At 35.4% G+C, this 51,686-nt stretch overlaps 3 protein-coding genes and 1 pseudogene across 24 annotated transcripts in view; 2 read left to right on the top strand and 2 right to left on the bottom strand.

Annotated features, from left to right (window-relative positions):
• Nucleotides 1–5,138: 5,138 nt before the first annotated feature.
• LOC106436583 lies at nucleotides 5,139–10,868 on the top strand (annotated as a pseudogene).
• LOC106352980 (extensin-3-like) lies at nucleotides 10,699–33,405 on the bottom strand. 19 transcript variants are annotated; one of them, XM_048762310.1, is made up of 5 exons: nucleotides 33,396–33,405; nucleotides 31,579–31,583; nucleotides 21,260–21,263; nucleotides 11,102–12,287; nucleotides 10,699–10,989 (listed from the first exon to the last, which is right to left on the bottom strand). In XM_048762310.1, exon 4 carries the CDS (start codon nucleotides 12,259–12,261, stop codon nucleotides 11,116–11,118), a length of 1,146 nt encoding a protein of 381 aa, XP_048618267.1. In that variant the 5' UTR covers nucleotides 12,262–12,287; nucleotides 21,260–21,263; nucleotides 31,579–31,583; nucleotides 33,396–33,405; the 3' UTR covers nucleotides 10,699–10,989; nucleotides 11,102–11,115. The 19 variants fall into 19 exon arrangements, with proteins under 19 accessions (XP_048618267.1, XP_048618266.1, XP_048618264.1 ...); XM_048762309.1 differs by lacking the exon at nucleotides 33,396–33,405 and adding an exon at nucleotides 32,464–32,473; XM_048762307.1 differs by lacking the exon at nucleotides 33,396–33,405 and having other exon boundaries at nucleotides 31,579–31,592.
• LOC106350667 (glutathione S-transferase T2-like) lies at nucleotides 31,382–32,258 on the top strand. Its single transcript, XM_013790523.1, has 2 exons — nucleotides 31,382–31,594; nucleotides 31,695–32,258. The coding sequence occupies exons 1-2, from the start codon at nucleotides 31,382–31,384 to the stop codon at nucleotides 32,256–32,258; spliced, it is 777 nt and encodes a 258-aa protein (XP_013645977.1).
• Nucleotides 33,406–48,099: 14,694 nt separating the features above from the next.
• Nucleotides 48,100–51,686, bottom strand: part of LOC106348612 (nuclear speckle RNA-binding protein B-like) — a 4,190-nt gene continuing 603 nt past the window's right edge. Inside the window, exons 1-6 of one of the 4 annotated variants that reach the window (XM_013788380.3) lie at nucleotides 51,613–51,686; nucleotides 49,286–49,413; nucleotides 48,978–49,215; nucleotides 48,833–48,894; nucleotides 48,657–48,738; nucleotides 48,100–48,482 (exon numbers count right to left, since the gene is read on the bottom strand). The exon at nucleotides 51,613–51,686 is cut by the window's right edge and continues 603 nt beyond it. In XM_013788380.3, coding sequence (XP_013643834.1) covers nucleotides 48,382–48,482; nucleotides 48,657–48,738; nucleotides 48,833–48,894; nucleotides 48,978–49,215; nucleotides 49,286–49,413; nucleotides 51,613–51,686 — 685 coding nt within the window. In that variant the 3' untranslated portion in view covers nucleotides 48,100–48,381. Of the gene's footprint in view, nucleotides 48,483–48,656; nucleotides 48,739–48,832; nucleotides 48,895–48,977; nucleotides 49,216–49,285; nucleotides 49,435–49,543; nucleotides 49,787–51,612 lie in introns of those variants that run through there. The other 3 variants (XM_022705433.2, XM_022705432.2, XM_048763561.1) reach the window with 3 other exon arrangements.

The raw sequence follows: 51,686 nt of genomic DNA, 5'->3' as shown, positions 1-51,686 counted from the left end.
CATCTTCACTTATAATAATGAAAAGCAAATCTCTAAAATATCACTTTTAGAGGCTTGTGGAAACACACTAGCCTAATATAATAAATGAAAATTTTCACTTATCATAAAAAACAAATATGAAAAAATCTCAAAATAGCACTTATTTTATAAGAAAACGTACTATATTATTCTTACTACTACATCATCTCATATATCTTTTAAATACTAAATCCTAATTTCATTTAAACCCTAAACCCTAATCACTATAAAATAAAATATTGTATTAAAAATCTTCTTATTTGTTAATAGATACTATTTTGAGTATTTTTCTCTTTGTGTGCTTTAAAACCATTTCTCTATAATTAAGGCATACATACAAAGACTTCTTACAATTTCTTCACGTTTGGACATTCCTTGCAATTACCAACCGTTATATCTATATATCTATTCTATTAAAATAGCAGTGTGACCCATTGATAAAAGTATGGTCCAACTATTATTTCTTTTATCCTTATCATTATTTAGAATATTATTTATTATGTTTTATGCCATTAGACCTATATTTAAATTACCAATTGAAAAGACCTAAAAAGATGTAAAACAAAAAATATACCCGTCAGAATCTAGTCTATACTATTAAAAAGAAAGAAGTCCTAAAAAATCTACTTATAAAAGGTTGTTGGACCCTTTCATTAACTAACAATATTTTTGGTCTTACCATAATATTTGATTAACAATAAATCACCTAAAATATTTCTAACAATAATTTATCACACCACGTCTTTTTTGTACATGACAAAGTTATATGACATACCATATCATTTGCTACACAAAAATGATATACGACATATAGATCCATACATGTCTCATTTCACTCAATATAAATAAACTTTCATCCGATATAAATAAACTATATCAATAGTTAATCCAGTTAATCCAGCAACTATGTAACATTACACTACATATTTTCTATACTTTTGTCTTATATTATGAAAAATCTCATTCACTGTCTCATGTTAATATTCAATATATACTATTAAATTTACCAAAATCCACCAAGTAAATCATAAGTCTCACGAGTTCAACAAATATAACTCTTATAAAATGCACACAAAATATAATATGAGAGAGTAGGTTTGGGCATCGGCTCTTCTGGTCGGGTATGGATTGGTTCCTTTCGGGTTTAGGTTTTCGGATCCTAAACATTTGGACATAACTAGGTATTTAAAAAAAAGTTGGTTCGGATTTGGATCGATTCCTTTGGAGTCTGGATCCATAATTTAAATACCTATAACTTTTGGGTATGTAACGGGTCCGAATTGGTTTGAGATTTTTACAACTCGAAAAACACTTGAAGTACCCAAAAATCAAAAATATTAAAAACACAAAAAAAATACACGAAAAGACAAACAAATACCTGAAAAAAATATTTGAATTCCAAAAAAAAAATTTACATAAATCTGACCTAAAGAATGGACGATACCTAAAAACATTTTCTAATACCCAAAATATTTATAAAAAATTAAAATATTATGTGAAACTCGAAACTATAATTGAAAACTTGGATCCGAAACTTAAGAAACTATTCATAATACTGAAAACATATTCGAAATAGCAAATACAAATCCGAAATACCCAAATATAGCTAATATACACAAACCATGTACTTTGGATACACAATTGGGTCTCGGATAGAACCCATAATCAAACAGAGACCGTGGTTAAAGAAATAATAAAATATATACTTTGCCCTGAACCCGGACCCAAACCACAACTGTATTGCCGGGTTGGTTTTGGTTAGTTTTTCGGATCTGATAAAATGTCCAGGCTTAATAAAAAATTTATATAAAAGTGTACATACAAGATCTTATATAAACTAATTTATAAATTATATCATTTTAAATAAATGTTCATCTTCGATATAATGACTTTGTAACATAATAATGTACACCAATTCCAAAATACTAATTCAAAAACTTTGTTTACAATCCAAAGAAAAATCCGCGCTTTCTAAGCGCGGAGCGCGGATCAAAATCTAGTATATTATTAAAATTGAAGTACATTTTGGTAATGTTTGGAAACATGAATAGTATAATAAATGAAAATTGTTTGGAAACATGGATAGCATATTAAGTATTTTCTTTTATTTACACATCATTGCATTTACAATAAATTAAGTGTTTTTTTAATATTTTTTTTATTTACAGATTCTACCACTACATTCAAAATCAATTAAAATTAATTAATTACAATAATTGTTGTTTCTTTGTGGTGAAGTTAAAAACACAAACTAAAATATATAGTATATATTATATTAAACAACTTTTAAGTACAATATTACCTTATTTAGTTTAGTCAAATATAAAAATTTAGAGAGTTCAATTATCAAGAAAACAAAATATCATAAAATTAATAATAATTCATAGAAAACTAATGCAAACAATTAATTTTTTAGTATGTTGTTTCATTTTAAAATAAATTAACAAAAAAAAACAACAGATTAATATATGAATAGTATAATCACATCAAACTGCATCAATTTATAAAATTTTAATATAGTATTCTGTACAAAATATAAAAAAAAAATATTATTATAAAATTATATTATAAAATAATATATTCTACTCTATATGTAAATTACAAAACATAAAAAATATATATGGATTTTTTTTTTAATAAAACCAACGATTTATGAGTTTATGTTGAAGACAAATTAAATCAAACACCCGCACGGGGATGCGGATCAAGTTCTAGTATCTATACTATTAAAGCAGAATCATATTGTTCTTTTTACCTTAACCTGCCATTTTTTTTACTAGTATTGCATGTTTCATTAAGGGCAATCAAGTAATACTAATAACACATATATATTGGGTCATTTTTTTGGATCCAACCCACATCAGATCTCTCTTAGGCCATTTGGACCGATTAAGAAATCAAATCCAATTCTCATTTTTTTTTGGGCCATTGAGTCCAAGTCCAAATAATTTTTTTCAACTATTCTTAATTATTATTTTTTTTCTTTTCTTAATATAATTTTAGCATTCATAAAAAATTTGATTTTTTTCATTGAAAAGATAAATTTTTGTTAAAAGTATATAATTTTTTTTATTAAAATATTAACCACATAATAAAATTAATTTATTAGAGTTATACCAACTTAATTCATTAAAGAAATAAAATTTAATTTTTTTAACATAAATAGTCATTTAAAATAAAATACGATAAATAAAGATAAAAAGTTTAAGTCTTTTATAAAATAAAACACAAATATATGAAAATATGACATTTACTAAATATTTGTCAATTGAAAAAGATAAATAAACATGCGCTTTGAAAGTGCGGATCAAGATTTAATATACTATTAAAACATAATGCCTTTTTTTGAAGTGCCCTTGTTTCAACAATATTTACGAGACTTTGCCAGCGGAATGTTTTTTTTTTTTTTTTTCCGTCAAGGTTTTTTCTTTAATATTGCATAACGAAGAAACAAAAGCCCGAACCCAACAGAACTGGATCCGGGCCCAGCAATATTTTACAAACCAAAGCCCACAAACAATCGGACATCCATTCAAACAGAAAACGGGCCTGCAGCCCACAACACTCAACTCGAAATCGGCGGCCCAGACTTCCCCTTTTGGCCGACTCGTCAAGGAGCCGGGACGCGTGTTGAAATCTCATCATCAGCACGCCACGCGTCAACCGATGCCTCAGCCTGACCGTCACCTACGCGAGAAACCGCCTGAGCACCGCCACCGACACCCTCGTTACGCCGGAGCTTGAAACCGGTGAGCCTCCAACGTAACCACTTTTCTTCAGCTTTCAGAACTCTCTGCGGAGAGCATCCTCGATCTCATCGAGATCTCATCCGTCTTACGAGAGCCGCGACCCACAACAACACATACATCACACGCTATACCCGACCACCACTTCTCACCACTAGAGCCGGCGACGCAAGGCTGTGTAAGCCTTCACCCCCCGGAGACAAAACCGAGGAGACGTTGCTGAAGAAGCCAACCACCTCCCGGAGACTTGAGCCGACGACGACGGAGCTTTAGTAGCCTCCACCTCCCGGAGAAGAACTTCACCACGCTTCACCTCCACACGACCGCGCCTTCACTCCAATAGCCCAGCCACCGTTGATGACGGTTCGCTCCTCGAGCTATCGTCTCCGGATGAGAGTCAATCAGAGCTCGGGCAAAGCGAATCAGGGGGAGGATGACGAGAGAACAACAAGGATACAGACTGCTTTAACGGAAGGGAAAACCAAGAGGTTCCGGCGACGGCACGCGCGCCTACGCGCCGGCCGCTCACCGGAACCAGGTGCCAGCGGAATGTTTTTAATCTATGCTTTTTAGTTATTAAATATATCATCAATAAACTTTTAAATCCAGCTACAATTTATTTTAAAATTTCCTTTCCCTTCGGCACCAATCACGACGGCGTAGACTCTTTCTTCTTTCTCTGCTGCTTGCATCTCCTTTGACCAGTTTCGAGGTTGGTTTTAGATTCCCAGTTGACCATCTCGTGCATCTTGTACCAAGTGAAGCAATCATCTTTTTCTTCTTTGAATCTTCCCCTGAAGCAAATGTGCTCGTGACCATAGACAGCATAAATGTTGATGGGCTTTTGACTTGTCGGTTTTGAATTCAGTTCTTTTAATCAGTAGGCTGCCAAAATGATTGATTTTTGTCTTGATTTTAGAGTAATGGGAGGAAATTAGGCGAAGTGTATTCTTTAGTTGTCCGCAGGTATTTGTGAAAATCTACGGTGGAATTGTAAAAGTATTGCATGGCATATTTTGATCTATTGAGCCTGTGTTGTTCTTGAGTCTGTTGTGTTAACATCTTTGGATGTGACGTTACATTCTGTTTCAAAAGGTAAGTTCCTAACTTTGGAAGCATTATACATCATTACCATGGCCTTGGTTGATCATATTACTAGATTTTTATATTATTAGATTTTCATTAACTGAATTCTTAACTCAATTCAGGGATAGCTTTTTTTGTGCAACCAATTCATGGATTACTTTAAGAGTATTTGTACTCCCTATCCACCATGTTTCCTATATTTAGCTCCATACCCTATTTCCCTTCCTTTCCCCCCCCCCCCCCCCCCCCCCCCCCCCCCCCCCCCCATCATAACCATTTCCCTCCCTTTCTATGGTATTCCACTTCTTTTAGTATATTGAGCTAATTTCCCCTATTTGATTTTCTCCTTATATCTTTAACAAAATTGATTTTGTTCTTTGCTTACAAGATATTCTTTTTATGCTAACAGTGTTTATGTATAATTATCCTAAATAAATTGTAACAAATTTAAGTATTTGAAAAACATAGTGCATTTAAAATAAAAATATCAAAATATATAACTTCCTTAATGTCAATACATTTCGATAATAATCCTAACTAAATTGTAAAATAAATAAATATTTTTTTATCATACACAATTTTAATTTTTAAAATGCATATTTTGTGCTTTCATTTTGAAAATATTTTGTGCTTCAAAAATTGAATAATAGAAATATATTGGAATACATTACTTTCTCAAAATTAATATATAGAAAATCAATAATTTTAAAATATTTAATGCGAGATTTTTCATAAATCAACTTCCATATTTTGTAAGAACGATGTTCCTATGAATAACTTGTGCAATACTAAATATTAATAACTCTAATTTTTTGGTATAGATTATGATTATTATCTATTAATATATATGAACCAATATTTTCAAAATTGAATTGGATCCACAATATATAGAAAATTAACAATTATAAAAGATATTAAATCCACATTATATATCAACTTACATAGTATTTACAACTTTAGTATAGATAATGAATCAATTCAAACCCTGTAAGTAGCCCATTTATAATAAAAGTTTTAATTAATGTCCATTCTGTTTTGGTTTCGTTTTCACAAATATTTGCTATGAACCAAGAAAATGAAACTAAAGCCGAATCAATATTCATAAATATTTTATCTTGGTAAAAGAAAAGCTGAAACCAAATCGGAATCAAACCGATAATCAACTATCCAAAATACAATTTATATACCAAAAAATATTAATTATATTTAGTTTTAAAAATATCCAATATTCTAAAATACTACTTATAACTCGAACTACCCAAAACCCGGGATTATCCTATTACTTTTTTTTATCCAAAATACTCTAAATTATCGTAATTTCTCGATAGAGCCGAATCATCTATAATATTTAAATTTATCCGATATTTTATTAAAAATCATAAATTCATAATTTTTATTTGAATTATTTAAAATTATCCGAAAATGGGAACTAAACCTGAAACCTCATTGAACTCAATATTTTATTCATTTCCAAAATTGTTATCAGAACCGAATCGAAAATCTAAATAACTAAATCAAAACTAAACTCAAATTCATAAATAATAAATAACCTAACAGTTCCTATATCTCTTAATCGAAAAACCACAATCGAGCCAGAACCGAACCAAAAAAAAAAAAAAAAAACTGGAAAACGAAACCAAAATCGAACATACATGCTTAAATGTATTAGTGACCAAACATACGGGTATCAACAAAGAATAGTCCCGCGGGTCAAAATCTACAAATCTTTTGAATACAAAAGTATGGAGTCACTGTCAAACAAGCGTACTTGAACGTTTCCTTGCGTTACATTGAAATGGTCATATATTTGCACCTCGATTAGAAAAGTGTCTGCGGAAACGAGTCAAGAGAGAAACATCTCAAGACTTGTTGAGGTTTCTTCTATAAAAAAAGCACATATACCTCAAGGATATGAGAAAAGAGAGAGAGAGAGAGAGAGAGAGAGAGAGAGAGAAGATGAACAAGGTGCACGTGCATGGTCTGTTCTTTGTGGCAATTTTATCCCTTGCATATACTCAGCTGATCAATGGCAAGTCTCTTCCCGGTTGCAAAGATAGATGTGGCAACGTCACCATCGAATACCCTTTTGGACTTTCTCCAGATTGTTGCTATGGCGGATACAATAGTTTCAGACTCACCTGTAATGAAACAACAAATAAGCTGTCCGCTGGCTCCATGCAAGTGATCAACTATTCTCATAGCGGCGAGCTACGCGTCCTCAAGTCTAGATCTCTCGCTTGTTACAACAGCACACAATTGACTCGGCAAGTTGTCTACACCACATCTCTAGCTAATCTTACTCTTTCTAACAAGAACAGGTTCACTGCCGTGGGTTGTAACACTTATGCGGTCATGACCACGGTTATTGGAGATCGAAACTACTCAACTGGATGCTTGTCTTTATGCGACTCTACACCAAAAGAAAGTGGAATTTGTTCTGGTGAAGGCTGCTGCCACACCTCCGTCCCTAAGAGAAGCAGTCGTTTCATTATCAGATCACGTCGCTTTGACAACAAGACGTCTGTTAATGAGTTTAATCCTTGCTTCTTTGCCTTTCTAGTCGAAGATGGTATGTATAGCTTCTCTTCTCCACAAGATCTTTTGAATCTGAGGAATGTCACGGACTTCCCTATAGTACTAGATTGGTCCATTGGAGAACAGACATGCCAGCAAGTTGGAGACAGTAAAATATGCGGTCTGAACACTGAATGTTCAGACTCTATTACTAGAGCCGGGTATAACTGCAAATGTAAAACCGGTTACATTGGGAATCCATACCTTCCAGAAGGCTGCCAAGGTAACTTGATATTATTTTTTTGTTTTTTTAAGTTAATTGTTTTCCTCAAACATTTCTTGTTGCATATCCATAAACATAATTGTTTAGATTCCAGCACCTGTGAGAACACTATGGGACACTTCCTTGTAATTGCCCGTCTGGTTTCAACTTGAATGTCACCACCAATAGCTGCATGCGTAAAGTCAGGCCTGAATATTATGTATGGACTCAGATTTTTCTTGGTAAGCTCCCCTCACTTTTTTTTTTGTATTTTTGATTTTCTGAAAAAAATAATTACTCTCTAATCATATATGTGTGATGTGATCAGGAACAACCATCGGCTTCTTGGTCATCTTACTTGTGGTTAGCTGTGTACAAAAGAAAATGAAGCACATGAAAAACACCGAGCTCCGAAAGCACTTCTTTGAGCAAAACGGTGGCGGCATGTTGAGACAGCGACTCTCAGGAGCAGGCCCATCAAATATTGATGTCAAAATCTTTACTGAGGAAGGCATGAAGGAAGCAACTAATGGTTATGATGAAAGTAGAATCCTCGGTCAGGGAGGCCAAGGAACAGTCTACAAAGGTATTTTACCGGACAACTCGGTAGTTGCTATCAAGAAAGCTAGGCTTGGAGACAGCAGCCAAGTAGAGCAGTTCATCAACGAAGTACTTGTGCTTTCCCAAATCAACCATAGGAATGTGGTCAAGCTCTTGGGATGTTGTCTAGAGACTGAAGTTCCCTTGCTGGTCTATGAGTTCATTAACAGTGGTACACTTTTTGATCACTTGCACGGTTCCTTGTTTGATTCTTCTCTTACATGGGAACACCGTCTGAGGATAGCAGTGGAAATTGCTGGAACTCTTGCTTATCTTCACTCATCTGCTTCTATTCCAATCATCCACCGAGATGTCAAGACTGCTAATATCCTCCTTGATGAAAACTTAACTGCAAAGGTAGCTGACTTTGGTGCTTCAAGATTAATACCGATGGATAAAGAGCAGCTCACAACTATGGTGCAAGGAACTCTAGGCTACTTAGACCCTGAATACTACAACACAGGGTTGTTGAACGAAAAGAGCGATGTTTATAGCTTCGGTGTGGTCCTCATGGAGCTGCTCTCAGGTCAAAAGGCATTGTGCTTTGATAGGCCACAAACCTCAAAACATCTTGTGAGTTACTTTGCTTCTGCCATGAAAGAGAAAAGGTTGCATGAGATTATTGACGGTCAAGTAATGAATGAGGATAATCAAAAGGCGATACAGGAAGTTGCAAGAATCGCTGTTGAGTGTACAAGACTGATGGGAGAGGAAAGACCAAGGATGAAAGAAGTAGCTGCTGAGCTTGAGGGCTTGAGAGGCACAAAAACCAAGCATAAGTGGTCGGAACAGTATCCTGAACCACAAGAGGCTGAGCACTTGCTCCGTGTTGAAATCTTATCAGCACAAGGGGATACTAACGCCATTGGCTATGACAGCATCATGAATGTAACAAGATTACACATTGAAGATGGCCGCTGATATTTGTCAGTCTAGCTCTCACATAATCACATGTATATCTTTATTGGTTCTCTCCTCTTTTGTCCTCTTAAACATTTTAAAAACCAGTGTATCAAATATTACATTCACGAACATTTCTGCTTCGAGAGATTCTTGTAAATCATCATGTTAATAAAACCCCTGAATTGGGATGCCAACTTGTAGACCGATCTTTCTATGCTTAAATGGGCCTTCAGTATGCTTAAGCGGGCCTTCAATATACCATCTTGAACTCACAGTTTTAGGAATCATTATTAAATCATCCCGGCTAAGTTGATAATTTTCACCTCAAGTATATATAAACTTGATTCTTCTGTGTTGCTTGGTGTGATGTTTCTAAGAGACTGCAAGAATACACATATCAGTTAATACAAATGATATGAGGTAAATCAACCAGAATTTACTATGCATAGTTATATATCTAATTTTTGAAATCTGCGTAAATTAGGTATATATAACCAAAATAAGTGATTCGAGATGGTAACTTCTACGGATATGCATCAAAATCAACTCATATCCACAAATTGCGAAAACAAAGCCAAACTAAAATAGAAATATAAAAATGGTCGGAAGAGACGAATTGGTTTGTTGCATGAGAGAAGATAAGTGTTAAGCCGTTTGAGAAGCAAATATTGAAAAAGTTCTGAAAATATCCAAAGTAACTGTAAACCTATATTATAATTCTAAATTCAAATATTCTGTGGAAACTCCCTTAGTCCAGTGGTTTGAGTAAGAGTTCATTAATATGTTTTCTACACCAAGAGGTCTGGGTTTCGAATCTCAGCAAAAGCAAACTATGTAAATTTATGGAGAAAAACATACAGAAGGGTGCAAAGAGTACCGTGCAGGTATAATACCGGCTGTAGAATCCTCTTTTGTAATATTTTTTATAGTTTGTAATAGCATAATTAACCATAAAAAATATATATATATATATTTGAACCGTTACAAAGGTGTTGAAAAATCAAACATTGAAAATAACTTTAAAAGATTTATTTGACCCATTAATCTTTATGAACTATAGGGCATCTGCATTGGAGAGTATCTCCACAAATTTTTCATTATTAAAATAATAAAACAAAACAAAAAAGTAAGTAAAAAGAAGAGAGAAAGTGTCAATAGATTTTTCCTAAAGGTACCAATGGTGAGAGGCCTTTAATAAATTTTTCACATTTATCACTGCCTAACATTTTTTTTTATTAAAAAATATTTTGAGAGACCTATTATATTATTTTGCTATTAATGTTGGCTAAAAACGTCTCTAATGGAGGGTTCTAACCAAAAAATTCTTAAAATACATATATATATATATATATATATATTATTTAATTACGGATCTCTAAAAATTACGAAAAACTTAATTGAAAGTTTCTAACTTATTTTTAAAAAAAATTGGTTGGAACTCTCCATTGGGATCTATGCTCGTTTCTTCCTCCTATATAATTATTTACTCGAAACAATGTTTGTTTCATAAAAGTAAAGAAACGTAGAAATTGTACTAATATAGTGGAGTATGGCTGCATGCATGAGAAATTGAAGAAATACAAACTTATTATTTATGGTCTTTTTATTAATAGAAACTTGCACATGAAAGAAATCAGAAAGAAACAAGACGTAAAACTTACACACATTTATATGACTACAGACTGCGTGCATGGACCATTAGTTGATCAACACACACATGTTTCAAATTTATTGCAAACGAAAAGTAAAAATACGTTGAAGATGCTGAGAAAGCTTTATGTTTGGATTCTCTCTCTCACGCTATGTTTCTCTTATTATGTTTCCGTGTTGACTTTGTCTTCTTGTGCACATCGTGTTCTCCTACAAAAGTGTATACTATACGATATAAATATTCTCATGCATGCATCCATATAGGCTTTTTACAAGTTAACTTAATGAGGTGTGTAGATGTAAGTATTGGGAAAGTTATTACCGTGACAGAGAATTCTAATAGTGGTATGGAGGAGGAGGAGGAGATTTGTAGAGGTAAGGATGGTGTGGAGGAGAGTAGTGGTGGACTGGAGGAGGAGGAGGTGATTTATATACGTACTTTTCCTTTGGTGGCGGTGGGGAATGGTAAACTGGAGGAGGAGAATAGTGCTTAACCGGAGGAGGAGGGGATTTGTATACGTAGTGCTTCTTTGGTGGGGGTGGGGAATGGTAAACCGGAGGGGGAGAGTAGTGCTTCACCGGAGGAGGAGGGGATTTGTACACGTAGTGTTTCTTTGGTGGTGGTGGAGAGTGGTAAACCGGAGGAGGGGAGTAGTGCATAACCGGAGGAGGAGGAGATTTGTACACGTAGTGTTTCTTTGGTGGTGGTGGAGAGTGGTAAACCGGAGGAGGGGAGTAGTGCATAACCGGAGGAGGAGGAGATTTGTACACGTAGTGTTTCTTTGGTGGTGGTGGAGAGTGGTAAACCGGAGGAGGAGAATAGTGCATCACTGGAGGAGGAGGAGATTTGTAGACGTAATGTTTTTTAGGTGGGGGTGGGGAATGGTAAACAGGAGGGGGTGTGTAGTGTTTAACCGGAGGAGGAGGAGATTTGTATACGTAATGTTTCTTGGGTGGTGGTGGTGAGTGGTAGACTGGTGGGGGAGAGTAGTGCTTAACCGGTGGGGGTGGAGATTTGTAGACGTAGTCCTTCTTAGGAGGTGGTGGAGAGTGGTAAACCGGAGGAGGAGAATAGTGTTTAACCGGAGGAGGAGGGGACTTGTACACGTAGTGTTTCTTTGGTGGTGGTGGAGAATGGTAAACGGGAGGAGGAGAGTAGTGCTTAACCGGGGGTGGAGGGGATTTGTACACGTAGTGCTTCTTTGGGGGTGGTGGAGAGTGGTAAACCGGTGGTGGAGAGTAGTGTTTAACTGGAGGAGGTGGAGATTTATATTCGTAGTGTTTCTTAGGTGGTGGTGGAGAATGATAAACCGGAGGGGGAGGGTAGTGCTTAACCGGAGGAGGTGGTGATTTGTATTCGTAGTGCTTAACAGGTGGTGGAGGAGAAGAATAGAAGTAGTTAGCGGTTGATTGAGATACAAAGGTGAGAGAGACTGTTAAAACAAGCAAAGTTGCTGCTAAGGAGGCCATTGGAGACCCCATTGATTGTTTTGTTGCTTTGGTTTATGCTCTCAAGAGTCTCCCCTTCTCACCCTTTATAGCTGTTTTCGATTTCACCTTGGTACCTCATGGTAAAATTGTAAATTAAGTAATGTAAAAAAGTACGAGCAGTTAATATGTACACCAAACAAATATAATATTATGGAGAAATAAGTGATATCTGTCTCTCCGACTCATTATTATTTATTCAGCCGTCGATGATTGACATGTTTGTTCTCAATGATAGATAGTATTATTAGTTTTGTCTGAGAAACAGTTTTTAGTTTTTTTTTAGATTTTAATTAAGAAAAAATAAAAACTGTCTTTTAAATAAGAGATATAAAAACCATTTTTTAGCTGAAAAGTGTTAAAAAACAAAAAATAAAAAAATGTCAGATCATGAGTTAAAAACCCCGAATAAAAGACCACCGTTAATCATGCCCTCAGAACAACGTATCGAATCTCATGATAATATAAAGTTAGATCTAGTCTTTTTCGAAATCTCGAGACTTTTTTATTATATGGTCCTTTTGATCAATCTTTTTGTGAAAATTTTAAGAACAATTATACAGTATCACAAACGCATGTAAATAATGGGGACCCGTAAATAATGATGGTAGAACATTGTGACAGACATAGATGACGGGGAATAGATTTGTGTTCCTATACAAGATGTTTCACGTTTGTAGATCTTTGATCCAATATTTGTAGCCAAAACCAGCGAATATAATTTCGGACTTTTATCAAAAACAAAATATGGTCGAGACCACTCAATTCAAATCTATCGATCATGTAGTTTACTTAACACAGTTATTAAATTTTCGCCTCCTATCGATCACATTTGCATCTTTTCTGATATTTTCTTCTTGGCTCCTTATAGAGCACCTACATCAACAAGATGACGATGGGGTTCTCATGATGAATTTATTAAAAGGAAAGAAAAAACTAAAGAGAAAGAGTGGGACGGGATCGCAGCAGACATATTGTTAGAACTCTTCAACATTAGCTTGCATGTTTTGATTGGTTTATTTTTAGAAAAGAAAAAAAAAGATTTTAATTGCTTAACAAAAATTGTATTAATTTATTAACATAATAAAATGGTTAGACCAAAAAAAACATAATAAAATGGTTGAGATCCTCTACCCCAATATTAGCCGATGAGGCTGCTCTATACAAGTCCTTTTGAATGATGGGAAACGAATAACTTTACCTTTAATGCTTTAGATAAAGCCTTTGCAAGTTCATTTTGAGTTCGTGTATGATCTTCCTAATGCTAAATGGTTTTCGGCTATAAACACGTCCTTTTTCTTAGATAGAGATGAAAAATAGGCCAATAAATCACATACAACTAGATTTAGCTAAACAGGTTGTTATCGAACTCACCTACTTGCCACTGGTCAAAAATGGTTACCGAATCTATTCATAATTTTCACTTTGATGACAAAATGTAATCAATTCAATATCCAGTATAAATAATATCAACTAATATGTAAAATTTATTCATCTTTAACTAAAATGCACTATATGCCAACAATTTGCACTTAATGTATATTGGTCAAGCCTAGAAGTCAGTTTCATTTGGATGTATCCTTAGGTATTATGATTTCGTTTTTAGTTTTCACCTAGAAGATACTACTACGGATAATATTGTTTTCCATCTAGTGGAGCATATAATGAACCTATAAACCAACATTAAATGACATAACATGTTCATCGAAACCTTGAACTTACATCATCTTCTAAATTCGTTTATTATATATGTAAGGTTTAATTTTCTAGTCGATATATCTTCAAATAAGAAAGTACATATGAATACAAATAAATAACGCGTTGACTCAAGGCGGCCAGTTTGAAATGTGGAATGAATATAAGAGAAGAAGGTGGTCTGTCATACACACGAATATAATTCCCGCCGGTGAAAGTGATTCTCTTATTTTGATTTGGAGTTTGTCTCGTATTTTCTTTGTGGAACACGTTTCTTGCCCCTTCAAGTATATTTAACGGGATTTTTGCAAAATTGACTCAAAACATGAAGTTAACCACAAAAGTAACCTACGTTTTTTGGATTTTTATGTTGTTCTATTCACCCCACAAGTTCACATTATTTACGAAAATGCTATTAGTTTTTTTTTTCTTTTCGAAATGACATTTTTACTCTCTCAACCTCATCATTTTCGTGTATTTACAAGATTGTCGTTGCCATCAATACATCAACCACCATGAACAACCAATTTGAAGCTCTTAATGTACCTCAAATCGATTTACACTTTTTCTTTCTCAATTTTTATCAACTAAAAACAACATTTCTTTCACTTTATCTCCATATTGGGTCACTTTTGTTTGAGATTCTGGGTGCTTGGAAAAGACTTATGTGTGCTAAACAAGTTATCTCACTGGTTGAAATTATGAAATTGAGATTTTTTCCAGATCTGTTCGTCCAGACGACTTACAGGTAAGTCTTCTGGCTGTAGACGACTTACCTTGAACTCGTCTGGTAAATGCAGAAGTTAGTTTTGCAATTAAATTTTAATTTATTTTTTCTAGACGACTTACAGGTTAGTCGTCCACCTTTGTTTGATAAAAAAAAAATTGAAACGACTTACATGTAAGTCGTCTTGGGAAAACGGGTTAGTTTTGCATTTGACCGGAATGTGCTAGAAATTTGACTTTTTCTGGACAACTTACAAGTTAGTCGTCCAGTAGAAAATTAAAAAAATGATATTTTTTTTCTAGACGACTTACATGTAAGTTAAGTCGTCTCAGGTTAGTTTTGCAATTGAAATATTAAACAAAAAAAAAATTCTAGACGACTTACACGGAAGTCGTCCGTCCGACGACTTACATGGAAGTCATCCAGGATTTTATTCCGAGATTCTGGTCAAACCTTGCTTATCTTGGACGACTCACAGGTTAGTCGTCTAGGAAAAAACTCGAGACGACTAACGTGTAAGTCGTCTAGAAAAAAAAATTTGCTTAATAATTCAATTGCAAAACTAACTTGAGACGACTTACAAGTTAGTCGTCTAGAAAAAAACAAAATATTAATTTTTTTAATTTTCTAATGGACGACTAACTTGTAAGTCATCTAGGAAAAGTCAAATTTCTGACACATTCCGGTCAAATGCAAAACTAACATGTTTTTCCTAGATGGCTTACATGTAAGTTGTCTCGATTTTTTTTATCAAACAAAGGTGGACGACTAACCTGTAAGTCGTCTAGGTTAAAAATCAATTGCAAAACTAACCTAAATGGACGACTTCCCAGACGACCTCCGTGGAAGTCGTCCAGACGATCTCCGTGGATGTCGTCTACGTCAATGTTTAATAAACTTTCATTTTCTCTAAACCTATAAAGACTTTTTAATATTTTTTTGTTAATTCATGTATATTAGTCAATATTAGGGCTACTGAATGAAATTTATAACTTAATTGGTGATATTTATGAGGTTACCAACATTCACCTTAATTAAAGTTTTTAACTGATCCGAGAAGACTTCCCGTGGAAGTCTTCCACGCTAGTTTTTAAGTCTTCTACGCTAGTTTTTGAATAACTTGTATATTTAAGAGTGATAAGTAACTTCAAGATGTATAAAACTCATTTTTTCAAAATATGTTTTCTCCCTTAGTTTTACTAAATTTGACTAAGTTTTTCAATACCAACTTGTAAAAATGTGATATGCTTTGACTAGTTACTATTGTTTGTTTCCATCTCATAAGTATTATTGTTATAGACACCAATGATGATTATTGTTATGAGTTGGAAGAAGAGTTAAAATGCTTCTTAAAATGTTGTGTCAATATGAGGCTACCAACATTCTTGTTTATTAAGATGAAAAAAGGCTATTGGAGTTTATTATTGCATATGGAAGATCCAAAGATAAGAAAAAGACTATTGAAGTATATTATTTCATTGATTTGTAAATGTGTAAACACATTATTAGCACATATATTACATCTTGGGAAATATTATTAATGATTTTACGAAAAAATCACAACTAAAAGAGTAGACATGCAAATCAAAAATCAGACCACAAATAAAACTATTATAGATCATTCCTCTACAAAGACAATTTTGGACTCCACTTGATATGGAAGAAGACTTCCTGGAAGTCGTCTAGCGCATTATATTTTAGACGACTAACAGGTAGGTCGTCCCAGACGTTCATATCCAAATCTAGATCTGAAAAACCTGCATATCCAAAAACGTTCAAATGACTTAAAAATAGAGAAAATTAGTGGAAGATTAGATAAATCTACTTTTATAGAACACACAAAAATACATATCTAAAATTGATATATCTACCTTTAAATGAGAGGGAGATGAGAACCATGTGATGAAAAACCTGCAAAAACAAGATAAATTAGTGAGAAAGACATGAGAAAAACAATAAATTGATATAAAGCTTAGTGTTTATAAGTTCAAAGAGATTAGAGAGATGTTGAAGAGTTTTAGAATGATGAACATTACATTTTTGTTGCAGCCATTTGAGAGAATGAGAGAGAATGTGTAAATTTTTCTTTATATAGGGAGACAAAAAATCCAATTAGGTTAAATATTTTTGATTCAGACGACTTCCTAAACGACTTACTTGTAAGTCACCCAGAAGACTTTAATATTTTTAGCGAGAAAATAAAATAGAAGACTTCCTAGAAGAAATATTTGTAAGTCGTCTGGTTTAAATTATTTAAGCGGGAAAATAATCTTTTAAAAAAATTTAGGCGGAAATATTTGGACGACTTACATGTAAGTCGTTTGGTTTAAATTATTCACCAGACGACTTACAAGTTAGTCGTCTAGACCCTAAACATAACCCCTAAACTTAATTAACTAACTAAACACTTCATAAAATCAAATTAAATTTCAAAAGTGTTTACTATACACGAAAATAAACACTTATAGGTAAAAAATTTATTTTTCAAAAAAACATTCAAACTTTCCAAAATCTAACCCTAAGAATACATACAATACTACAACATATGTTGTCAAACCATAAAACCAAAGAATATCAAGATTAACTACTTTCACTCATCTATGCTGAAAACTATTTAATTTTATTATATCTTAATTTACATTACTTAAAAATGTTTATAATTACATGATTTTAATTTCTCATTTGTCAAAATATTTTTTAAAAAATTTATAAATTGTTTTTAAAATCAACTACACCAGACGACTTACTTGTGAGTCGTCTAGACGACTTCCAGCATCTCAAACGACTTACTGGGGCTATATTCGTAAAAATGGTTTATGTTTTTTCGTTTGGTCACAAGGGACTTACTGTAATTTCACAAAGCTTTTAAGTTAGTTTTGCATTTGATTCAAGTTTAGGTATATTTTGCAATCAAAATTAAGTTTTGAGTCATATTTGGTAAATCTCTCATTTTTTATTATATGCTGTGAAGTATGCAAGATAAGAAAACGTTGATATATAAGTTTTAACTAACATAGCACGTAAATGAAGAGTTATTAAGACCGATCGATCCTTTCTTAATAGGGCTTTTTGCAAAAGTGACTCAAAACTTGGAGTCAAACAGAAAACTAACCTTTTCTTTTGACTCCTTTTTTTTTTGAGATTTTAACCCCACACCTGCACTTTATCTACGAAAATGCCATTAACATTTTTTTTTTTTTTTTTTCGAAAATGGCTTCTTTACTGTCTCAACCTCATCTTCTTCAAGTATTTACAATACTGCCACTGCAATGAATAGTGGCAACAACCTTGTACGAACTGTTTGGAGCTTTTAATGCCCTTTAATGCACGTAAATCTCTTTACACTCTCTCTGTTTCAATTGTTATGAACTAAAAACAACATTTCTTTCACTTTCTCTCTATATTCATCCAAAAAACTCAAGCTTTTGACAGAGCCATATTTCTTTCGTTTTGACTTACGGTTGCTTTCGTTTGAGGTTCTGGGTGGTTGGAGAAGACCCTGTGTGCAAACGAAGTCATCTCACCTAGTTTAAGGTACGAATTTGAATTTTTTTTCAAGATCTGTTCGCGTAGAAGACTTACTAGTAAGTCATCTGTATGTAGAAGACTTACTGATGAGTCTTCTGGTCAAACGGACGACTTAAATTAAGTCGTCCAGCTTTGTTTGTTAAAAAAAAACACTCCAGACGACTTATATATACGTCGTCTACGAGAAACGGGCTAGTTTTGCATTTGACCGAATCGTGTCAGATCTTTGACTATTTCTGGACGACTTATAATTCAGTCGTCTCTGGGAAGTTAAAATTTCAATATTTTATGAAAACTTGACGACTTACGTGTAAGTCGTCCTAGGTTAGTTTTGTAATTGAAAAATAAAACTTCATAATTTAACTTTAACCAGACGACTTAATATAAAGTCGTCCCTCCAGAAGACTTAATTTAAAGTCGTCCGGGGAAAGCAAAGTCGTCCAGAATTTTTCCCAATTTTCTGGTCAAACCTTGCTTATCCCGGACGACCTTAAATTAAGTCGTTTAGCTGGACGACTTTCATCTAAGTCGTCTGGAGAAAGTTAAATTTCAAGTTTTATTTTTCAATTACAAAACTAACCTAGGACGACTTACGTGTAAGTCGTCAAGTTTTCATAAAATATTGAAATTTTAACTTTCCCAGAGACGACTGAATTATAAGTCGTCCAGAAATAGTCAAAGATCTGACACGATTCGGTCAAATGCAAAACTAGCCCGTTTCTCGTAGACGACTTATATATAAGTCGTCTGAAGTTTTTTTTTTAACAAACAAAGCCGGACGACTTTAGACGACTTTTTCAATTGCAAAAGTGACCTCTTTAGACGACTTACCTTTAAGTCTTCTGGACGACTTAATGCTAAGTCGTCTGCGGCAATGTTTATTGAACTTCTTCATTTCCCTTTTCTCTATGTTTACTAATGTGTTTTATTTTGAATATTTGCAGATGATTTTTCAGTTACATGCAGTGTATGGAGAATGGTTGTTGAGAGATTTCCGTTGGGATTTTGTGGTTGATGATCTCAAAGGAGGAAGATTGTTTTTATTGAATGAAGATTCAACACATGCTGAACTTGTTGCAATGGCTCAAGAAGATTATAACCTGGACATGAGAACAGTGAGTGTGGAGATTAGCTACTCATTACCAGCAGAAATGATGATGGCTCCAGGCAGTCTTCCCATTCATGTTACAAGTGATAGACAAGTTCGAAACTTGCTGGAGATACTCAAAACCCATAGAGTATGTCTTTGTGTATCAAGCCGCAGCAAGGTCGAAACGGTTTCAGAGAAAAGGGATATTGATGAAGCTGGTGAATGGGAAAAAGATGTTGGTGATAATGATGAAGCTGGTGAATGGGAAGAAGATGTTGGTGATAATGATGAAGCTGGTGAATGGGAAGAAGATGGGGAGGAGGAAAATGGGGAGGAGGATGCTGATAATTCTATTGTTGGTGAAACGGATCAGAATGGTGGGGATTACAGTCTTTATGGAAAGGTTCCAGATGAGGACGAGGAAGATGATGATAATATTTGTTTTGAAGAAATCCAAAAGACATATGCTAAGACAAATGCTATTGAAGGAGGAAAATCGAATGGTACCAGTATCTATGTCAACCAGAGTTTTGTTAGCAAGGGTGCTCTGCTTTCAGAGCTGCGGTTGGCAGCAGTGAGGGGTAAGTTTTCTTTCAAATTATACAAATCAACGAAAACTCTCGTTGTGGCAACATGTCCGGTTAGCTATTGTGGATGGAAGGTCAGAGCGAGTGTCAAACATGGGACAAACACGTTTTGGGTAACAAAGTATGTGGAAAAACATTTATGCTCAGCGGGAGACCGAATCGCTCAGCGGAGACACTGTACTCCGAAGTATGTAGGTAGTCTTTTCATTGATCGTGTTGGAATCATTGATGGGATAACTCCGCAGCATATCACTGATGCAATGAGGAACATGTTTGGCATGGCGCTTGATTACACCACTTCATACAGAGCACTGTTATATGCACAAAGATTGGTGAGAGGATCAGCAGAAGAAGGGTATTCGCGTCTGGCATCATATCTCGAGCAAATCTCCATTGCAAATCCTGATTCTATCACGGCGATAGAACTTGATTCTATGAAAAGATTTAAGTATCTATTTCTCTCTTTTGGAGCTTCTATCAAAGGTTTTAAGTATCAGAGAAGGGTCATTGTGGTGGATGGAACTCACCTAAGTGGAAAGTATGGAGGAACTATGTTAGTTGCAGCCGCACAAGATGGCAATTTTCAGATATTCCCATTGGCTTTTGGGATCGTGGATGAGGAAGATATACCTTCTTGGGAATGGTTTTTCACAAAATTGGCTAGTTGTATATCTCATGACAAGCCTCTGGTGATAGTCTCCGACCGGCACAAGGCCATTAAAAGTGCGTGTGATAAGGTGTTTCCTTGGGCAACCCGAGGAATATGTTATTATCACCTTCAAGATAACATTGTCAAAAAGTTTAAAGGGAAACATCTCATGTACTTGGTGAAAGGGGCTGCTTATGCTCACACGGTTTACGATTTTGACCGGTACATGGCTGAGATACGGAGTGCAAACCCGGAACTTGCAACGTATTTGGAGAAAGCCGACGTCAGGCTATGGTCAAGGGTTTATTGTAAGGGGAACAGGTTCAACATAAAAACAAGCAACATTGCTGAATCTATTAATTCCGCACTGAAGCGAGCAAGAGGATTTCCGATTACGTTCCTGCTGGAGTTCATAAGGCAGAAGTTAGGAAAATGGTATTGGAAAAGGAGACAAGATGCTTTGAGTCTCACAACTGAACATAGCGGGGGTGTTGAATACTTGCTTGCTGTTCGAGAAGAGATAGCGGGTACGATGACGGTCGAACCAATTGATGGATGGCATTTCTTTGTCAAAGGTGGCAAAATGGACTGTGTGGTTGATTTGGAACATGCAAAGTGTGATTGTGGTGTCTATGGAGTGGAGAAAATACCTTGCTCTCATGCTATAGCTGCTGGAATACATGCTGGTTTGCATATCTCCACACTTGTATGTCCACTGTACTCAAAGAATTATCTGTATGCAGGATACTCAGAGAATATATATCCTATCGTGTCACAACATATTGAGGAACGAGAATGCTTTCCTCCAGAACTAAAGCGTGGTCGGGGGAGACCGAAGAAATCAAGATGGCAATCTTGGTTGGAGCTATCTAGGATGAGAGGACACAAACCCAGGAAGAAACACAGGGCACGGAGATGCTCAAACTGCAAGGAAACTGGCCATACGAAACCACAATGTACACAAAATTTTTAAGTCGTCCCGTCTTGATTACCCGTCCAGACGACTAAATTTTTAGTCGTCCAGTGTATTTTATTTTTAGACGACCTTCTACTAAGTCGTCCAGTGTATTTTATTTTTAGACGACCTTCTACTAAGTCGTCCAGTGTATTTTATTTTTAGACGACCTTCTACTATCCCTTCAAGTGTATTTTATTTTTAGACTACCTTCTACTATCCCTTCAAGTCGTCCAAACCTTCTAGACGACTTATTTGTAAGTCGTCCAGTTGGAAAACCTTCCAGACGACTTATAATAAGTCGTCCAAACCTTCTAGACGACTTATTTGTAAGTCGTCCAGTTGGAAAACCTTCCAGACGACTTATTTCTTCCAGACAACTTATATATTTACAAGTTCAAATACAAACACTAATCTTCCAGACAACTTATATATTTACAACTTATATATTTACAAGTTCAACTTATATATTCAAATACAAAGACAAGTTCAAATACAAACACTAATCTAATCATACAAGCCCACGAACCTATCACCATCCACATTTTCTTTTAGATGCTGATCAACAAGCTCCTTCCATATATCCACCGCCATATTATCCCTCATTTTCTTTGCGTTGCACCTAGCAAAGTCTTTAGGGTCAAAGGAGACACCGAGAGCATGACATTCAATGTACTTTACAGTGTACACGCCACAATCACCATTGTTGGCCGTGGGTACACCTTTCAGCGGTCTCTCATATGTGTATGGCTCCAACCCGTATTTGACCCGTATTTCGTCGGTGGCTGCGCACTCAACAAGCAGATAAGGGACCATCTGGAGAAAAGGCTCCATTATCGCATCCCATGCGTCTGGTACACTAGATGAAGGTATGCTGTCCCAGACGACTATGTGCCTCTTAGGGATCGATATCCAAATAGCAACCCAATGCTTGTCGTCCAAGTTCACTGGCGCATAGATATCATCAATGTCCTCCCCCCACTTCTTGTTTGATTGGCAAAATGAAGGTATTGATCCGTCATAAAAATACGACGCCCCACCAGGTAGAACTCTTCCTAAACCTTTGTGATCAGGTTCCGATGTTTTGAAGAGGTGATACTGCTCTCTCCAAGACTGGGAAAAGTTGTGATCCAGGAAGCACATTCGCTCGCTCCTGAAAGCTTGTGGGTTCTCCTGATACCTCTGCCTTAGCACATTAATCCAAGCATCTATATGCTGCATATTAAATATAACAAGTTAGAAGTTACCAGACGACTTAAATATAAGTCGTCTACGTGTCGTCCAAGTAGACGACTTTCCAGACGACTTATAATAAGTCGTCTGGAAAGTAGTCTACTTGGACGACTTTGTAGACGACTTAAATCGTGTGCAGAAGACTTACGCAGTCTTCCAGCCATCCTCTGGCTGTCCGGAGGAAGTGGTACCACCTTGTTGGTGATGTACGTGGTTTGTCCTCGGTCTTAGTTAAATAATGACTGCAAACAAAAAAGCAATCAGTTTTGGACGACTAAATCAAGCTATTATGGGTAAAGCAATCACTTACGGATCAGTTTTCAACCAATCAGCGAGTTCCTTCAACCGATCTTTGTTTACTGGCGGAAATGGATTATAGGCTCCCACTTTATCTTTTTTTTTCTCTGCCGTATAAGGAGATCTCACAGTGGGAGCAGGTTTCTTCGCTCGTTTACTCTTTGCACGCTTGTCCAATACAACCAGGCTCGGTTCTGAAACTGGATCGCTTGGCTCGGTGGAAGCGAGGCTCGGTTGTTGATCGGTGGAAGCGAGGCTCGGTTGGTGATCGGTGGAAGTGACAGCAACAATCTCTTTGGAGGTCTTATTTACCGAGTTGCCTCGGTTGCTGTATCCTCCGGCAACCATCTCTGCAATAAAAGTTGCACACAAGTTAACTCTGGACGACTTAAACAAAAGTTGTCTGGACGACTAGTTGGACCTGGACGACTTAAAATTAAGTCTTCCGTGGTCAACTAGTCGTCCAGACAACTTACGTTTAAGTCGTCCAGGGTCAACTAGTCGTCCAGACAACTTTTACAGTCGTCTGGACAACTAGTTAACCCTGGATTTGATACTAACCTCTTTGATTTGAGGAGGCTGTTTCTTTTGAGGAGGAGGCTGTTTCTTTTGAGGAGGAGGCTGTTTCTTTTGAGGAGGAGGAGGCTGCTGTTTGGTTTGATGAGGAGGAGGCTGGTTACTAACCACGGTTTCTTTGGCATGAGGGGTAGGTTGTTTATCTTGAGGGGTAGCCTGTTTGTTTCTACCCCCGGTTTCTTTGGCAAGAGGGGTAGGCTGTTTATCTTGAGGGGTAGCCTGATTGGTGACACCAACCTTCTTCTCCACAGCTTCCAATCTATCGGACAACTTCCTAAACTCCCTCATGCACTTATTAAACCCTTTTTTCATGCAGTCAGCTACGCCCTTGAACATAATTTCCAACTCCTCTCTGGTCACCCCTCTAGCCTCTTCTCTAGCCTCTTCACTAGCCACTTTAGGAGCCTCTTTACGAGCTTTCTTCCGAGGTCTTGGATTGTCTTCCTCCTCCTCCTCCTCCTCCTCCAACACAACCATCTCTTTGGCCTTCTTTGATGGAGTCACAACCTTAGGTTTTGTATTGACCTTAGTACCAGTGACTTCCCAGCAATCCATGGTCCACTTCCACGGTCTCCGCTCATACATGACTTTAATGATGTTCTCCGCGGGCAGGTCCTCAACCTCAGAGTCCCATTTTGGCCACATTTCACTAATGTCCTTCTCAACAAAGTTGATCACGCGGGTCTGCAGTAAATAGAAGAATCGAGTTAGATATTTGAAAAAAAATACTAAATAGACGACTTAATTATAAGTCGTCTACTATGTCGTCCAGCTGGAAGACCTTCCAGACGACTTATAATAAGTCGTCTAATAAGTCGTCCAGATGGAAGACTTTCCAGACGACTTATAATAAGTCGTCTAATAAGTCGTCCAGATGGAAGACTTTCCAGACGACTTAATTAAGTCGTCCGATAAGTCGTCCAGCTGGACGACCTTCCAGACGACTTATAATAAGTCGTCTGCGCAGTCTTTTGGATTGAAGTAAATACCTGACTCAAGATAGCAGCTTTCATTGATCTGCGGCCTCTGCTGCCCTCGTAAGCCAGTATCGGTGGAGACGGACTGTCTGCTCTGGGACCACCAATACTAGCACCCAATTCCGGCATAGCTGTGTACGTCCAGACCTGAAGAACTTGTATAAACCCATCCACGGTGTAACAGCCAGCAATTTCTTTGTTCCACAAAGAGTCCATCAGCACCTTAAATGCGACTCTCCCCCATGGATAATTCTCAAACCGTTCTAAATCCATCACTAGCCTTGCCAGAGTAGATCGTGTAGCGGTTGAAAACTTTCTCCCTTCAATGAATCCAGTGAAGATGGAGAGGTACGCGAGCCGCTTGCGATCTTCCCTGGACCAATCCCCGCATCTCTGCAGTGCTGCTATTATCTGATCAGTAGTTGGCCCAGCTTCCAGATGAACTCCCAGCATCCCCCAGAAAGAAACCATCTCTGGGGTAACGTCACATTTTGGTGTCTCAAGGTCCTCGATGTACTCGCAGTTTAGACCAGTGAGGTTTTCAAACTCTAACAGTGAAAACCTCAAAGGTTCTGGACCAACGAGAGACCACATCTCATACTTCTTCTTAATGTCCAGCTTGAAACTGAGCATGTAGTGAACCAGCCTTGAAGCCCAACCAAATCCCTGCTCCTTGAACTTGATGAAAACTCCCAAACTCGACTCCTTGAGCTCTTCAAATTCGTCATCAGTAAGAGCTTTCCTAAGAGCAGTATGCAACTTGCTGTTATCCGTATGATACGAAATGCTATTGTGGGCTTCTGGTTCTTCCCCTGATGTGTATAACCTACGGGGGAGTTCTGGAATATCCATCCTTTTTGTCTGCAAAATAATCAAAGACAACAATATAAGTCCAGACGACTTAGTAGACGACTTAAATTACTTACAAGTCTTCCAGTCGCAGAAGGAGTTGGAGTACTCGTCATTGCGGTTATAGATCTGAAAAAATAAACGTGAAACGGTGAGAATGAGTAAATTGATAGAGACAACGTTTTATGTTCATCTTTTCCTCGAGATTGATGACTTAGCGGCGTTAGGGTTTACAGAGAAACGGCGCTAAGGTTTACAGAGAAGAAGCGGCGGCGCTAGGGTTTAGAAGAAGCGGCGGCGCTAGTGTTTAGAACGTTGGTGACCACGGTGGCGAGGGCGACGGTTTGTTCGGAAATAGTGGAAGCGGCGGCGCTAGGGTTTAGAGGAATCGGCGGCGCTAGGGTTTAGAGGAATCGGCGGCGCTAGGGTTAGAAGAAGCTGCGGCGACAACGGTGAGAATGAAGTGAGATAGATAGCCGATGTTGAGAACGATGGTTTGTTCGGAAATCGTGGGAATTCGAAATCGCCTTTGAGAGAGAACTGTTAGGGTTTCTGAATATCGCGAAAAATGAAACAAAAAAAAAAATCACCTTATATATTGGGTAAATAATCCGGTTAGCTTTAAAATTACATTGGTAAACTTTAAGGTTTGGTCCGGTTTAGACGACTTATTCTGGCTGATAATGTACAACAGACGACTTAATATTTAGTCGTCTGTTTTCAGACGACAAAATATTAAGTCGTCCTAGACCCTAAAATGAACCCCTAAACTAAAATGACTAGATTAACTAACTAACCACGTTATAAAATCAAATTATACTTAAATAGTGTTTACTATACACAGAAATGAACACGCATAAGTAATTTTAAAAATTTTCAAAAACGGTTTTAATGCTTTCCAAAATCTAACCCTAAGAACACATACAATACTACAACATATGTTGATGAAACATAAACTTAAGAATATCATGACTCACTACTTTCACTCATCTATGCTGAAAACAATTGAAATTTGTTATATCTTAATTTATACCTCCTAAGACATATGTTAATTACATAATTCCCATTTTTCACTTATCAAAATATTTTTTACAAAATTTTTAAATTATGTTTAAGACTAACTGTCCAGACGACTTTAAGTTAAGTCGTCTGGACGACTTATTTTCAAGTCGTCTAAACAGACGACTTGCGAGGGGTAGAAACGTAAAAAGAATTCCGTTTTTTTGTTTGGTCACAAGGGGATAGTTGTAATTTCAATAGCCTTTTAGGTTACTTTTGCCTTTGACCCAAGTTGGGGTATTGTTTTGGGTTTTACTCCAAGTTTTGAGTCACACTTGGCAATTCTCCCTTCTTAATATAAGTGAGGTGTGAGGATGACAATGGAGTCAAATGCCAAGTTCATATTCTATTAAACGAAACAAATAGATTAATAAACGAAACTTGGCCAAGAAACAAGATAATATAAAAGTTTACTTAGTTTCAGAAAAAAAAAGATAATAAAAACAAAGTCTAGATGACAAAAGTTGAATTTTTTTTTTATCAAATTGGATATTGACCAGCTGGTTTAGGACTAAGACAAATTAGCAACTTCTTCACAGTTCTTTAACACATCCCTGAAAGCTTACTTTCAACGAACTGCAAGAATAATCAGCGTCACACTGGTTGTCATTTTTATAAGTAACACGACAATATGTATCTTTACTGATGATATTTTACATATGGTTTATATATTTAGATTTCTTTGTTGAAATTTAGCTCATTTTTATCACCTTCGAAATAAGATAGCTATGAAGTAATAATATTTACGTATTAAGAGATAAATAATACATATTATTTTTACCCAGGACCTCGTAGTCCAGTGGTACTACCTCCGGGAGTGGAGGTCGGCTGTTCGACTCGCGGGGAGGGGGAGGCGTGCCCAGGGCCCGTAAAAAGGTACAGGCAAAGGCTAGCGCCGGGCCTAGGTGGGGGGCCGCAAGGTCAACACCTGGTTAATCAAAAAAAAAAAAAAAATACATATTATTTTTATTTTTCAAAAATAGTTACGTATTGACTAGGTAACAATTCCATAAGAACATTTAAAGACCGTACGATATAGTATCAATTTTTAATGCATTTATTAATATTGAAAATTTTACTTAATTAATTTAGATACTACGTGGACCATTCTTATATGTAAGTGTTAAATTCCTCGAACTTCTTTTCTTTCGCTTATTTATATTGTCTTATATCTATCTTCTGCCCTATAATTATTTTAAAATATCGTGTAATCATGTTACCTCCAAAGCTTGAATGTTATATATTTCTTAAGCAGGAAATTTTAATTTTTCTTAACCGAATTCCAAAATAAGGTTGTTCGAACTCTAAACTAATTTCTGAGATCTACAACTTTCATAATTTTATCGTGGTTAATGATTTTGACATGGACACAGGTGATATGATCATTATTGGCTTAACATAACTTTGTTGCAAAAGAAAATAAAATCTATCTTCGATATATTGACTCACTAATATATTCAGTCTAGTTACTGACTTGATTATCATGATAGATTCATGCATAAGACATAAGCAACATGGCCTCCTTGTTCGATATAATTTTTAAAATATACTGGACCCGTTAGCTACTAGCTACGTGTGATTTTGTAATATACTTTGAAAATAATATAAAACATAATAAACTCATCACTTTCAGAAGATATGAAAAAGAAAGACTACACGTCGATATATCAACCAATATCTATAATAACATATGGAATATGTAACTATTCCGTGGAAACACGTACATAATCTTTATTTGTCGTAAGACAGTTTTGTCGGGCTGCCGAATGTGTCTACGTTGTGCTGTCTATAATCAATGTGTCTTTTCAAATAAGTACTGTCTATTTGTATTACTAAAAGCCATTAGTTCGACGGTAAATTTTGTAAGATTTCAAATTCTTTAAATCAGATAGGCAAAATAACTTCTAAATTTAAGTTTAAAAAAAGAGCTTCTAAGAAAATTGTAATGACAAAACTGTTAGAAATATTGCCAGAGAGAAAATATCTAAGGAATATCGACTTCTTTGTCGTGCTATATCGGTTATATTTATAATAGTTAAGAACTAAAAAAACACTTGTGGTTTGTTAAAACTTGTAGTCAATATGACCATGAAAAAAGTAATCTTTCTCAAAACTGAATTATCATTTTTTTCAGTTCAATTCGAGATTAATGTCGTTAATAAAAAAAAATTTCTATAAATTCTATATGTATCTTTCAAACATTACTAATAAGATAAATAGAGTATAATATATATCTTAGAGGCTTAACGTTATAATCGTACTGTAAACTACATTATTTGAGACTACTGCGGACCTATCTATCATAATCTTTAGATTTTATAACTAAATATGTTACACATTAGTTGAGACTACTGAAAGTCTTTATGATTGTTTTGTTAAAGTGAGATCACCATTAAATCAGATGAACGAACAAAAACTTGGAAACTCTGTTGATGGTATTGGTTATGGAATATAGTATGATCCTAATAAGATAATTATCAAACTATATTGTAAGTAATTTATCTTTTGACTAATATGACGAAATTAATGGAACATAAATGCACAATAACTGGACTAGTTCACAACTCTTTTTATTGTTTTCGGAAAAGATGTTGCTTTTATTGATATCAATCGTAATCTTTTTGACTTATAAGGAAAATCCCTTGCTAACAACAGTCCAAATCCCTCCTAATCTCATTGACAAATTTTATTCAGAAAAGGAAAAACAAACTATTATGCTAAAACTAATAAGAAAATCAATGCCATAATAGATATCTACTTTGATAATATTGATTAAATTCCATATATCCTATATGAACCCTATCAATTTAAATTCATATTTAACTTTAATTAGTATTAATCATCTTTAACATGTGTTGATTTTAACTACAACTTTTCTTGAAATTTCATTATTATTTGTCTTTCTTTATTAAAAGTGTTAGGACATCATTGATTGTTTTGGTTTATGGGATTTGTTTTTCAATTGTAAAAAGATGTTCCTGTTAAAATAATACTCCTTCCGTTTATAAAAGATCCACATTTTAGAATTTTCACACTTATTAAGAAAATATATCAAATTTTAGTTACCAATATATTATTTCCCGTAATCAACTATTTCCCACGAGTTTTCACCGATAGAATTTTAATAAATACAATTATGATTTTTGAAGTTTACAATTTACATTTAATTTATGCATTAAAAATATGAAAAATGTATTTTTTTGAAACAATTTTTTTTTCTAAAATATAGATCTTTTAGGAACGGAAGAAGTATATACAATGTTTCACTTAATATATAAGTTATTGTTTCATCATATTGGATATTACCTTAGTTACCACCATATGTCTACTTTGAAAAGTCATTGGTTGAACGCTACAAAAATAATACAACAATTTCACACTTAAACCATATGTTCTGAGCATTTTAGGTCAATTCCATCTTCCTTCTGGTACCAAATATGTTATAGTGGCCCGATCCGTTATTCCAATGTTCCTCACCCCCCCCCCCCCCCCCCCCCCCCCCCCCCCTCCCCAAAGAGAAAAGTCATTGTAAAATAAGTCAAAATTAAAATTCTAAGAGTAGAAAATATATACTACATATTCTGCCGACACCTTAGATAATATTTTAACCACTTATAAATATATTACAAAATTAAACATGCATTTGTTTAAAACAGACAGTCAGTCATCTGACTTTTTTGAACCCTTCTCCGCCGAATCCAATCGAAACCGGGTACGTGTTCCTCCTCGGTCCTCCGTTTTGAGATTTATAGGAATTATTTGTCGAAAATAAGTCCTCCGTATCTGGGTTTGATTGGAAATTTATATTGTGATGATTTGATTGCATGCTTCTTGTTTGTGATTGTTCACCGATTTGTTTCTGATTCTATGCTTGATGTTTGAGTAAATCTAATTGAAAATTAGGGTAGATTTAGGGATTTCAGAGATGAAGCCATTTTTAGATTCATTTTCTTGATAAGTACAATTGATCTTCGATGGATTTCAGTGTTTGAGTAAATGTAAGGGTCTTCTCTTTGCACTGTGTCTCTGTTTTTTGATTTTTCATTTTCTGAGGAATGAAAATTCTTGATTCTATGCTTGGTGTTTTTTGATGTTTGAACAAATCCATTCAAAGGTTTATTCTTTTCTTTAGCTTTTTCATTTTCTGAGGACTGTTGTATCAAGAATTGTGTATTTTCTGTAAATTAATTACAAAAGGTGTATCTTTATGTAGTTTTCCGGGTTTCATTATCTTGCTTTCTCGTTGATTTCAATTGTCACCATATTGGTTTATGATTTTGGTGTTTTGGTTATCTTTGTAGATTTGAGAATTCGTGTTTAGAAGTTCAGTGTTGATAGGGTTTATCATTTTTGGTAACTCAGTATTCGTTTTGTAACTTGGTGATTTATGGTGTGTTCTCATAGCATTATTTTTCAAATGATTGGTAGAATACAAGATTTGTTAGAAAACGACGTATGCATGGTGATTCACTCATTCGAGTTTTATGGTGTGTTCTCATACCATATGTAACCTTTTTGCGAAAAAGTATATTGTTTAGTACGTTTGTTCTTGTAGTTGGTTTCGAACGAAATCATTTTTAACGTAATTGAAGGTTAGTGAACTAAATTGACAAGTCTGAATAAAGAGATGTTTATGGTTAGTTCTTTGTCATTGGAGTCTAGTTTGTTTGAAACCAAATCCTCTTATAATTTAATTACTTGATAGCTTTTTGGTTGTGCAATGTGTAATAACTCTTGATTAGACGTTGGTAGTTTATGGTTATGTCTTTATTATTCTTACTTATTGCTTCTTCAAGTTTCGCCTATTAAACCCCAACCATCCCTCATTGTATCATATATCTCTGGTTTATCTACGGCTTCTCTTCTATACTCCTATCTCTGTTCTAATCAATATGGATTCAAGGAATCCATATAGTCAGTCTCGTAGTTATGTAGGCCTTCTTAATAGTCAGAACTTTCCTTATGAAAGTTATCCTTCTACTTTGAACTTTGGAGCCTTAGAAATCCCTCCTTTTAGTTCACAACAAACCGACGCTCCAGATGTACGTGAAGACACACCAGTGGCCTGTAGGGAGAGAAGGAAATGGACTCCAGCTGATGACGAGGTCCTAATAAGTGTGTGGCTAAACACATCTAAGGATGCTGTTGTTGGAAATGAACAAAAAGCAGGGACCTTCTGGAAATGAGTAGGTGAATATTATGCAGCAAGTCCTCATGCTAGAGAGAGTGGTGAACCAAGAGAGCATCTCCATTGTAAGCAGAGGTGGCACAAAATCAATGACTTCACCAACAAATTATGTGGTGCATATGCGGCAGCAGAGAGACAGATCAGTTCTGGCCAGAATGACAATCGATCTTCTCAAGGTGGCTCATGACATCTTCTACTCTGATCACAACACGAAATTTAATCTTAAACATGCGTGGTGTGTGTTGAGGTATGAGCAGAAATGGCTTAACCTTAACACTCCTAAACCTAGTGGGAGTTCAAAGCGAAAAGCTGTAGAGACATGTTCACAAACTTCAAGCTCCACTGTTGGTGATCATGAGATCCGTCCTGAAGGTATCAAGGCTGCTAAAGCTAAAAGGAATAATGCTCAAGGGAAGTCTCTTGCTGAGTATACGAGCATTTGGGAAATGAAGAAGGAGGATCTCATGATGAAGGAGAAACTGTCAAAGCTTGTCATACTAGACACACTCCTAGCCAAGAAAGAACCACTAAGTGAGGCTGAAGAAGTTGTCAAGAATAAGCTACTCTCCCAGTATTTCTGAGAATTAGAGCTTGTATATGTTTCTATGTTAGAACTATGTCTTAAAATTTATGTGTTTAGTACTTTGTATTATCTTAAACGTGATGAATTCCCTTCTTGTTTGCTTTTAAAATGTCTATCTTTTTATAAATGAATAACTTAGAATGTCTATCTATGTATTTCTGCTTTCTACTTTATAAATGAATGTTGCTCTTTTATTAAAAAACTGTCTATCTTCCTGGATCATTAGATGTCTATCTAATATGATTAGTTTTTTTCAGGTTTAGTTAAAATGGGCCGTCGATATAGCTACAGCCAGCCTTCAGATTTAGAGAAGTATGGTGGGGAGATAGCTGGCAGTGGATACAGCTCAACGGAAGAGCTTATTCGTCGGGACCAAGCTGAGTTAAGCATCAATTATGTTGCGCCGGCTCAGTACCCTCCGCAACCCGAGGTTGAGTTTGGATTCCCGCAGACATGCTACTGTGGTGGTGAACCTCTACTAGCAACGTCGTACACAAAAAAAACGATCCAGGAAGAAGATACTACACATGTGAGCAGGTTGATGATGGAGAATGCTATGTTTGGAAGTAGTGGGATGTCGCGGTGATGGAGGAGATGAGGGCCAGGGATAGACACATACTTCAACTGGCTGAAAAGGTAGATAATCTCACCTTTTTGAGTGACTTTGAGACTGAGCAGAAGTTGGTAAGGCTAGAGAAGCTTGTGTGTGACTTAGCAAAGAAGAGATCAAGTTTTATCAATGGGTTTGAAATATTTGTTGGTGTAATGATCATTGTTTTAGTTTTCATAGGTTTGGGGATCATCTTTAAGTGAATCCAGATGATGTAGTAATGTGTAATTTGATTTGTACTGATCAGTTTGTTGGTGTAATGATCATTGTTATTGATCAGTTTTTCGAACAAGCCTTTTGTAATGAATCGGATTTGTACTGATTTTTGTTGAACTCTTTGTAATGACTCGTAATGACTTATGACTTTATTTATAAATGAACTCTTATCGCATTATGGCTATAATTATAAATGATCTCTTTGTAAACTACACATTCATGAAAACATGATTCACGATCATGATCTACAAAAAAGTATGACAATTGGATTGCACTTGCCTCCAAAAATGTGTCACAAGATGTCTTCACTGTGTGCTCGTGACCATTGGTCTTGGAGATTAAAAAAAAATTGTTTCTCTGCAAAACTAAACAAAGTTACATGAGAATACAAGTGTGCTCGTGAGCATGTGTGCTCGTGACCAATGAAAACAAAATATAGTGTCACAAGATGTCCTCACGAGCAATGAAAACAAAATATAGTATCACAAGCTAGTATCAAAAGATACACTTTTTTTAGCCTATAAGTAAAAGACATCGTAAAATATTTTTAGACATCTTCTCCTCACTTTCATCATATCTTCTCCTTTTTAAGAAAATTTCTAATGGCATTTTCTTCCCATTATTATTACCACAAAGATGATGATGATGAATTTGATTCCATATTTGATGATTATTTTGAAAACCCTGATCTTATTCCAGAACCAAAAAAGCGAAAAAACGTATTTTTATTGAGAGAAACCGGGAAAAAGGCCACCAGAAGCTCTGGAATGATTACTTTAGCGATACTCCAACATACACTCCCAAGTTATTCCGGCGACGGTTTCGAATGAACACATCATTGTTCCTGCGTATTGTGCATCGTCTCTCCACAGAAGTACCGTATTTTCAACCAACAGAAGATGCAACCGGACGGTCTAGTATATCATCCCTACAAAAATGTACTGTAGCAATTCGACAATTAGCATATGGTGGTGGAGCTGATACAGTTGACGAATATGTCCGACTTGCTGAAACAACAGCTCGAAAATGTTTGCACAGTTTTACCGCCGGAATAATCAGCTTGTTTGGCGATGAATACCTAAGACGTCCCACACCGGAGGATCTGGAAAGACTACTCCATATCGGAGAAGAACATGGATTTCCAGGGATGATTGGAAGCATCGACTGTATGCATTGGGAGTGGAAGAATTGCTCGACCACTTGGAAAGGAATATATTCACGAGGAACAGGAACACCAACAATTGTGTTAGAGGCGGTAGCTTCATATGACCTCTGGATATGTCACGCGTTTTTTGGAGCTCCAAGTACTATGAACGATCTTAATATTCTTGATCGATCACATGTTTTTCATGACATTACTAACGGAAATACACCACCAGTAAACTTCTATGTCAACGGAACGGAGTACCATTTGGGTTATTATCTCACGGATGGTATTTATCCGAAATGAACGACTTTTATTCAATCTATCAGACTACCACAAGGTGAGAAAAAATCATTATTTGCTAAAACCCAAGAAGCTGTTCGAAAAGATGTTGAACTTGCCTTTGGAGTCCTTCAAGCTAGATTTGTCGTTGTCAAAAATCCATCTAAGTTATGGGATAAAGACAAAATAACAAATATTATGAGAACATGTATCATACTCCATAATATGATTGTCGAAGATGAACGATCATCATTCACTCAGTATGACGTTTTTGAATTTCAACAAGGAGAAGATGTGGATGATACATTTTCCGTCGATATGCCTACAAATCTCGGCAATACAATTGATCGTCGAGCGAGCGTTCGGAATAGACAAGCCCATCAACAATTAAAAAATGATTTGATTGAAAATATATGGCCTAAATTTGGACATCTTCCAAATAACATATAATTTGTAAGTTTCTATGAATTGAATAAAATGTGTGTTTACTTTTATTTCTTAAGTTTGGAATTTTTTTTTTATATTTTTTTTTGTTGCAACTTTGTAATTTTATTATGTTTTCACTTTTAATGTTATATGTTTTATTTAAAACTTATCTTTTATATATCATTATTCATTAAAATAAACAATTAATTTACTAAGAGACAACAAAAGTCCTACCAATAATCTACACTTTTGAGATTGTCTCTTAAGCTTTGTCTCTTAACATAAAAACATAATAAAATAAACTAAGGACTCAAAAAAAATCTTGCCAATAATGTTCCTCTAACTAAAATGCTACCAATAATCTACTAATTAATTTACTAAGAGACAACAAAAGTCTTACCAATAATCTATATTTTTGGGATTGTCTCTTAATCTTTGTCTCTTAACATAAAAACTTAATAAAATAAGGTAAGGACTCAAAAAAAAGTTGTGCCAATAATGTTGTAGCCTGTGGGGCATCAGAAAAATGCTGTGGGGACAAATTTTTTATTACGTCGATCATCAAAGAGGAAAATAATTGTGAACCTATCTATGGTGACAAAGAATTAATAATAGTATACCATCATCAATATATCAAATACAAAATACAGGAGCTCCTTCCAATATAATTACAATAAACTACATCATTTTCCACGCTAAGCGCGGATAAATGCCTTTAAATTTTTATAAGTGTATGTTGTATAATGGTAGTCTGTAAGATAGTTAAACTCATTTTGTAGAATTATTTTGATTTTTAAACTCATTTTTGTAGAATTATTTTGATTTTTAAACTCATTTTGAATTATAATGGTAGTCTGTAAAATAGTTATTTTGGAATTATTTTGTTTGTATACAGGTTTGAATAAAAAATCAAAATTGTTATAAATAAATGTATATGAAATTTCTTCTTTCCAATAACACACTTATAAATATCATGCTAAGTTTATGTCATCAATTTGAAATCAATTGTGGAATGCCGGTTTTAAGACTGAAACCATTTTGAATATGTTTGGTATTGCAATATTGAATTAAGTTAAAAAAATTAATAATATATAACATAACATGAATTATAATTATGAAAATATATTTTGTTATATTGCTTTTATTTTATCATTTTGCTATGTTTCTTTATTTTATTTAGAATGTCTTAACCTTTTTATTTTAGAGGTTGTTCATTAATATAAATTAATTTTTAACACAATAGATGTATTTTATTATTTGAAAATTATCTTTTTAGTACAGTATGAGATATAAATATTAGTGTGCAGTTAATTATTCCTCTAAGTTTAATCATAACTTCGTGTTATTCTGTTGATATTAAATATTATTGTTTGGCTATATGACCATCAAACACATGAATTTTAAGAACTTAAGCTTCTTTGCATTTGTGTCTTTGTCATCGTTCTTGAAAACCTAAAAGTTGTGAATTGTGGTGGAATTTATTATATTTAAACATATGCAATCATCATTTTACAGTAGAATCTCTATAAATTAATACTCGATAAATTAATAATCTCTATAAATTAATAAATTTTGTCGGCCCCAACTTGGGCCAATGTAAAATATGACATAAATAGATAAAATAATAAGATAATAATATTTTTTTAATTCTCATGTAAATATATAGTCCTATTAAAATCATAAATTGCTAATCTATCTCTATATATTTTATATAAGTACAAACTAAACATTATATTGTTGGTTTTATATTCACAATGAAAATACTTCTAGTTTTCTTAATATTTTAATATATTTTGATAATATTTAGTAAAAATATATCAAAAATCACATAACAATTCGATGAAACATAAAATATACACCAAATAAGATATTAAAATAATATGAATGTTAAATTTATAAAATTTAAATAATTTATATACGGTAAAATAAAATATTTTCTTATTTTATTAATAAAATAGAAAAATAGAAAAAAATCCAAAAACTAAAACTTTTGTAAATTAATATTTCTATAAATTAATAAAAATTTAAAGTTTCAACATTATTAATTTATAGAGATTCTACTGTACTTTCTCTTCTAAACGTATCTCTCAGTATGATGATAATCGTGGAAGAAGTGTTACTAACTCACTATAGTATTTTATAGCTAAAAGGACCTTATTTTTAAACATATAACTTTGGTGCAAAAGGTTATTGAGAATGTTAAAACTTTTTTTTTGTCTCAATATTAAAATGTGAAAACTCAATTAAATTTTTTAATGATGATGTCTCGAATAATATAAATTTTCAATCAAATTTTCTTTGCAACTTAACAAAACTATTTTGTTGGTATATAAGAAAAAAGTAAAAACAGTGTCATAATCCAACAAAATGAGAAAATACAACCTTGCTAAGTCGGTAAACTGAATCAATTGCATATATTTAATACTACTGAGCGCGAATTAAATAAAACCCACTTTTAAAATAAAAATGGTATAATTTTTTTTAGAAAAAACAGAAATGATATATACCTTTTTTTTGAAAGTATATTCCAAATTGGACAGAACAATCTTTTGACGTGGGGAAAATGATCTATACCATTTTTACGAAAACATTTTTACTGCATATATACCGTACTGATTTAAAACAGCAAATGCCAATATCTGACGTTTACACTATGCATGTTTTTGAACTGAAACATGCATTTTACGGAGACTAACAAAAAATACATTCGAAGAGTATTTCTACGTTTTCACGGGAGAGCAAGGAAATGAGGGAAAACAATAGCACAACTTTGTTTTTACTCTTATGTTTCCTTGTTGCTTCTGCTTTGGTGAAAAGTTTAGTATTGTTACATATTTTTCAATATTTTTTATATCAATTCTGATAGTAAGTTTTTTTTTTTGTTAGAAAATTGTGATTTGTGAGTTAACTTCACAAAATATAACGCTGGTGTCACTTAAATTGATTAAAGTTTTTGAGCTTGTGTCATCTCTGGTTCCTGAAACCCTAAGAATTAATAAGAAGATTATCTTAACATTTTACCAAAAAAAAAATAATACGAAAATCTTATAAAGACAATGCAGGGTTTTTATATTCAATCAACGAAGAAGAATAAGATTACTTCGATCACTCTTCATTTTCATCATCTTTGTCCCCTTCTCCTAAACCACATATCAGTTTCTCTTCTTCTTCAATCGAGTTTGAATTTAGAGTCAAAAACGGTAATGTTTCTTTAAAAGTTATAAAAATAATTTTTGTGGTTATTCTTCATTATTTTATTCAGGCTGTTGGTTCATAATTCTCATACTGATGTGTTGGTACATGCGAGGCCACACGTTTTCGAAACTTTTGTTTGATCATTTCGATCATTGACATCTACCCAGTTAATATTTTGTATTCAATTTTCGAATTGCATACTATGAAAGAACATATAATAAATTTAATGTGAATAAGCAGAAAGGTTTGATTTTTTTTGTATGTGATGTTAATTATCTTCCGCATGATCTTTGTCAAGAAGGTCCGGCTATTTAAAACACCACATAACGGATGTTAATGAATTCTCGCTGCCGTTAAACATAATGACAGAAATGTTACGGTGCTCACATTAGCGATAGCCTGAGGAACCTAACAGAGTCTTATCTCCGAGGAGTCGTCTTCGTAAACGTTGACTACGACATCATTGTTCTCCACCCATGGAGTTGAAGACGACGGCTTTTTTAGTTGGAAGATGCATCGAACCTTTGAAGCCGTGCACCGGCCGTTCCTTCGCCTCAATGAGGTCTATTGAATCGTCGAAGCTTATGTGAATAAAAAGCTAATTTTTCATTTTAGTTATAAAAACTCTGATCACAATTTTTATCAAAAAAAAAAAAAACTCTGATCACAATAGTAGTGTATGATTGTAGCCAAAACATCCCGGGATTTCAAACCAACACTCTGATTATAACACAAAGCACCTGTTTTCAGTCCTTTCTCTTCCTTAGCTTAAAGGTGTGATTTTTACACAGACATAAGAAGATTCAAGTGCCACTGCAGTGTGAAGAACATAATCAAGTTGTTTCTTCAATCACATTGGACCAACACCAAGAAGAAACATAAACAAAACTAAGAACAACCCAGAAATCAATTCAAAGAACAATGTCAACTCTTCCATAGCAAATCATAGAGATCAATTCTTACTCTTTGGGAATTTTTAATATTTTTCTTAACTGGAACTTCCAAATATCAAAATCGTTGTCTGCAAGAATTTCAAACAGATAAGAATTCAATCATGATATGCTTGGGTTCTGTCACAAAATCAATATCTGAAACTCACCATTAACAAACACAAAATTTGATGGCTGAACACGATGGTAATCAAAAAGTTACTTAAACGCCCAACCTTGAAATCAGAAAGAAGGAGAGAGGAGTTCACCATTCTTCTCAAAGAAAGTTGTAAGGGTTTTTACAACTGTGAGTAATGAAAGGATGAAGTTTACGGGGCTGTCCATCTTGATCAGCCTGTCACTCAGCACATGTACTCAATTGAATCGTGATTTATAAAAAGACCTCACATTGATAACAATCTGGGTAATCGTGAGAGAATTGCAAACGGTGAGAAAATATCAATGTAACAATTACAAGATCCGAGAAAAGAGCTTACTGCAATTTTTGTTTAACAGACGATCTTAATTCTTGGTAAGTCATTCTTCATCTTCCTAGGTTTCGGAGGTTCAGATTCGTGTATGTACCTGGACGAAGCTGGTTAGCTCGGTTAACTGAATGGCTACGGTTCTAGTCACATGTGTTTTGAAAGCTAAATATAAAAAGTTAGAAAATAAGTGAGGGGAGCGATGAGATTTGGGTGAGATTACGTTTGTACCAAACCATGGGTGTAGTTTTTACAGATTAGGTTTTTTTGATTTAGGATGGATTTAGGTTAAGAGATAGAGCTTTATATAAGAGAAGTATCAAGGGGAGATGGATCACACAATTAAAGATACTAATTTCAATCAAGACCTCCTCATGTGAATTCCTCCTCGAACCCAAAGCATCTTCCTCGATGAATGTGATCTCGGAGTCCTATTATTCTTCACCCTATTCCTCCTCCTATACTCAACCAACACACAAACCATATGCAACACACACTGCAACGCATACCCCAAGAGCCAAACCCTAGGCGGCATGATCGGATGCTCATTCCTTGCCATCACCATAATAGCCCCAGCCACCGAGACAAATGCCAGGTTCCACACGATGTCCAGCACCACGATGGGCTTCGAGTAGCCCCAATCGTTCTGCCTCTCCTCGAGTAGCCCCAATCGCTCTGCCTCTCCACGATGGCCTCCCTCACGACCATAGACGGCTCCCGCATCGCCGCCCTCCGCAGCTGCTCGCTCGGCTCAGCAGCCTCGCGGCTTCCCTCAGCACTGGTCTCCTCATGGATGATGATCTCCGTTGCTCTCCTCCTCCGTTGCTGTTGCTTCCCTCGTTCTCGTCGCCGCTCAGAAGCAGAGGCGCTGGATCGATGGCGTCTGATGACGGTGGCGGCGGCGAGAAGATGAAGTGGAAGAGTCGAGGGGGTGGGGGTGGAGAGACTATAGACGCTGGGAGAAACATATTTGGGCCTAATAATAATCTGAATAGAGCCAATACTAAAGTGTCAATAGAGCCATACGAAAACCATTATGACGTGTCAAAAAAGAGTGCTCTGATCGGACGATTTTCTGATCCTAGGTGGCATAGCTCAGGAGGCTTGTTATTCTCCTTTTAATAGTGTTAGATATTGTACAAAGAAATATTTGTAGAACATATAGTCCAATGTTTTTGTTTTGCTTAATTTGAAAAAAAATTAATAGTTGGAATTGAATGAAGCAAATATATGTAGTCTAAAAACTCAAGTAGTTGTTTATACACAAGATCTGGTCCCTAAACGTCATGATTTGCTTCTCTCTAATCCCATTTTCTTTGTCAATTATTAATACATTATATATCTCTTTGTTTTGTGTAAAATGTCCATATAGTGCTTGCTTCTCTCTAATCCCATTTTCTTTGTCAATTATTAATACATTATATATCTCTTTGTTTTGTGTAAAATGTCCATATAGTGCTATACGAAATATGTAACGGTAATTAATACACTAGCTAGAATTCATCAAATAAAAAAGTCACATTATGACAAATTGTAGATGTCATTGTTTCCAGGCGACTTCTAAAGATACAAGAGTGCCCAAACAAAATATTAAAAAAAGTAGTTTAGACTGTCTTTCCAGTGTAACATCTCTTGGAACCACTCTAATCGATAATTAATTTATATCTACTACCATAAGTGAACACTACAATAATGTCGATTAGGTAATGAGACTTTTCAATCCACTTGAATGAATACTCTATATAATAGTATGTACTAAATTTCATTTTAATTAACACCTTGCCTTTTTTCCCTCAATCATGAATGAATAAATAATCCGCTAGGTCTCCTAACATTAGTCTTTGTTGGAGCCAAGAATATCTTCTATATAATGCTATATTCAAACAATTCATTAAATTATTATCATGTCAGTGAATCAATTATTTAAAGTGACGTCTATTAATTAACATATTCTTCCAAACCAGTGGCTAAAAGCAATACATTGTTTTGTTTTCTGAAAAAATAAAGCAATACATTGTTGGGAGAAGAAAACCATTTATTTCAACTTTAGCAGTATACGATGTGAGACCATTTCCGATGTATTTTTCTATTTTCACCTCTAAAATAGAAGAATTCTATAATAGAAATGAGATATATTCCAATGTATTTTTCTAAAATATTAATCTTTAAATGTAAAATAAAAAATAGAGAAAAGCTATTTCTTCCTCTATAAATAGAGGAAAAAATAGAAATCTCTATTATAGATGAAAAAATATAGGTGGATTGGAATAATTTTACTTATAAATGCTATTATAGAGGTGGAAATAACAACATATTAGAAATGCTCTGAATATAATCCTTATCGAAACATTCAACAAGTCATGAGAAAGATTTAACTGGTAGATAATTTCTTATAATGTTGGCCACGCATTATTGTCATCGTCCTATCCATCTTAGTTCTCTTGGATTAAGCTTAAACTTTCTATTTATTTTTACACATAGGACATATTTTTTATTTTCTAGAACGCACACTAAAATTTTTACCCTATCATTTGTAGTGTTTTATTTTTAAGGCTTTACCTGCTGATATTAGTTGATCCAATATCCCAATCATTTCATAAAGAGCTAAGGATATGTGCAATATATATAAGATCATCTTTATTAGAATATAAGATGTATCTAGATCATGTTTATCTATTAGCTTATATTTCCTTATTACGATTGTATTAGCTTTCCTTATGTCAATAGGATTAAGACCTTATAGCTTGTATATAAGGAGACCTTAAGATCATGAATGAATAACACAAACATATTTATCGATTACATAACTTCTCATTGTATCAGAGCTACGAAACTAATATTTTTCCATACATACGATCTTGATTCTCGATCTCTTAATTCTCGTACTCGAAACCCTCGACAATGGCTGGAACTCTTATAACAACAAACTTAACCCGACGAACGATCTCTCTCTATGATTTGACAGCTGGTGATAATCATGGTGCAGTTATCTCTCAGCCCCTTCTCAATGGACGAAGCTACGATGAATGGACACAAAATCTTCGTGTTACTCGACTCACTTGACCTCAAAGATTAGACTGCTAACAAACATCTTATTGTCACGTGGATCAAGCTTACCATCAAACCGAAACTCCGATCTAACATCTCTCACAAAGAAATTGCCAAAGACCTATGGGATCATATTAAGAAGCGATTTGCACTCAAGACTGGAGCACGCTATCAAAAACTCCGAGCTTCTCTCGCGAATTTCTGACAAGTAGGATCCTCCGTCGAAGATTCCTTTGGAAAACAAAGATATGGGATTCAATGGTTGAAGGCCTATGAACTAAAACCTGCAGATGCGGAAAGTGTGACTACAATCTGGTGATGGCGCAAGAAACAGAGCGTGAAATCATTCGGGTCCATGATTTTCTCTTTGGCCTAGATGACGTTCACGGTTCCGTTCGATCTCAGATTTGCGCATATATTCCATTACCGGACCTCGATAAAGTTCACCAATCGATCATGCAAAATGAAACAGTTCAGCTCAATGCCAAAACTGAAACTCCAACAGTTTTAAGTTTTGCTGCACAACAAAACACATCTGACCATACCAGAAAAAACTCGCAGTCAAATTCAACCTCTCGACAATACGACAACTCTAGACCTTGGAACATCAACCCCGACGTGAATGTAACTTTTACCAGCTGCGGAAGAGCATGACACCGAGTAACAAACTGTTTTCATGTACTCGGGTTCCCGGAATGGTGGGGAACAAGGCCACGAAATTGCATCAACTTCCAAGGAGGACAAGCAAACTCGCAAATCGTCTAGACAGAACAACCAAAACTTGCAATCATCTGGACAGAACTCTCAGGTGAACTCCTCTCAGTTAATCAATCTGACTACAGAGATTGGAGAAAACCTGACCTTGACCGACAACGACCGACAAGGATTGACAGGATTTTCTGATGGACAATGGAAAACATTGGTCAAACTTCTCAATCCAACGAACCTTAACTTCAATATGAATCGTCTAAATGGTAAGAACGACGATCCTACATGGATCCTTGACATAGGGGCCACTCATCATATGAATGGTCACCTTGACTTACTTCAAAACGTTCAGTTTGTATCTCCGATTTTGGTTAGACTACCAGCTGGTGCAAATGTCTTGGCGACTCAGCGAGGAACCATACGACTTACAACACATATACTTACAGAATGTGTACTATGTTGACGGCTTCCGCACTAATTTGGTATCCTTCAGCCAGCTTCATATTGATCATTCTCTTGTCGGACAAGTTATTGAAAAACTTATTATTTTACAGGACTGCATAACGAGGACTCTGATTGAAGCGCGTGAATGAGAGGGAGAGGGACTGTATTACATCCGAGGCTTCGAGTGCGACTGCTTTCAACTCTACCGCTAGTGATGAAGGTATTTTGTGGCATCGACGTCTTTGTCATCCGTCTTCTCGCATTGTTGGTCTTCTTCCCGGTGTTAAACTAAAATCTACTAGTGTTGCGCTTTGCCTATCAAATTGTGATGTTTGTCTTCGATCTAAACAAACCCAAAACTTGTTTTCTGAGAGTTATAATAAAACCTCTTCTTTGTTTGAACTTATTCACTACGATCTTTTGGGTCCATATCGAACCTCGGCATCTTGTGGATCTCGATATTCTTCAACCATTGTCGAAGACTACTCTCGATCCGTCTGGCTCTATCTGCTTCCTGAAAAAACCACCGTACCCAACCGACTCCCTGACTTCATTGCCCTCATCAAAGGCAATTTAATCAAAATATCAAAAACTCTACGAAGCGACAATGGGACTGAGTTTATGTGTCTCACAAAGTACTTCCGAGAACAAGGCATCATTCATGAAATTTCTTGTGTTGGAACTCCATAACAGAATGGTCGACATATTCTCCACGTGGCACATTCACTACGTTTTCAAGCCAAACTGCCTATTGAATTCTGGGCATAATGTGCACTCACCGCATATTATCTCATCAATCGAACACCATCAAAACTCTTGAAGGACAAAACACCATTCGAGATTCTTTATGGGCGACCACCTTCCTTTGATCAGTTACGTGTCTTCGGATGCCTATGTTATGCCCATAACCAAAACATTGGTGCTGATAAATTTGCTTCCCGTGGCAGGCGTTGTGTCTTCTTCAGTTACCCATACGGCAAGAAAGGCTAGTGCTTGTATGATTTAGACAGAGAAGAATTCGTTATCTCTAGAGTTGTTCTCTTCAAAGAAGACGTATTCCCTTACCTCGAAACAACTTCTGCAATACCAATCATCACGACAACACCGATCAATATGCCATCAACGGCACTCAAAGATGAACATATCTCGACATTACCATCACCCGAAAATACATCTATTACACCTCTTACTAACCCTTCTTCATCAACATACCCGACTACTCCGATCGAATCAGAAATCAGAAACATTCCAAGCTGATACAGTACTTGGTTGCGGTTGTCGAACCAAGAAACCATCAACACGTCTCACAGATTTTGTCATTAATACAGTTTCCCTCACTCCTTTAACAGCTCCTTCTCCTTCATCGTTCTTAGGTATGGTATATCCTATCCCTAACTATTATATCACTGCTCGATTTTCAGAATCTCATTCCAGCTATCTTACGGCCCTATCTCTAATGGCTGAGACAAAATCCTATAAAGAAGCAATGCTACTCGATGTTTGGATGAAAGCAATGTGGTCTAAAATAGAAACTTTGGAGTTAAACCACACATGGGACTTAGTAGAGCTTCCTCTGGGTAAAGTAGCTCTCGGATACAAGTGGGTTTATCGAGGGAAACTTAAAGCAGATGGAACACTTGAAAGATACAAGGAAAGACTAGTTTTTCATGGAAACAATCAAATTGAAGGAATCGACTAGCGAAACATTTGCTCTTGTTGCAAAGATGATTACGGTTCGGATTTTTCTTGATATTGCGGCAAAACAAGATCATGAGGTTCACCATATAGACATTTGTAATGCGTTCTTTCACGGTGATCTCGATGACGAAGTATATATGCAGCTCCCTCCCGGTTTTTTATCAAAATCAGATAATAGAGTTTGTCGTCTACGGAAATCACTATACGGCCTCCGACAAGCTCCTCGTTCCTGGTTTGCCAAGCTTACCATGGCTCTTCGTGCTTTTGGTTTTAGACAATCAAGAAGTGATAATTCCTTCTTTTTTCAATGAAGAATGGTGTAACACTCAGGGTGCTAGTATACGTTGATGATCTCATCACATTCGGAAACTCCTCATCGGCCATTGGTGATTTCAAGACCTACTTATCCACATGTTTCTACATGAAATATCTTGGTCTTTTTAAATATTTTCTTAGTCTTGAAGTGGCCCAAAACGACGATGGATTCTACTTATGTCAACGCAAATATTGTACGGATGTTCTTATAGAAGTCGACATGCTTGGATGTAAACCCGTTGGCTTCCCGATAGAACGAAGACATGGCCTTGCACTCGCTAACACTGCTCTCATTCCTGGTCCTGAAAGATATCGACGTCTTGTTAGCAGACTCGTTTACTTATCAACCACTGGACCAGATCTTACATACTCTACATATTCTAACTTAATTTATGCAGAAACCTCAATAAGCTCATTGGGATGCATGTCATTCGTTACTTGAAAGGGACATTTGGTAAAGGTATAACGCTATGATCTTCTGCTCCTATTCACATCACTAGTTGATCTAATTCTGACTGGGAAGGTTGTCCAGTGATCACTTACAGGATAGATTGTCCAAATAGGCACGTCGGTTGTTTCTTGGAAGTCTCAGAAGCAAGACACGGTTTTCTTATCCTCTAACGAGCCTGAATATCGAGCAATGACAGAGGTTCTCAAAGAGTTAATGTGGATCAAGAGCCTGCTATTCGACTTCGGCATTAGGCATACAAAACCGATGACTCTCCGGTGTGATAATCAGTCTGCCATTTACTTTACAGCAAACCCGGTATTTAACGAACGAACGAAACATATCGAATCAAAATGTCATTTCATCCGCGATCGTATTCTCGAAACCACGATATCTACGTTGCATGTTTCCTCCGCAGATCCGTTAGCTGATATTTTTACGAAGGCGTAGGGACAAAAGGAATTCAACATTTTTTATACAAGTTGGGCATTTAAAATCTCTACGATCCAACTTTAATGGAAGTATTAGGATATATCTAAATGATGTTTATCTATTAACTTATATTTTCTTATTAGGATTGTATTAGATTTAACCTTATAGCTTGTATATAATATAAAGAGACCTTGAAGTCATGAATGAATAACAGAACATATTTATCGATTACATAATTTTTCATAGAAAATTAAATCGTGTTGCAAAAGTCGCAATCTACTGCTTGTAAAAGATGGAAAAAAAAAGAAAGAAAAATAGTGATATGTACGTTATTAGATTTTTTAACGTGGACAGGAGCATGAGGCTTCTCGATGATTAAATCATGAACACCAGAAAAGCCAGAACAAGTTAAAACAAAAGTCGGACGCGAAAAAAGCATCCGCTCTTTGGAAATCGAATATACTCTTTTACTATCACCTCTCTATCTCTATTCATAGGCCATCACCGATGCCATCCGTATTGACTGCTTTGGTCAACCAAATAATATGGAAATGTCGCTGATTTTACTTTTATATGGTTATGCGATTTCTTAATTCATTTTGCAAGTTGTTTATTTATTAGAACCTTTAACATCCGAGATATAAAAGTTCCAACTTTTGAATAATTATTATTTTATTAGGAGGAAACAAAAGCACCTAAAAGCTCTAGAAGACAATACCATTCTTTTACCATGTAGACGCAAAATAATACATAGACTTTTCACACATATTAAGAAAACATATTAAAACTTGATAGTAAATGCATTGTTTTTTTGAATAACAAATTTTAATAAATTTTAGCCAATATAAATTCAATAAACACTATTAATTTTTTTTAAAATTTACAATTTTTCATTAAATAATACATTAAAAATAAAAAATGTATAATTTTGAAACAAATTTTTTTTCTAGAATGTAAATCTTTCTGAAACGGAGAGAGTAATCCTTTCGTTAACATTACACCTAAGGGACCTTTTTAACAGTAATGTTTTAAGAAACCGAGATAGGCGACCAATAATGAAAATAATCACAACATATATTAACATATCTAAAAATATAAAAGGGATCATTTATTTTATAAATATTTTTTTTTGTTAACTCAAAACGCAAATGCCAAACTTATGATTCAGTTCAGTGTACATTAAAAATCAACAAATAGATTTTTATCTAAAATGCTAAATTTTAAATTTACACTAAACATAAAAGCAAGCAAACAACCGAAAAGAAAGCCTTGCAATGAAAAAGCTGCAAACGCAATTGACTGGAGTCAAAATGACAACAAAAATCTCAAATTAGTTTTTGTTTTAGTTAACTATTAAGCATTAACTACGTTCCATGTAAAGAAATGAAAAACTGGATCGTTGGTAGTTAAAAAGAAGATGTTAACATGCGCCCCTGTTTTGGATTCTGTCCCAATCATATAATGAACAAGTGCAATCCCTAAGGATACTATCAAAATCATAAAACCGTATCATTCCCACACATACAAAGGAAAGGGTTGTAACAAGTTTTTTAGGCTTGATAAATAGCAGTAGTAAGATGATGCACTAAATCTATCAAGAAGGTGGAAAAAAGGAGAGTGTGAGAGACTTTAGATTACAGTCAACTCATCTCCTAGACTCTTGTGTCTAACCATACATCTCTATTGCTTTGAGTGAGAGATGTATGGACAAGGAGATTTTGCTCCACGGGACACTGACTCGTCATCTCCTTCCTCCGCGTTGTCCTGGTCTTGGACCTGGGTTTCTTGAAAATTGGATTTGCAAACTCTTGGAATCAGGTTCATTTTCATCCATTCTATAGCCTGTGAAACGCATAGAAACCTCAGTTCCAGGCCGAGGTAGAGTGTTTTTCTTTTTCTTAAAGAAAGCGTAACAAATTGATGAAGATAGTATATTACAAGAAACAAAGCAACATAAAATGAAAATGGGTTGGACCATATATTCCCAATTTCATCAGTAGAGAGAATGTTGGTTACCTTGCAGGGCGGTACGAGCAGTTGCTGCACATGCAGGATTTTCAAAATCAACAAAACAAAGAACAATAGGATCTCCATTCCTCTGCATACAAAATAAAAAAAAACATTTAGTAAGTGAAAACTAATGGGACGGTTAAGTTTCAACAATGTTTCAAGTTGGAAACAGAGAATCTTACTTGTTTAGAATCTTTGGTCACAAGTCTCACCTCTTTATATCCCAAAAAAGGCCTAAATATATCTAGACATATAGTTAAGGACAGTGTCCAGCTCAAACATACTAGTGTAAGAAACTTTTGAAACGAATCACAGAAAAAAGGATACGAGATACTTCTCTCCTTGAGCAATTAGAAGGAAGTCCTTCAACAAACAGAGTGTTGGATGCATCCGGAGGCAGACGAAGCAGCTCCCGGCTAGGCCTACCAACTAAATCTTGTTGACCAAAGCCCAATCCTCGACCGTTTGGCCCAAAATCTGGAGGCAGCATTCCACCTCCTCGTCTTCCCATGCCGACACCATTGTTAAACCGACCAACTTCTTCAGATGGCATAGATGACGTTTGCTACAAAAACATGGGAGGAATCTCAGTTCGTCAACGAAAGAAGAGACAAAACATGAGTAAAGGATCGTACCACACTCTGGAGGTAGAGGTCATAAGCTGAGCCAATAGTTCTGGTATCTTTTACTGCACCTCCTCGATCCTCATCACGTGACACGTAACTGTGCATATCATGTCCTGAATAAAACAAGGCGTTAAACCCTATGGACATAATCTGCAAAACTAACAAGAGGTATTGTTTTCAATGCAAAGAAGCAATACTTTAAGACCTATAACAGATAGAACATATGCTCAAACTTGAATCTCGAAGTTGTCGAGAATTGAGGTTTACCGAAGTCAGAACGGGGGCGTTTTGGAGGGCCACCGTGGGAGATCGACGACATCGGAGGCTGATGCTGTCTCTGCTGGTTCCAGTACCCATCCGCCATGGACGGCGACGACGGAAACAATCGCGATCCCTAATTTCAATTTAAAAGGGAAAAAGGTTTCGATCCCCAGCTGCTTGTTCGTGTTCTTGCGTCCAAAATTTCAATTTCGATTTCGAGTTTCTGGTTCATTCGCTTTAACTGGATGGTCAACCCGACCCGTAATTTTACTGACCCGTTCTATTCTCGCTCTAAGTTAACGGGCCTATACGTGTGCTGGCCCAATTCATAAAAAGCCCTTTCTTCTCCCTAGGAAATCAGTGTCGCCTGCCTTTAGATTTTAACGAAGCAGCAAGCATAAATGTGATTAAGAAATTGTAGTAATCTATTTTTTCTTTTTGCTAAAATTTGGAGAAATCGTAATTTTTCCATCTATAGGTTTGATTAGCTGCAATGGTATGAAAGATGGTTTCTCTAGCTTTATGTTGTGTTTTCTTGGGAGATGCCCGAGTGTTTTCTGTTGTGGGCAATTGGGCAATCTGATATATATAGAGTTTGCATAGTCATAACTCGTTGAAGTGTCAAATGGTACACGCAACAGGACAAGTTGATTAACTCATAAAATTATATACTAATTTGTATGAATTTTTTCTAGACGATTAATTAATAGAATATTTATTTAGTGGGATTTGTTGAGTTAAGAAAGATATGTTTCCTAATTTTATATGTAGAGGCAGCTTTCTTATGTTTTATAATCTAAAAGGAAATGATTCACAATACTCTTTTCTCCACAAGTACAGCAGCCGATATGAGTCAGAGCAGTGAAGTACTCTTGAGCCAATCTTTGTGATAGATAGATTGATTATGGGTTACTTATACTAAATGATACATAAAAGTATATCAAATGGTATCAAAGCAATTAATTCCCTCAGAAATGTGATGTGCGACATCGATGTTTAGTCGGAAGAGGGAGAAAAGTATAGTGTGAGAAACCCACAAATACTAACCGCCTAGAATACAAGCTAGCTTTTTGGTGAATTCTGCCTTTGATTTTAGATAGATTGATTGTGAGGCATTTATACTAGACGATACGCAAAAGTGTATTAATCTCATTTTCCATATGATAATGGTTTGGACTCATTGCTCTTATGTGCGTTTTGGCCTTATTTAACTTTCGCCGGATTCGTCTATGTAAATTTCTCAATCAAAATTGCAGTCGAAGAACATCTTATTAGGAACATAATAAAACAGTGACATACATGGTGTTTAATTGGAGAATCAGAAGTTCAGAAAAGGTGTATGAGAAATACAACGTGCGACTGACTACTGTCATAAGAAATCATACCGGTTCGACAGGTCAAAATGTAAACCTAATGGTTGATAATCCAACTAATACATATTTAGTTACTGATTTGCCCCGCATGTTTTACCCCATTGCTATCACCTTGTCACTACTTTGCACTCAATAACTTCACGTTCTTTTATATATTGTTAGTCTTCTCTTTTGGCTACAAAGTCAATCACACATGTGAAAGTACTTTTAGTCTTAATCGATCTATATTTGGTATTCTAATCCCACAATATGTTATGTAAACTAACAACATCCATTTTACCACACATTAGGTTTATTATACAAAGAGTAAATTAATAAATGCCTCCTATTGGATTATAGTTGATGAGCACATAGTAGCTAAGAATGGACAAGATTCATCAAAGATAAGAGTTTGAATTTTGTGAAACGCCCACCGAACACGAATACACATCATCAAGTTGCCAATATGATCCTAACAAATGACGTCATCATCACGGCATGCAGAAGTAGGAACCCTCTATTTTTATGAGAGTCTCCTAAAAATATGATGAAGAAACGTAAAACACATCATGTGTCACCCTCTATAACACTACCAGTTCAACTTCAAATAAGATTCCAGTCAAGAATCAAAAAAATTGTTGAAAAGGTCCATGGAAGGAGATGGAATCTTTGGAGGACTAGTTTGTAGGATAGAGTTAAAATCACTGAACAACGCCGACAAACCTTGTGGATCGTTCGGTGGTGCAACTGTAGAAAGGAACTCCTGCGATGTCAACGGCAGCGAAGTGGGGTCCGGA

The sequence above is a fragment of the Brassica napus genome, chromosome C7, assembly GCF_020379485.1.
Source record: "Brassica napus cultivar Da-Ae chromosome C7, Da-Ae, whole genome shotgun sequence".
NCBI lineage: Eukaryota > Viridiplantae > Streptophyta > Magnoliopsida > Brassicales > Brassicaceae > Brassica > Brassica napus.
Note: the sequence above shows the minus strand (reverse complement) of the source record. Positions and strands in the feature narration are given on the sequence as shown.

Bases quoted from the DNA above. Each gene is read 5' to 3' on its own strand.
- LOC106352980 (XM_048762310.1), bottom strand. From the start codon at position 12,261: ATGGGGTCTCCAATGGCCTCCTTAGCAGCAACTTTGCTTGTTTTAACA.
- LOC106350667 (XM_013790523.1), top strand. From the start codon at position 31,382: ATGGATTCAAGGAATCCATATAGTCAGTCTCGTAGTTATGTAGGCCTT. The intron at 31,595-31,694 runs GTCCTAATAAGT...AATATTATGCAG, and splicing joins GGACTCCAGCTGATGACGAG to CAAGTCCTCATGCTAGAGAG.